A 60335-nucleotide genomic window follows, 5' to 3' on the forward strand; every position below is an offset into this window, starting at 1 on the left:
CAGGGTGGCCTGCTTCTGGCTATCCCTGCAGTTTCCCCAAGTCCCCATGGACAGGTGAGCCCCCACCCAGCCTCCAACTAGCAGTTCAGCTCCCTCCACCTCTCCCTGGTTCTGACAGCACTGTGGTCCACTGGGATCTTCTGGACCCTCCCAACATCCCTGGAATGGGGTCCTTTCACGGACCAGGAGGCTGGCAATCAGAGGGTTCAAGGAACTTGGCCACATTGCCAGTAACTGTGGCTCTCAACCTGGAAGCTGGCCTGTTTGGGGCAGAATTAGGGTCCTCTTGTTTGGACATCAGAGCCGAGCTGGGTCCAGAAGGAACCTACTTAGCTACTCCTCACACACAGGAGTGTCTGGTTAGTCCTCTCTCAGCAGTGAGGAGAAAGGCCCACCAGCCCATTCCCGACTAGACAAGTTAGGCACTGGGGAGCCATCTCACCCCCACAGCATCTCCTTCTTATCCCCACCGGCACCTTATGGCAAGTGACAACCAGACAAACTGTATTCATCCAGCTCCCTATCAGACATGCAAGATAGAGATGGTCCCCTTGGGGGCTGTGACCACAAGGCCCCAGTACCAGTGACAAAACTGTCCCCTTTCCTTCAGCTCCTCTATCTCATCCAGGTCAAGGCCTCTCAAAGATTGAGAATGTCCACAGTGAGAAACTGTCTCAGAGATGAAAATGGAATCAAGTCCAGTGGGTCCTAAATTCTGAGCATGGGCCCCTTTAAGAATCTGACTTATATTCTGGTCCTTATATCCAGAAAAACTCACCTTTGCTCAGTCACACACAGACTAAAAGCCTTGTTTTAATTCTCCCTTTAAGTAATGAGAAACAGTCCCAGAGAGGTGTAAGGACTTGCTCTAGGTCCCATGGCAGAATCTGGGCTAGAAGCCAAGCCCCCAGCACAAGCAATGAGGCCTTTTCCCCAGGGAAAGGCCAGAGGGAAGACAAGACAGATGGAGTAAATAGTTTTAATGTGTAACAATAGGCCAACTGGGAAAGATGAGACACCCCCCACAAGGCCCCAGCCCTTCTGCCATGATGCCCTGGGACCAGTGTGCCTGGGCCAGTCCCCTATGTGTCCCAGCCCTGAGGCCCCCAAGTCCCAGGGAAGGGCAGGAAAAGGTGGATGGCTGGGGGCTCAGCCCCAACAGTTCAGGGAGGCAAATACGGGCTAGTTGAATTTGGCCTTGGAAAAATCCATTTCCGGATGCTGATCCATGAACCTGGGGAGGAAAAGTAGGAAGAAGGTAAAACAGGCTGTCCCTCTCCTGAAAAGCTAACTCCTTTCTCTCGATCTCTCACGTCTGGTCTAGTTTCTTTAGAACCCTGAGCAACCTGCAGCCAAGCCAGGCAAACAGTAGAGCCTCAGTGTTTTCCTATAGATGGCAATCACTGCTTTTGTTATCCCTTCCTACCCTGAAGTGGCCTTGCCCTCAAGATGACCTCAGAAAGTGATTAGAGTAGGCCAGCTGAGGCTATAAATCCATAAACCTGGTTGGGTCATCCTGGAAGGGGCAGGGCAAGCCTTAGGTCCTGCTCAGTAACCCACTTACTGCTGTCACCCAGGCCTACGCCAAACACCCACCCACCCCCACCAAGCCTCCATCTCTGCATTGCTCACTTCTTCAGAATCTCCTGCTTCTTCTGCTCATCCGAGGTGGGGAGCCCCATAGACTTCTGCCTCTGGTCGTACATCATCTTTTCCACCATGCTGCGGGTCTCACTGTCCAGGTCTGACAGCTGAGGGCACGCGGTAACAAAGAGAGGTGAAGCTCTGGGGCCACCTAGGCCCTCACTTCCCGGCTGAGGCCCAACACAAGCAGCTAAGGCTCACCTTGGAGTTCTCAGGGTTGATCTTCTTGGTATTGATCTCAGGATCAGTGGATACCAAGCGGCTCCACCACTCCATCTTGTTGATCTGCAAGGAGGGGAACCACCAGAGATGGGGAGGTAGCTCACTCTGTACCCTAGAAATCCCCCCAACCCTTCCAAAACCCAACTCGCTCCTATCCACACCCTGCACCTGAGACCCACAAACCTGTGCCGGGACTTAGGGTACAGATGGGCAAGACCTCTGCCCTCCCCAGTGGCTGGGGAAAACAAATGCAGACAGTTACAAATCAGCGTCATCAGGGCAAAAATAAAGTGCAGAGGGAGCTATTCATCCAGGGTGGAGGGAGAGAAGTGAGAGTGGCCCCATGGCGCGGCCTGAGGGACACATGGTACACTGGATGAAAAAGCAAGAAAGGACATGCTAGTTGGGAGAAGCTAGTGCAAGGGCATGGAGAGGTGAGTGAGAGACAGCTAGGCTGGGACAGGCCTTGGGAAGCTTTCCTTTGACCCATGGCACTTTGCAGAGCCCACATTTATTTACTGGTGTCTGTGTCCCATCTCTCTTGAGCAAAGAGGCAAGGCTTTCTGAGGGCAGTTTTCTATGTTTTGTTCATTGCTCTCTCACCAGCACTTAAAACAGGTCTGGCACACAGTAGGTACTCAAGTATTTGCTGAATTGAATGCATGTACAAACCTAATGTAAAAGAAGATGTTTTGGTAACAAAGGCTCAATCGTGACTTCATCCCTACCTAGAGGTAGGAGCCTGGGCAAATCTGAGCTGCCCTTTTCCAGATTCTAAAATGGGAATTTTAGACCTAAACGTTACAAATTTTTTAAAATTAAAGAAAAGGGGAAGAGGGGCACCTGGGTGGCTCAGTCGGTTGAATGACTGACTTTGGCTCAGGTCATGATCTCACCACTCATGAGTTCGAGCCCCATGTCGGGGTCTGTGCTGACAGCTCAGAGCCTGGATCCTGCTTCAGATTCTGTCTCCATCTCTCTGCCCCTCCCCTGTTCACACACTCACTCTCTCTTCCCCTTCCCCCTTAAATATAAACAAAAGTCCATTTTTAAAACAACAAACGGGACAGACCTACATTAAAGGTCCTGTGCAGATTACATATGTCCACTAGGCCCCCAGCACGGTCCCTGAGTGAATGAGCAGACACCCTCCCTCCTTTCTCCATCAAGACGCAGACCAGGACGCCAGGCCGTTCACACCTTCTCCAGATGCACTGTCACCACCTTGCCGTCCTCAATGAGCCACGAGCTCTCTTCCACCTTCACTTCATTGTAGAGCTCCCCGTCAATGATCGCCGGTTGCCCCTTGAGCCCCACCCGGAGGTGCCGCCGCTGGATGTCCACCACCACATCCTTCCCCTTCAGCCGGAAGTTCACACGGAAGGGCAATGCCAGCTGCATGGGGCAGGAGAAGTCAGCAGGAGCCCCAGGCTGGTTCCCTAACCTCCTAACCCGAGCCCCAGCCACTCACGTCCAGCTCCGACAAGGTCTGGGTCCAGCGGTAATTGGGCAGGTCGGCCCCGTTGCCAAGGTTGGGCTTCAGTTTCCCTTTGTCTTTCTCATCCTCCTCTTCCTCGTCCTCCTCAACCTCCTGCTCACAGGTGGGGTGCTCAGCTACTTACCTGACAGACACACTGAACCCCGCTGAGCCAGGCCCAGGGCTGGCACTGGGCATATGGCCACAAAAATGAAACAGACCTGGTCCCTGCCCACCCCAAGGCCCTCTGGGAGCCAGAAGTACAAAATGGATCTGGTCTCTGAGACGAGCAGCAAACCATATGACAAAGGACACCGTTGGTGAACAGTGACAGTCAGAGATGGATGGAACCCAGCTGGGGATTCAAGCCAAGGGACTTGGAAAGAAAGCCCAGCACAAAACAGAAGATCACGAGGTGACTAAACAGGGTTGTTCTACAATAAAACCAGGCTGCCAAGTGATCAGTTTTCTTTTTCTGTGGCTATAGGGTTGAGACCCCTACTGTGAGACCAAAAACTCCAGAAAATGCATGCCCCAAGGGTTGTTTGGAAGCTGGACTTGAGTCAGAGAGAGGAGTCCCGGGGGGCACAACCCCCAGGTTTATCAGCACAAACGGCCAGGCTGGGCGCATAGACCCCAGCCCACCCAAACGATACCTGTCCAAGCACCGCACACTCTGGCTCTTAGGCTTTCTCGCCAAGGCTTTAAAGCCAGTAGGTTTTTGGTTTTTTTTAAACCCAATCCTGTGGCTCAATATCTAGGAGTGGAATCCTGAAGAGTGGGGAGGCCCCCCAAAGCTGAGGGACGGGGCATTCCAGACACAGGGAAAGGCGAGAGATTCCCTGGAAGTTTCCAAGCCCCTGACTACTCTCAGGCACCCCCAGTCCAACTCACCTGCTTCCCTGGGGAGCCAACACTGCCATTCTTGAGCTGGGCCTCATGATTCTCTGCATCCTTTTTCTGTGGTAAAGGGCACAGCAGTTGGCAAGAGCATCCTCGCTGTCAGTGCTGATGGGGATGCGGGGAGCCCACGCTTACCTGGTCAATCTCCAGCTGCAGCCTCTCTGCCTCCTCATCTGTCAGCTCCTTGATCTGGGGCCCAGAATTCTCTGACTTGGCCTCCTTGGCCAGCCTGGCTGCCCGCTCGGCCTTCTCCCGCCGCTCAGTCTCCTGCCGAGCTCTCTTCTCCCGCCGGGCCTTCTGTGCCAGCTGATTGTGGTGGTTGAAGGTCTGTGTGATGAGCTGGGGAAGGGACAGAAGGTGATGAGGCACTGAGGCTGGGGTCCGTCCCCCCTCTATCTGCTGGGTGCCCGGGCAAGGCACCACACTCAGAACCCAAACTCCTCATCTATACAGCGGGGATGACACCGTACACACCTATCTCAGAACTCGAAGGAATAAATGCAAAGTACCTGGCATGACAAACAGTGGTTACTTAAAAAACACACAGTCTAGTGACCACGAACACAGCAGTGACACCAGACAGGCTGAGTTCTAACCCAGGTTGTCACACGCTACTATATTTTTGGCAAAGGACTTATCCCATAAGAGCTTCAGACTCCTCCCCTGTGAGGATGCGTCCCTACCTCTCATAGGGTTACTGTGCAGACCCAGTGGTAAGTGCTCAGAGAGGCCTTCCCTACAGAGCACCCTACTCCAGCCTCCGCCCAAGAGGCCCTTCCTGCACTCGCAGGCCTGCACCAACCTGCTTCCCTGACCAATCTCCTCCCCATGTGAACCTGTCTCCAGGACAGCAGCAACTCAGCACCACACCCAGAATCGCCACATTAGGAGGAAGCCAGAGAGAGCTTTCTTGAGGGAGAAGGCTAGACTCCTCAGCTCCTCAGACTGCAAGCTATCAATGTCAAATCCTTCCTCTCCCACTGTGCTTTCCCAGAACATTTCCAACCCACATCCTGCTAGCTGGCCTCCCTGCTGCCTGAGAGCTACCACAATACTACTACCACTGTCACTAGCTGGCTGTGTGGCCTTGGACAAGTGAATGATTTTGACGTGTTCTAAGCCCCAGTTTTCTCACCTGTCATGAGAACCGAATACGACAAATGCTTACCAAGAGACTGGCATAGTCCTGGCCACATCACAGCCACATACACAGTGTTAGCTTCCCAAACCCCTTGCCTGATGTAGTCTAATCTACTGTCAGCCAGTTAGGGGTGGGGAAGTTCTCCCCTGTAAAAATACAATGGGAGAGATGGCTCACCTGTTTATACCAACAGGTCTCAAAACGTGGTTCCCCACACCCGCAGCACCAGCATCACCTAGAACTTGTTAGAAATGCTAAACCTCAGTCCCACTCCAGACCTACTGAACCAGACATTCTGGGATGGGGCTCAGCAGCCTATATTTTTAACAAGTGCTTCAGCCCAATTCTCAAGCAGACCCGAGAGTCACACCTAGCCTGGAGCTCCTGGACTACTCCTTCTACCTGCGTGACCCCGAGGTCATCACTCTGTGCTTCTATTTCGTTATCACTAAAAGCAATCTTGCATAAGCTGTTCTTTGCCTAAAATGTCCTTGTCCCTACTCCCAGGTCACCTGGCTATCTCCTGCTCATCCTCCAGGACTGGCTCCAGTGTTTCTTCACCTTCAGCAGGCCCAGGAACATACCCAACTCAGGAAACCCACCTGTGTCAGCCCACACATCTGGAGGAGGCCTCACAGGCACTCAACACATGATCAGTGATCAATGTACCATTTTCCAAACATCTCTGACCTAGAGCTGGATGGAATGAGGGGTCTGCCAGAGCTGAGAGGTATAGGTGGGGCTCAGGGTCACAAGCATCCATGGGCTCCTAGACCTAGGTTCTGCCAAATGCCCCGTGGCTTCTCATTCATTTGATGTCAATTCCTCCTGCTACCCCCAAACTCCCAACCTTATGCCACACTGCGGTAGTTCCACACTCTAGAAGGCTAAAGTGCACCAAAAGCATCCCCCTGACCAAACGGGTTAACAAAACAGGGTATGAAAGAGAAAGGAGTCACCTGAAGGCCATTCTGCTGTCAACTGAATCGGTCATGAGACCGTTACGCCAGCAAAGGCTGTTCCACCATAGGGCCTTGGTCCCAAATCCCTAATCGGGAAGACCTTGAACTCAAGCCATTTGCCAACCAGTGGCCAAGGGGAGGCGGGAGCAGGGCCCTCCCCTCTCCCAGCTCCAGTGAATCACGTTACATCCCATTCGTGCTGTTCCTTCCTAGTTCCTGGAGGTTAGATGAGGGCAGAGCTGAACCACCAGGCACAGTCAAGGCCAGTCACAGTAGCCTCTGACCCCTCCTCCCAATCTCCTCCCACCAGCTTTACCCAGGCCCAACCCCAGGCAGAGACCCCTGGGGGTGTGTAGCCTACTCTGCGGTGCCAACCAGCAGGCTTCAGAGAGTCAAGCACCTGTCAACTGGACACATCTTTGGGACCCACAGCCCAGCACAGGAGGGAAAGATGGGGACAGCTGGGCTAGTTCTAGAAGACAGGCCCCAGGGGCACCTGGGTGGCTCACTGGGTTGAGCATCCAGACTCTTGATTTCAGTTCATGATCTCACAGTCATGGGGTTAGGCTCTGTGAGAGGCTCTGCGCTGAATGTGGAGCCTGCTTGGGAGTCCCTCTCCCTCTCTCTGCCCCTTCACCGCTCACACACATGTGCATGCACACATATGCACGAGCACTCTCTCAAAATATAAACAAACATTTACCAAAAAATAAAAAATAAAAAAAAAAAGGAAGACGACGGGCCCCCAGACTTTTAAGTGGGCATACCTGAACACAGGCTTTCCCTGAAATAGGCTGGGTGATTGGGAGTAAAGAGTAGTTCCCACCAGCCTGGCAAGAAGACACACTGAGACGTAGGAGATAGTTAACCTTACCATGGCGAGGGTACGCCAAAACATCTCAAGGAGAAAACATATTCCTGCACTAGCACTTCATATAAATGAAATCATTCACGAAGTGCTCTTGTGTGTGTGTCTTCCCTTGAAGAGCTGAACAATATTCCATTAGATCCATCATACATATATATGACACTACTCATCCATCAACAGATGCTTGGACTGCTGCCACTTTTTGGTCCTCATGCATAGAGCTGCTATGATGTACACATGAACACAGGTGTACAGATCTCTCAAGATCCTGCTTTCAGTTCTTTTGGGTATGTACCCAGAGGTGGGACTGCTTCAGCCCCAAGAGGTTCAAAAAAGGACCATGAACTTGTATTTTCAAATGCCAGTCACTTCATCTACATTACCTCTTTTTATCCTCACAACAGCCCTAGGAGGTAAGGATTAAGAAACCCTCACAGCTACGAAAAATGAGGCTCAGAGAAAAAGTGATTCACCCAATGCCACATAGTGGTCAAGCAGGAAGTGGAGAGGCAGACTGGGATTCCAACTCAGTCTGCCTGATTCCAGAGGCCATGCTCCTAACCGGTGCACTTGAAAATGATGTACACAGTAGGTACTCAATACATAGGAGTTGCTGTGTTACAAATGGAAACCAGGTGGGAAGACTGGACAGGTTTCTGCCTGCCTGAGAGTCTGACCAACCTCCTGGGGAAGAGCTGAATCTAAGCGAACAAAGAGCCAAGGAGCACGAGAGCTAGGATGGGCCAGCAGACATCCTATACACGGCAGCCACCATACTTGTAAGCCACCACTTCTTTATATTAGTCACTGCTCTCCCCTCTTGCAGCTCTCTCTTGGTCATCCTTCATACCTCAAGCACCACTTCCTCAGTCTTCCTTGAGCCCCCAACCTAGGTCAGTCCCCATGTAATGCTCCCAGGGCTTCTGCCTGAACACCTGCTTCTTCATTTACTAAGGGGTGGGGGCAGCATGCTACACTGTGAGATCCATGAAAACAAGACCATATCTGTTATTCACCTCTGTAACCCCAAAAGGTCTGGCATTATACCTACCACAGACAAAGCATTACGTGTTCAATAAACATCACTGAATGAATAATGAATGCTATTGTAAGGCATAGAAACAGGAGCTGCTAGCCCACAGAGAACAGGAGGTGTTGGCGCTAACACAGAAAGACTATTTTGAGCCAGCAGGGGTCCTACAGGTCAATAAATCCACTTTCTTCCACTTTGCAGACATACAGACTGAAAGGACCAGAGACTGTGTGGGAAATCAACCAAGCCACAAAGCTGGGCTGAGATTTCAGGACTCCCACTCCCAAGTGAGTGTGTCTATGACAGAGTAGCCTCAGATCATCAAGATACAGTAGAACACATTCTAGCCTGTCAGACCCCTGATGGCACAGGAAACAGTTTGTAAAATGTCTCTTTCTTGTTACTATGTGTCTTTAACTGAAAACAAGTATCAAGGTCCTAAAAACCACTATTCAGTGAGGTAACATTTTCACAACTTACCACTCTTCAAACACATAATTACAACCTAAGGTATCAGAAGGAAGCTCAAGGTCTCGGAGACTGTACCACAAAACACAACTCCCAAATCCATGACCTCTGGGCCACCGTATCTGGGAAGACTAGGATTGGGTGGCTTTAAGTTTTCCTGTATTTGTTTTCTATGCTCAATTTCTAACATTTGCCCACTCTTACCACCAGCTAGGTAATTGGACAAAACCACCTTGATGGAAAAGGAATCAAGCAGCGTGCGGTCAGGGGCAGAAGGCAGTTTTACAACAGACTCTGGTTCCAACCCTGGCTCTATCACAAATTAGCTCAAGACTTTGGACAAAGTGCCAAACACCCCTTGAGCCAATTTCCTCGTTTGCAAAATGGGAATATTAACACCTGCCCTTCTCAAACTGCTAAAGGATCACAGGAAATAGGAGATAAAGCACCTGGCAAGGAGAGGGGCTTCAATACATGACAGCTTGCTTCCCTTCCCTGACTCTTCGCCCTTGGCATTTTACTTCTGCAGAAGGCTATTATTATTTCAAAAAACAATTAGAGGAGTTTTCTTCTGAAGAAACAGAGCTTCCCAGGAGACAGCACTCACCTTCTCTGCCATCCCCTCTTCTCCTCCAATAAAAAAGTCTGTTTTGCGTCGAAGGAAGCTGAAGAAAGTATTCACAAGCTGAAAGACAGAAAAGGACCACAGCTGTGAAGATGCAACAATGGGAGCCCCTTAACTGCACAGAAATTGGTTTCTAGTTCTAGGGAACTCGGGACTTGACTGTTTCACCCCAAGCCTCTCATCCGAGGGGACAGCCTCCCCAACTTAGTCACTCCCACCACGAAGCCCAACTTAACCTTATTTAGACTGCCTGAAAGGCAGATTTCTCATTTCTCGTGTCTACGTGTACATGGGTATCATGTTCCTTGTGGCTCTAGAAGCAGCCTAAGGACACAGAACATTCCTCTGCATCCACGGCTTTAAACACCAAGGCCCAGCTTTCCTCTCCAGATAGTAGAAAGTCCATCCAGACTGGCACTGGCTGAGTTAGTTACTGAGGCAGAGACGGAAGGAGGGGAGTAAATGAAGCCACTTCAGAAGTTAAAACCAACTAACTCTGGCTGGTATACCAGCGTATCCAAATGGTTAAAAACAAAGGTTTGAAGATCAGACTGAAACCTATTAGCTCTGTCATCTTGGAAGTTTCTTAACTCTAAAACAGAAACAGCACCAGGACCTATTTCTAGGGACCCTGCGAGGATCCAATGAGATAATGGAGGTGAGGGCCCTTAGTAGCATCTGGCCCAGAGCAAGAAACCCCCTATATGAAGCCATGACTTTTTTTTTTAATATTTATTTGAGAGAGAGAGAGAGAGAGAGAGAGAGAGAGAGACAAAGAGACAGTGTGTGAGTGGGGGAGGGGCAGAGAGAGTGGGAGACACAAAATCCGAAGCAGGCTCCAGGCTCTGAGCTGTCAGCACAGAGCCTACAGAACAAGACACCTCTGCCGGGGTGAACTCCTCACACATGGGTACCATGAACTACAGCTTATTCTGTCTACATCACCAAAGCTTGGCACCAGACCTATGCTCAGCAAAGCTTTTGCTGAATGAAAAGATCTAATGGTGACCAAGAATCAGCACATAAAAGCCCTTTTATTTGCCCCAAAGTTCTAGCATCAGACTTCGAAACACTCACAGCTTCATGGGCTGAATTTCTACTTCTAGACACTTTCTTGATTCACTCAAAATGAACCTGTAGGGGCGCCTGGGTGGCTCAGTCGGTTAAGCGTCCGACTTTCGCTTAGGTCATGATCTCACGGTTCGTGGGTTCGAGCACCGCATCGGGCTCTGTGCTGACTGCCAGCTCAGAGCCTGGAGCCTGTTTCAGTCTGTGACTCCCTCTCTCTCTGACCCTCCCCTGCTCACACTGTCTCTCTCTCTCTCCTAGAAAAAAAAACATTAAAAAAAAAAAATGAACTTGTCCCCTAATCTAATTTAGTGTCAACAATTCGGGAGGATGAGGAAGGGAACCTTTTCACACCTGCACATTAGTACCCCTCTTCCACCTCAAAAGGCTTAGGAGTCCTTGGTCTCCAAAGGCACCTGGGTAAAAGAATGAGACCAGAAAGAGCAAAGAAAACTTGTTCCCAGTGAGACACGGAATCAGCAATGCACTGTGGAAAACACACTGGCCCAAGGAGTCTGGTCCTGTCTAGTCAGGAACCTGTTGGATGATCTGGGGCAAGTTCCTGTGGTTTCTTTACGGAATGAGAGTTCTGGAATTGATCTTGACAGGCTTTTCTAGTTCTAACTTTCCACGTTTTGGGCCCAAAAACCCAATCTTCAGACTCCGTGGGTCCTCACTGTTCATACACTGTATGTTGTTTTACAGTCACTATGCAGGAATCAAGCTTTTGGAAAGGTTTTTTTTTTTATTCTATTTTATTTTTTTTATGCTCCATCAGGACAAGGACAGACTTCTGCTCACATCTATATACCCAGGACCAGTCTGGTGTTAGGAACACATCAGTCACTCGAAAAATATCTGAATGAACAAACCCGATTATTAAGAATTCTTTACTTCTGGGGCGCCTGGGTGGCTTAGTCGGTTAAGCGTCCGACTTTCGCTTAAGTCACGGCCTCGCGGTTTGTGGGTTCGAGCCCCGCGTCAGGCTCTGTGCTGACTGCCAGCTCAGAGCCTGGAGCTTGTTTCAGAGTCTGTATCTCCCTCTCTCTCTGACCCTCCCCTGCTCACGCTGTCTCTCTCTCTCCTAGAAATAAATAAAAATATTTAAAAAAAAAAAAAAGAATTCTTTACTTCCACTTCAAGACACTCTCCAACAAAGACTCAGAAAATAAAGGGCTTGTAGTTCTATCTCAAAAAAAAAAAAAAAAGGAACTGAGGCTTGGAGACGTGGAAAGGTCCCTTGAAGGCAGCTGCTGGAAAGAAATTGTGAACCAGGCCTCCTACTCCGCATCCACGGCCTAAAAGGACCACGTGCTAACATCACCCCGCCCCACTTCCACCTCCATCCCCGTTCGTCAGCTCGGTCCCGGTCTTGGTAGAGGCAAATCCCAACTAGGATGGTTCATCCTAAGAAATGCTCTTCGGGGGCGCCCATCACAGGGGAAACGAGGCCGGACGCAAGAGTGAGACTGGGGGAGGGGTTAAGGGGAGGGCGCTGCGGTTTTCCAGGGCCGCGTTCGGAGACGCAGCAGTTGCTAAGACACGAACTACTGAGAGGGGCCGGGAGCCCGGGGCAGAAACGAAGGGGCCCAGAAGTGAAACGGGGAGGCTAGACCGGAAGCTGGGGCGCGGTGCGAACGTAGGGGGATCCCAGGAACCCGCGAGGCCCAAGGGTGAATGTCGGCCCCGGAAGACAGAAGTGGAGTGAGCGTGGCTAGGACCGCGCGGGTGGGCGAGCGCCTCAGGACCAGGCCAGGCCGACGCCGCGCGCGCCGTTACCTCCTGCACGCCGCCCTCGTGCTGCTGCGCCATGGCCAGCAACATGCCGTCAAACCGCTCCTCCTCCTGCTCTCCGCCCATCGCGCCTGCCTCTAGCCACGCTCCGAGCTCCCGGGTCCGCACTCGCGTCCCGCGCTCTCGCTGCTCTTTCGGCTCGCGTCGGGCCCAACGGCTTCAGTCGTCCACCTTCCGCAGCGGAGCCGGAAACACGCACGCGCCGTGCCGCCCAGGCCCGCCTTCTCGCCCTCTCTTCCCGCCTCCCTCCCGGCCCGGGACCACTGGCCGCGCGGCAAACATCCCGCTTCACCGACCATTGGTCAACATGCTGAGCCAATCGACGAGCGCATCCAGGACTCGGTGGGCGGAGCCAGGGGGGTCTCGGAGTTTGGCGTGAGTTGCTATGGTCACCAGAAGCTTTGGAGCCTTCCAGAAAATCCTGAACTACAATCTGGTGAGGTTGGAAGTTAGAAAGGGGCAAACTTTGCGCGTCCGCCCAGAGAGGGACTTCCCAGGTTGTAGAACGGTGGAACTGACAATGTCGTTAGCCATCTCTTCCAGTCCTTCATGAGGCAGTGGAGGTCCAGAAAGGAAACAGGACTAGCCCAAAGGACAACCTATCTGCGTCATCATCACACACTTGCCAGGACCAGTTTCTTGTAATTACAAACTGTACAGTGGCGCGAGCCTCGGTCGCGGAAGGGCTCCGTAGTTGGGTTAATGCTCTTCTGATGGAGTCGAAATTCTTAACAAGAGACAATACGTTTTGCTCTGGGCCTCGCAAATTATGTAATGGTTGCTGGTATTCAACCTTCAGTCCTGTTAATGTGGGGGACATGTCCCAGCCATCTAAAGAAAACCCCTCCACTTTTGCAGTGAAATTCATCATCTTAGTCTTCTCCGGGACTCTAACTTTTTTCAAATCTCTTGCATCACAAACATTTTTCTTCTGGATCATTCCCTTCAATTCATAAACATGCTCCAATGTCACTTTTTTTTTTTTTTAAACCATTTCGTGACTCCATTTTCTCCTCCTACCACCGCAATTTTTGATTCTCATTTACAGCAAAACTTGAAAAGATTACTATACTTGTCTCTCCACTTTGTTACCTTCCACCTTTCCTCAGTTTATTCTAATTAGTCTTTTTTTTAAAACATTTATTTATTTTTGAGAGAGACAGAGACAGAGCACAGTCAGGGGAGGGGCAGAGAGAGAGGGAGACACAGAGACACAGAGAGCAGGCTCCAGGCTCTGAGCTGTTAGCACAGAGACAAGTGTGGGGCTTGAACCCATAAACCGCAAGATCGTGGCCTGAGCTGAAGTTGGTCGCTTAACGTACTGAGCCACCCAGATGCTGCCTAACTAGTCTTTTCTTAAAAGACTCTGACCAAGGGTACAGTGACCTTTTGTTGCCAAAGCCCACGGACCACTATTATCTCCCTCAACTTCTCAGCTGCTTTTGACACAGTTTCCTCTTCGTTCTGGAAACTACCCCCCCACCCCCCTTAGGCTTCTGATATGGATGGAATTGTGTTCCCCGATATTCATATGTAAAAGCCCCCACTGTGACATTTTGGAGATAGGGCCATTTAAAGAGGTAATTAAATGAATTCATAACGGTGGGGCCCTAATCCAATATGAAAGAGTATCCTTACAAGACACAAGAGTGTCCAGGAAATTGTGGGCACACAGAGGAAAGGCCATGGGTGGCAGCTGTCTGCAAACCAAAGAGAAAGGCTCCTGGAGAAAGCAAATACCTTGATCTTGGACTCCCAGCTTCCAGAACTGACAAAATAAGTTTCTGTAGTTTCAGCCACACAGTCCATGGTATTTTGTTATGACAGCCCCAGCAAACTAATAGAGCTTCTGGGTCATCACACTTACCTGGTTTTCTTCTCCCTGCTCTAACACCCTTTCTCAGTGTCCTGTCCTACCTAGACTAGTAAATGTCAGCAGCTCGGTCCATTGCTCTCCCATCTTCCCTCTCGACACTTTCTCCTTAGGTTATCTGGCCCAGACCTCACTTGAGCTCCTGGTTCTTCTGTCTAACTACCCCCTGGACACCTCCACTTGATGACTGACGGATATCTCAAAACTCACGTGGCTTTGGGAAGATAAAAAAGTTCTGGAGATGGGCAGTGGTGCTGGTTACACAACAATGTGAATGTACTTAAGGCCACTGAATTGTATACTTCAAACTAGTGAAAATGGTAAATTTAATGTCATGTATCATTTACCACAATAAAAACATTTATAACTTTAGGAGACAATTTGAAATTTGAACTCTGACTATTTGAATATTTCTGAATATTTGATTATGTTCAAGAATTATTGTTTGAAAAAAAATTAACATAGCCAACATTGATATGCCCCCCCCCAACATGCACAAATTAATTCCTCCCAAAGTCTTCTCCATCGAGTTAAATGGCCCCTTCTAACACCAATTTGCCAAAGTCCAAATTTCCACTCAACCACCCATTTGCACAGGTCAAAATCTTTTCGCATCTAATCCATTGGTGGTCTTGGGGCGCCTGGGTGGCTTAGTCGGTTAAGCGTCCGACTTTCGCTTGGGTCATGATCTCGCAGTTCGTGGGTTCGAGCCCCGCGTCGGGCTCTGTGCTGACTGCCAGCTCAGAGCCTGGAGCCTGTTTCAGCCTGTGACTCCCTCTCTCTCTGACCCTCCCCAGCTCACGCTGTCTCTCTCTCCCCTAAAAATAAAAATAAAAACATTAAAAAAAAAAAAAAAAACTAATCCATTGGTGGTCTTGTTAGTTCTTCCCACAAACTATATCCTGTGCCCCCTTACCTTGTTGTGTGAAGCAAGGTGCTCTTGCTACTCTGGTCCAAACCAGCATCACCTCTTGCTTGAACAACTACTCGTAAAGCATCCTACCTTGTGTCCTTACCTCCTTTCTTGTTCCTTTCAGGTCCATGCTCCACCCAGCAGGCAGTGCAAATTCTTCTAAAAGACAAGCCAGTGAGCAGGTCTAGGTTTCTAATTACCGTCACAGCACCCAGATCATGGTTTTTAAATACTACCCTCCACTAAAAGATTGAATCGGAGCTTCTCGGAGTACTGGTTGATTCCAGGGGCTTGAAACGAGGTATCTGCTTAGGCTGGAAAACAAAGGATGTTCAGATAATGATGGGATATGTCAAAAGGACAGACGCCATCTTGAAAGAGCTCCCATGGGCCAAATCTGTGACAATCTGAGCATTAAAATAAATAACGATAGTAACAGATTACAAGCCACTAAACAAAAAAGAAGAGCATGAGTTCATAACTAAATACACACATATAGACATTCAAACTGAGAAGGTATATATCTACATTTTCAAAATAACTCCTCACAAACTATGGATTCATTACAAAGGGGAAGAGAGTAAGTATAGTGGAGAAGCCTGGCAGACCTTACCTTAATCAGACCAATAAGAACCACAGGACAGATGGAAATGTGTACTATCTGATAGAATGTATCAAGAACACCTCACTTCTGTGATTTTCCTGCTACAGATACATAATCTGAATCTAATCACAAGGAAGCTTTAGACAAACCTAAGATTGAGAGCCTTGCTACAAACTAACTACAACTCTTCAAAAGTGTCAAGGTCGTGAAAGGCAAGGAAAGAATGAGGGACTTTCCCTGACTGACAAAGACTAAAGAGACATGACAAAGAAATGCAGCGTGAGACTGCGGACAGAGCCCTGTTGCTGGAAGAGTTTCACTAGAGCATTTGCTAAAACTTAAGTGAGGTCTGAGATTAGATGGGAAATGTTCCATGTTAATTTCCTGACTTTGCTGGTTATAACTGTGCTTGTGTAGAAGAATGTCCTTGAAGGTAAGAATTACACACTCTTTTTTGAGAGTTTTGGGCATTGGTTTAGCAATTTACTTTCAAATGGCTCAAGTTACAAAAAGAGTTCCCAGTACTGTACTTGCAACCTTTCTGTGTTTGTGAATGGTTTCAAAATAAATATCATGGGAAGAGGCAAGCAAAGAATGTGCAGCTAAAACACGTAGGCAAATATCGTCAAGCAATTAATCAAGATATTGTGTTATTCTCCTGAGTTTGTGACATTCATGTTTTTCTGTCAGCTTATTTTAGTTTGTAACTGGCAGTGATTCGTTTTTCTCATTTTATATTTTTTAATATTTTTTTTAATTTTGGGCGCACCTGGGTGGCTCAGTCGGTTGAGTATCTGACTTTTTGGTCAGGTCACGATCTCACAATTCCTGAGTTCGAACCCTGCATCAGGCTCACTGCTGTCAGCGTAGAGCCCACTTTGGATCCTCTGACTCCCCCTCCCCCACTCCTCCCCCACTCACACTCTTTCTCTAAAAAAGAAATAAACATTAAAAAATGATGATTTTTTAAAAATTTTAACTAATATCTATGCCCAAAATGGGGCTCAAACTTAAAATCCCAAGATCCAAAGTCTCATGCTCTACCAACTGAGCCAGCCAGGTACCCCCATGTTTTCTCATTTGAAATATTCACTTTCATACCTGATTTTCTATTCCTAAAGAGGGCCTTCCAAATTGTAGAAGCCTCAGGGCCCATAAAACCAATATCCACTACTGGTCTTCCTTTAAAGATAAGGAAACTGAGGCACAGCAATATAAAGTGACCTACCCAATGTCGCTAAGTGATGAAGCAGATTTGAACCCCAGCCGTCTGACTCCAGTATCCTTTGAGGGGATGCTGAAGAGGAGTCAGTGAGATAAAAAGATGTGAAAGGAACTTTACAAATGTAAGGATTAAGATTATTACAATTAAATGAAATATGCCAATTGGTTTGTCTGCTGGGGCTTAGTTCCTCAGGCAGAGGAAAGGGAGGGGCAAAGTCCTCCTACCGAGTGCCAGAAACTACTTAGAATTTCACATCTAGGACCTCACTTTGTTATTGTCCCAGATCAAGCTCCTTAGGCCCACAGAGATTTGGGGATCCACCCAAGGTCGCATAACTGGAAAATGAGAGAGCCAGGAGCAAGTGCCAGGGATGGTGATGGCTGCCCAACGGTGTGCTAGCAGAAGGCTTGCCAAGTTGGGCTTGCCAAGGTCCATGGACATGACACAGCCGAGGACCTTCCCACCCTCTTTCTTCCACCCCATACCCCACCAACCTGAGACAGATGCCCAGGACAGAGTTGCCATGTGGCTGGCGGCAGAGCAACATTTCTGCCCAGATCATAAGGAGGCAATATCTGCGGACCAGGTAGCTGCAAGGTGGGGACCCGGGTGACCACCTGCTCTGGAAAACAGGCCACGCAGCTCTGGCTGAACAACCAGGCCAGTGGATCCAGGGGAACAAGTAAGGACTTTGGAGTCAGACAGATCTGGGCTCTGTCTCCTCTTGGTGGTGTGACCTTGGGCAAGTCACTTCACCTCTCTGGGTTTTCAAAAAGTAAGAATCTTGTCTCATAGTGAAGCTCTAGTATTAGACTGGAAAGTGCCTGGCACACAGTAGGTGCTCAATAAATAGCAGCCATTATTCAATATTGTTCTGTGAGGGCTTCTCAGTAGACACAGCCTTTCAGGAGCTTTAGGAATCCCGGCTGAGGAGAGAGAGTTCTTCAGGACCTTATTTTCTGCAGGGCCCCCCAGAACTGGAGTCAGAGGAGGGAGGCCTCCCTAGCCTGCACAGTGGGCAAAGTCCTCCCAGCCCCCCAGGGTCCTGGCTCTCTTCCCTACAGCCTGTTCCTTACCAACAACAGGAACAGAGCCCCAAGGTTAGGCAAACAAGTCAGTGATAAGGCACTTCCAGGTTGGGCCTTGCATTCAAGGCTTGTCCAGCTCTGGGGTTGGCTTCCTAGCTTAGTGAGAGGCTTGCAGGCACCAATAGGGAAACCTGCCATGGCCACCTGCTGATTGTGCACCTGAGGCCTTGGTGCCCTGGTACAGCCTGGGTTAATGACCCTGTTTATCCGCTTGAGTCATCCGATAAGGGGCAGCCGGGCCAGCAAGCAGGCAGCCCTGTGCTCTGCATAGCTGCTTCATTGACTAAAGTGATATCAGGGCCACGTGGAGCTCCCAAAGCCCCCTCCCCCACCACTTCCCCACCAATCCTGCAGGGTCAGTGAGTGTTTCTTTTTTTTTTTCAATGAATATGACTTCTGGAGTCAAGGTTGTCAGGCTGTTCCCCCCTTCCTCCCGCTGGGGATATAAATAGCACCCACAGCGCAGAGCAGAGGGCGGGAGAGCTGGGAGAAAGGAGGAAAAGATCCCCAACCATGAGCTTGAGCCAGCCAGGGACCTGCCCGTGTCGGGGTGCTGCAGGCCGCCCAGTCATTCTGTACGCACTTCTGAGCCCTAGCCTCAGGGACAGGCCCCCTGTGCCCCCAGCCCGTAGTCACTGCCAGTGCAGGCAGCACCGGCCTGTCCGGCTCTGTGCCCCGCATCGCACCTGCCGGGAAGCCTTGGATGTTCTGGCCAGGACAGTGGTCTTCCTCAGGAGCCTGCCATCCTTCTGCCAGCTACTCCCCCAGGATCAACAGCGGCTGCTGCGGGGCTCCTGGGGCCCCCTCTTCCTGCTGGGGTTGGCCCAAGACACTGTGACTTTTGAGGTGGCCGAGGCACCAGTTCCCAGCATACTCAAGAAGATCTTGCTGGAGGAGCCCAGCAGCAGCGCAGGCAGCGGCCGGCTGCCAGATCCACCCCAGCCCTCGCTGGCTGCGGTACAGTGGCTTCAGTGCTGCCTGGAGTCCTTCTGGAGCCTGGAGCTGGGCCCCAAGGAATATGCCTACCTGAAAGAGACCATCCTCTTCAATCCTGGTGAGCTTCTAGACACCCCTGGGGCCCAGCCAGGGAAGGAAACTGTTAAGGGCTTCATATCCGTTACCTCTATTCGGGTCCTCATTATCACCAAAAAAGCCACCTCAGAAAAGAGGCTCAGAGAGGTTAAGTGATTTGCTGAAGGTCACACAGCCAGGCAGGGGCAAAGCAGGGGTGTGAGCTTAGGTTTCTTCATTCCAAAGACTAGCCCTTGCCACTCTATCTAAGAAACTGTCCTGACCCTTAGGGAGGGTGGGAGTTGGGGACAAAGGATGGGCACATAACAGCTGTGTCTCTGTCACAGACAACTCTGTGGGTTCAGAAAGACTCCACAGAGACAAATGAAAATGGGAGATGAGAATTCCTCACCAAAAAGCCCTCATGGACTATATAAATTATAGTAACTAATTATAGTGATAGTAATGAATATTCAGGTTACATTTACCATATGTCAGGCCCAATTATAAGGGTTTTGCATATACTAGCTGATTTAAACTTCATAACATACCTAGGAGATAGGGACTGTTAGCTCCATTTTACAGATGAGGAAACTGAGGCACAGACATTAACTTATCCAAGGCCATGCAGCTAATAAGTATCAGCTTGGGATTCAAACCCAGGCAGCCTGGCTCTTACCCATTACTCTGGGCTGTCCCATAAATGGACAGATAAATAAAATGATAAATAAATAAATGGCGGAGGTAGTAACGGGGCCTCAAAGGCCAACCCAGCGACCTCAGGTCTTGGGCTGGTATTGCCTCATGGGAGGGGGGTACTCACCAGCCCTCTTCGCCTTCTCTGCCCACAGGTGTGCCAGGCCTCCACGCCTCCTCCCACATTGGACACCTGCAGCAAGAGGCTCATCATGCGCTGTGTGAGGCCCTGGAGCCCTGGTGCCCAGCAGGCCAGGGCCGCTTGGCCCGTGTCCTCCTCACAGCCTCCACCCTCAAGTCCATTCCTCCCAGCCTGCTTGGGGACCTCTTCTTTCGCCCTATTGTCGGAGACACTGACATCGCTGGCCTCCTCGAGGACATGCTTTTGCTGAGCCAACCTGTTCCAGCCCAGGCAGAGATCAAGTGTAGGTCGGGCAGAGGCTGGCAGCACTGATTTGGCCCAGCTGTTCCCAGGGGTAACCTAATGCCCCCAGAGGGGGGCACATCTGTATAGGCACCCCTTCTGGAGTAAGCTAGTCCTTGCCCAGCAAGACAGGCTTTGGGGCTCCCCACCTGTCCCTCTGGCCTCCCTTGGTTTGACACGGTGCTCCAGCTCTCTGGCCATCCCTTAGTGATTCCTAGAGCCTCTGGGCCAAGATTCCTGTCCCCTCCCAAGATGGGAATGGAAGCTTAGATTACCTATTGGGCCAAGAGTCCTACTGACTTTGTACAGAACTGATTTAAGTTATTGGGTTTTGTAATAAAAGGTGTGACACCCGTGGAGCCTGACACTGTAATTTGTACATGTGGAAGGGACTGTCCCACCTCCAGGGTCTACCCTGCCCCTATCAGAAGGAGTCCAAGAGGAAGAAACCATAAGGAGTCCTGGAGCCAGGCATCAGGGAACTGGGATATTAATTTTTCAGTGGGGAATGATTATTTCATTTTGGTGGGATGAGATTTATTTTGCATAGGTCTGAATCCGGGGGATGGGATCAGTTCAGGACCCACTTGCTTCCTTGCCTTTATCTTTGGGGCTGGGGGTGTCTCTCCCTATCCCCAAACCCCCCACTGACCCCTCCCTTGGCCTCTGACCCCTACAGGCTCCCTCTCACCTCAACGAGCGTCAGATCACAGCCAGTGAGGAATACGAAGCAGTCCATTCCTAAACTGAAACAGACAAGGTCACTGGAATTCCTGCAGTTTGGGATCATTCACTTCCCCCATCCCTGCAGATGACAGAAGAGGATAGTCCATTGCTGTCCCAATGGGAGGGGCAAGGGCACCTGGAGCTGACCTGGTGCAGTTGCTTGGAGGCCAAGGCTGGCTGAGGTTTAGCTGCCACACCAGTTGTTCAAGTCTGAGACACCTCCATGGCAGCTAGTTCACAGCTACTGCCCTGAGTCTCCCCGAGTTCCCTTCCATGGCCCCTCTGTCCCAGCCCTTCTCCTGGAATCCATTCTCATTGGCCACAACTAGAGGGGCAACGCTTGGCAGAGCCGTGGCCTTCAGGACTGCTCCATTCAGTGCATGGCTTGTGTCTGTTCCGATTGGTCCATGTCTGGCCCTCACTGTTTGTTAAATATTTTGAATATCACCCAGGTTAGGGTGACTGACCTGCAGGCAGAAGGGAATGATAACAACACACATGCCTATAGGACCCCCTTTCAGGACTCCCTCCTTCTTTAGCAATAAGGCCTGTCCCTACCAGTCCTACCCCCTTCACCACCAGTTTGGATTCTCTTAATGGGGCCAAGTTAATTATTGCTCAATGAGAGGTCACTCGCTCAGGGACAACAGTTGAAGAGTTGTCAATCAGACCTCTCCTGAAGGCCCCCAGGGTAGGGACCACAGCTGAATTAGCCGTTATGGGCTAATATACCCATTATGGGCACCCAGTGCCACAGCAAGTGCACCCCATTCCTTACCTAATCACCTACTCACCACTCAGAAACACAGCTCACATTCCACAACAAAGACACATACAACTCAGATCCACAACTCTCTCTCTATCTTACACACACACACACACAAAGATGTACAAGTCAGACACAACTACACAGACCCATAAAACAGAACTACCATCCACTCACACAAAGCATGGAAATGCACAGCCAACATACACTCACTCAGTGACATAAAGCAGAGACCCAAACACATGACCATAGAGACATGCACCTGAGTTGGATGGTCACACATACATCCCTATGCGCAAGGACGGGGCACACATCATGGAGACACCCTCCCACTGGGGAATGTTCTCCATGGCTTCTGTGTCACAGGAAAGAGAAAAGTGGCCCCCCAAGTAAGCAGACCTGTGTCTGCACATCTTCAGGGTCTATGCAGAGCCTGTTAATCCAGGCCAAACTGCTCTGCCTGGCATTTGGGGCCTCAACTAACCAATCGCACCCTTTCCCCATGGTGACCCCCAATATCTACCCTCCTCTCAGAGAGCCCATTCCCTGCTCATCAGCTCCCCCAAGCCAGGATGTAATTAAATTCCCAAATAGAAGGATCCTCTAGAGCCCAGAACAGGCCCTGCGTTCCTCCGCCCCCTAACCTCCCACCAGAACTCCCCAACTCAGACCTCGGGCCCCCAGGCACCTCTTCCTGCCCTGCCCTTCCCAGCACTTTGACATACACCACCCATTTCAGGTTGCAAATGCATGAGGCAGCTCTTCTAAGAGTAGATGTCTTGTCTCCCCATGGGAGCCAAATTCAGAGGATTCCGGGATTTCGGATCATTCTTTTATGTCCCTTCACTAACTGCCTCTGGTAGTTTCCTGTTGCACCTCTCTGAACCTGTAGGCTGAATCTTTCTGCCCTTCCCTCCTCCAACCTTGAACAGCCATTGGAAAGTGCTCCTCTCCACCACCCACCCCAGCCTTCTCCCCTCAACTTATCTAATGTTTCCATCATCCAAATAGCTTCCCCAATTAGCCCTATCTTCCTTCTTTGCAAACTTCTTCCCTATGCCTCCACCTGGCTGTGGAGCTGCACTTCTGTCTGTTTCTCATCTGTATCTCTTCTGTCACTCCCTGTGCCTGATCCAAACCTTCTGCAAGGAAGATAAAGACAAATCTAGCCAGACTAGAGAGAGAATTATAATACAATGTAATACGAACAATAATGCTTTCTCCATGAGACAGCAGGCCTTCCAAATGTAGGGGTCAGTGCTCCATTGTCAGCAGCTTGGAAGTGGGAACTGTGTCTCATAACCAGAGAGGGTAGAGGAAGAAACAGGCTCAGACAGGGTATGCAACTTACTCAGTGACTGATCACTATCTGTGCTGAGATTTGAACTCAGGCCTGTGTGACCGTGGAGGCCAGGTTCTTGTCACCAGCCGAGGCTGGCATGAGTCATGGCCAGGATCAGGCTGTCTGGAGCCAGCTCAGCCACTGTTTACTGACCATCAACCCTCTCAGCCATGATCCCTGTCCTCAGGCCCAGCCAGGGATGGCTCACTAGGAATCAGGCTCTAGGTCAGCCTCGGTGCCATTTTATTATCACTACCTTCATTAGCCTAATCACTGACTGCTTATTAGGCAGTCAGGCACTGAGCTGATGTGCGCTGTGTCTTGTGCCAGCACACCCTGCTTTTGGGTATCCCAGAACTTATGATACCAGCAAAAAGCCAATACCCACTATCTATCCATCCATCCATCCATCCATCTATCATCCATACCATCAGTCAACATCTCTCTTGATGGCCACTTGTACTAGACCTTGTGCTAGATGCTAAGGGTCACAAAATACACAAGATACAGTCCCTGCCTTCCCTGAACATCCTGTCTATGGCAGAGAGAGGCACATACGTAACTGTAACACAGAGTGAGCTGAACCATGATAGAGGTATGTTCAATGGGCAGCAGGAACTCAGAAGAGGGGTGATTAAATCTGCCTGGAGGTGAGAAGAATGCTTCAACCAAGTGGTCACAGCTCTGAGCTAAAGAGAATGAATAGGGGTTTGCCAGGTAGCCAAGGGATGGACATTCCAGATAGAGGGAATGATAGATGCAAAAACATGGAGATGATAGAGAGCAAGGGTGTTCAGCTAACTGCAGATGGTCTGGGGTAACTTGGGCCCAGGGCGGCAAGAGATGGGCCCGGAAAGGTGGACAGGGACCATGTCACAGAACAAGGCAGCGAGAAAGGCAATCCCAGGGAAACTGATGGAGGCAACAAGGCTAAGATTTCATGGGAATCAGTGTGAACAAAGGGGATCATTCATTCCTGGAAGGTCATTCTGGGTGGCTACTAAATAATAACCAGCTAACACTTATTGAGAGTGATGCTCTCAACCATGTCACATGGATTCCATTGTTCAATTCTCACAATAATTGTGAGGAAATTATCACCATTATCTCTATTTTATAAAAGAAGAAACTGAGGCACAGAGAGGCTAAGTGACTTCCTCAAAGCTACACAGTTAATAAGTACAGTCAGGATTTAAACTCAAGTGATCTGAACTTAGGCCAGGTGCTCTTAGGCATCAGGCTGTCTTGGGTCTTTAAAGGCCAGGGATTATCTGGGGCACCTGGCTGGCTCAGTTGGTAGAGCATGCAACTCGTCACCTTGGGTGTGAGCCTCACGTTGGGTGTAGAAATACTTCAAATCTTTTTTTAAAAAGGCTAGGGATGATCAACTGGAGAATAAGTAACAGTACCTAAACCCCTTTCCTTCCCCACCACACTACAAGGTGGAACGAGAGGGAAAATGTAGCCTTGGTTACCCTTGAGTTTAAGTTTTTGATGAGAAATCTGTCGTGTGTGTTCCCCTAGGGAAATGGCCCCACTTTCCCTGGAGACAGTCGCCAGTCACACCCAATGGCACATTCCCATGTTGGCACCAGGAATATCCATTCAATCAATGGGGATTTACTGAGTCTACTACGTATTGAGTTCTGGAAATTTAGGCTCACAATGACAATTACATGGAACAAGTGCATAACTTCTTGGATCAGCTAACAGCTTTTCTAGAGCACTCTTGTTTGCTATAAAGCACTTACTTTTCTATTTTCAGATTTTCAAAGTATGATTTTAATTCAACCTTTTCTGTGTAATATACAGAAAAATACACAAATCACACATGTACAGTTTGATGAGTTATCACAAAATGAACCCCTCTCTGTAAGCACCACCCAGCTCAAGAAACAGCTTTAGCAACACCCCAGAAATTATTCCCATCACTATGCTCCCCTTCCTCCCTAAATGGCATCACTATCCCTAATTTTCAGCATCATAAGTGAGATTGTTTGTCTTAAGCTTTATATAAATGGAATCATATAGCATGTACTCTTTCGCTTGTCTTTGACTTAATATTATGTCTGAGAGTCATTCTGACCCATTCATATTCATTGTTGTTAAGTATCCCATTACACTACAGTACATTTATCCAAGACACTGCTGATGGCCCTTTGGTTCATCAAATATTTCTTTTTTTTATGTTTATTTCTGAGACAGAGAGAGACAGAGTGTGAGTCGGGGAGGGAGGAACAGAAAGAGAGAGAGGGGGACACAGAATCCAAATCAGGCTCCAGGCTTGGAGCCATCAGCACAGAGCCCAACGTAGGGGTCAAACCCACAAACCGTGAGATCATGACCTGAGCCAAAGTCAGACGTTTTTAACTGACTGAGCCACCCAGGCGCCTCTCAAATAATATTTCTGAGACTATGCCTGCACACATGTTTTGGTGCACAGATGTTTTGGTTTGCAGATCTGTTGATACATAACAAAAACTGCAATTACCAAGTCATAGAAAGTGTGCTCAACTTAAGGAGATCTTGCATCTTGCCAAGTTTTCCAAAGTCGCTGTACCAATTTACACTTCCATCAGCAGATTTTAAAATCCAGGTATATATAAGGATCCTGTCCACAATTACCCAGACTCTCATTAAAACTTTTTTCCCCCTAGGGGCGCCTGGGTGGCTTAGTCAGTTAAGCGTCCGACTTTCGCTTAGGTCATGATCTCGCTGTTTGTGGGTTCGAGCACCGCGTCGGGCTCTGTGCTGACTGCCAGCTCAGAGCCTGGAGCCTGTTTCAGTCTGTGACTCCCTCTCTCTCTGACCCTCCCCTGCTCACGCTGTCTCTCTCTCTTCTAAAAATAAATAAAACATTTTAAAAAAATAAAAAAATAAAAAAAAAACCTTTCCCCCCTCGAATAGGTGTATATTGGTGACCAACATAATGTAAACTCTTGCTTTATTGTTTTTTTGAAATGAATTGTTTTCCCTTTTAAGATGTTTTACTAAAATTGAGTAAAACAAAATAGCATTTATAAAATATATGTTAACTGTAGGGGCACCTGGGTGGCTCAGTTGGTTAAGCATTCGACTTCAGCTCAGGTCATGATCTTGTGGATTGTGGATTTGAGCCCCACATCAGGCTCTGTGCTGACAGCTCAGAGCCTGGAGCTTGCTTTGGATTCTGTGTCTCCTTCTCTCTCTGCCCCTTCCCTGCTCACATTCAGATGAGTGCGTGCTCTCTCTCTCTCTCAAAAATAAACAGTAAAAAAAATTTTTTTAAAAATATATGTTAAGTGTAAAGAAAAACAGTAGAATGAATCCTCATCATGTCCCATAAATTTTGAAGTCATGTCCCCACTTAAGGTAATGATTACACTGCATTTGGGGTTAATCATTTCCTTACTTTTCTTTATGATTTTTAAGTCCTATTTATTTATGTGTCACTAAAAAGGATTTTTTAGTTTGTATTTTTGAACTATATATAAAGAATTCTATTTTCTGACTTGATCATTTTCCCTCAACATCATATACCTGCTGAAAAGTACTCGATGCCTGGGGTGTCTGGGTAGCTTAATCAGTCAGGTGTCTGACTCATGACTTTGGCTTAGGTCATGATCTCACAGCCCATGGGTTTGGGCTGTACACTGGCAGTGCAGAGCCTGCTTGGGATTCTCTCTGCCTCTTCCCTGCTCATGTGCTGTGCCTCTCTGTCAAAATAAATAACTTTTTTGAAAATCATACTAAATGCCAACTTTTTGCTCTTACAAACACTGCATCTATGAATACTCGTACATATTGTCACATAAAAAAACAAATCTGGACTCAGTAAGGGGAGACTTCTTTTTAAATGATTATTGCAAGAAAGTAAAGGAACTATTGCAAAGGAGAATAAATCTATTGCAATGGGACCATATGATCTACATGTGCCTTCAAGGTTGAGGCAAGAGGAGCCTATCATTCATAGGGTGGAGTAAACAGGGCTAGAAGGAACTGGGTGTGAGGAAGTGCGGTGACCAGGAGTGGCATGATGAGACAGTAGATCAGAAAATGTTTTACCCTGAAGCCAGCCTATTCTCAGGAGGGGTTGCGCGCTGGCTCAAACTTGGTGGGTGGGTGGGGGAGGCAAAGTTCAGGGACTTGGGGGAAGGAGAGAAGCTTAACCAAAGTTTGGTTAACAAGCATTTTGTTCTGATTGATCAGTGGGGACAAGCAGTTCATCCACGCGTTTACAAGGCAGCGAATTGGAATTTGGAGTCTGTGACTAACCTTGACATACATTCGTAAACAAGGGAGCACCCATGAGTTTTATCTAAGTCATATACGGAAGCTTGTTTCCTTGCAGTAAGCTGTGTTCTAGAACACAAAAAAGGGGAAGATCGGGTTTCTTAACCTTTACTGTTTTCCAGGATCACAGGGATGGGTGAGGCTCAACATTGCCGATGCAGAGACATATGCGAGAATTTCTTTTAAGTATATATAGAGAAGCGGAATATGGGTAGCTTCACTTCTACTGGGTGTCATATTTTCCAAAGTGGTTGTACTAGTTTACCATCCACAGCAGTGGATGGGAGATCCAGTTACTCTACACTACCACCAATACCAGGATTAAAATTTTTTTTGCCAATCTGGTGGATAAGTGGGTCTCCCTTGATTTCCTTGATTATTGAGAATGAGGCATTTTCAATGTTAATTGGACGTGCTTCTTTCTGTGAAATGTCTTCAGTCCACTCTTCAGTTGGATTATCTTTCTTAGAGAGGTGTGGGAGTGCATGAATATGCTTAAGCAGTATAAATGAATGAACCACTAAAAAGTTTCTAAACTGAGAACTAAGATTAAGTGTGGGAAATCCCCAACAACCAAAAAAATCTTAAAAGCTGACCCTCCCTGAGGCTTCTAATTTTATCATCATTAGAGCCTTAGGAAAGAGATCTGTAAACACATTTCCGAAGTGAGTGTTTTCATCATCGCCGGCTTTTCTCTGTGGGTAACCGACCCGAAAACCCGCGCTTGCTCGGCTCCTCAACCACCAGCCGGTGGACCAGTCACCCGTTACGCTTCGTTCACCACGGAAGCCTCGCTCCGTGACAGTCTCGCGAGAGTCGGATCCAGCCGTTCATGTGACAACCCAAGATGGCGGTGCCCAGCGAGGCAGAGGAGGAGGCCACAGTATACTTAATAGTGAGCGGCATTCCCTCTGGTTTGCGCTCTGCCCAGCTCCGGAACTACTTTAGCCAGTTCCGAGAACAGCGCGGTTGCGGTTTCCTGTGTTTCCACTACCGGCATCGGCCTGAGCGGGCTCCTTCCCAGGCTTCTTCCGACTCTGCCCTAACTCCTACGGGCCAGGTTCCTGCCCAGACTTTAGTCGCCGATGCCCGCACTCTTTCCAGCCCGGACTCTGCTCCCGCCCAGACCCGTACCTGCTGCTGCGTCATCTCGGTACGGGGGACAGCTCAGGCCCAGCAGGTTCTTCGCATGTACTCGGGCCGCCGGTGGGTAGATTCTCAGGGGACTTTGTTGCCGGGTCGTTGTTTCATCCGCAGACTTCGACTACCTACTGAGGCATCAGGTACCGGCGGGGAAGATTATAGACCAAGCCTACCAGCCCTGGAACGGAGACACCTTTCGTGAGGGATGATAGGGATAAGTCAGGACTCTGATGATCAGACTCTTAAAGAGTTTAGGTCATTTCCGGACAGAGTTTCAGCCTCAATTCCGTGTTAATTTAACTAGGACTGGGTGTCAGGTTGGAGTGGGGGGAGCGGCGGTACGGAAAGAGGCCTTTTGGATGACCCTTCATTTTCCAATTTATTACATTTCTTCTGATACCTTTTTTTTTTTTCTATCTGAGAGGTTGATATTGCACTGCCACAGAAGGAAAACAAGGGAAATGAGGTTTCTAATCCTCTTCTTGTTTTTTGTTTGTTTGTTTTTTTAATTCTGAGAGAGAGAAGGGGCAGTGTGAGCAGGGGAGGGTCAGAGAGAGAGGGAGACACAGAATCCCAAGCAGGCTCCAGGCTTGAGCTAGCTGTCAGCACAGAGCCGGAAGCGGGGATCGAACCCACGAACCATGAGATCATGACCTGAGCCAAAGTGGGACACTTAACCGACTGAGCCACCCAGGCTCCCCTCTTCTTGTCTTTTATTACATTCTTTGTTGTTTCCTCCCCAGCCCTCTCTTGGTAAGATACAAATGAAAAGACAGTCTCTTTTCTCTGGACAGCTCCCATTTTCTTTCTTTCTTTCTGTTTTTTATATGAAACATGTTGTTTTTAATGTTTTATTTATTTCTGAGAGAGAGAGAGAGAGCATGAGCAGGGGAGGGTCAGAGAGAGACGGAGACACAGAATCTGAAACAGGCTCCAGGCTCTGAGCTGGCAGTCAGCACAGAGCCTGATGCGGGGCTAGAACCCACGAACCATGAGATCATGACCTGAGCCAAAGTCAGACACTTAACCAACTGAACCACCCAGGCGCCCCTTGACACCTCCCATTTTCGAGGGAAGTCACTTTGATGGGGAGCAGAAAACAGTGCAGAGTCCTCTAATTCATTCGTTCAACAAATCTAGCTTATATGCTCCTCCAGTGTGACTCTAGCTGGTGTGCAGAAAACAGACATGTCTGTGCTCAGGATTCAGAGAGGAAAACGGATCTGTAAAAAAGTAACTGGCACAGAGATGGCATTCTTATTGTTAACATTTGCTGTGTACTTACTAGGCACTGCTCTAAGCCTTTCATTTTCTTATTGACTCCTCACAACAATCTATAAGGTAGAGGCTATTGTTACTCTTTTATTTTTTTTTTATTTTAAATTTTTTTTTTAATGTTTTATTTATTTCTAGGAGAGAGAGAGAGACAGCGTGAGCAGGGGAGGGTCAGAGAGAGAGGGAGTCACAGACTGAAACAGGCTCCAGGCTCTGAGCTGGCAGTCAGCACAGAGCCCGAAGCGGGGCTCGAACCCACGAACCGCAAGATCATGACCTAAGCGAAAGTCGGACGCTTAACCGACTAAGCCACCCAGGCGCCCCTATTGTTACTCTTTTATAGGTGAGGATGCTGAGGGATACAGAAGGTGTGTTACTTGCCCAAGGTTACAGAGCTAGGAAGTGGCAGAGTCTCAGTACAAACCCAAGCATATTGCTGCAGGGTCACAGTACAAACCCAGGTATATTGCCCCAGAACCTATGCTCTTTATCAGCAAGTGTTATGAGATGACAGAGGGCGGACAAACCGATCTCCTAGAGGGATCAGGAAATGTGGCTTTTCATCTGAACCTGAAAGATAAACAGGAGTTTGTAGGAAGGAATGGTGTTCAAAGTAAATGTCATTTGCAAAGACCCAGAGATGTGGAAGTCCATGGAACTTTCAGGGCGTGTCAAATTGTTTGGTATGGTTGAAGCACATGGCTTGAGGATGTGCAGGGAGTGGGGGTTGGTGGTGGTTGAGAATGAAAAAGTCAACAGGAACCAGATCTCAAAGAAACTTGTGTGCTCAGCTGAGGTGCTGAGAAATGGCATGAAATCTTTAGGTGGTTCTGGTCAGGGAATGGAGGAGGCTGCTCTGGAAAAGTATGAAAGGGAGGAAGAGCATCAGGCTAAAAGATTTGAACCAATTTCTGGCTCAAGCGTTGCTGGAGGCTTCTAGGTTTCAAGAGCCGTTCTTCCCTCTGCTTTCCAAGGTTTGGGCTCCTTTCCTTTCAAAACACGCAAGGAGCTGCAGAGTCAGAAAGCTCAGAAGGAGGCCTTTACTCTCGCTGACCTGAAGCAACTGCCGGAGCTGAACCCACCAGTGCTGATGCCCAATGGAAATGTGGGGACTCCTCTGCGGGTCTTTTTGGAATTGATCCGGGCCTGCCGCCTACCCCCTCGGATCATCACCCAGCTGCAGCTCCAGTTCCCCAAGACAGGCTCTTCCCGGCGCTATGGCAACGTACCCTTCAAGTATGAGGACTCAGAGACCGTGGAGCAGGAAGACCTTGTGTACACGGAGGAAGGCGAGGAAATACCCCAAGGAAGCTGCCTAGCGGACCTACCAGCCAGCTCCTGTGGAGAGCCAGCGGAGGAAGGGGAAAAGGAGGAGGAGGAAGAGTCGCACTCAGATGACGTGAGTACAGCAAACGACCCTGTCTTTGCTGACGGCTTAGAGAGGTAAGGCCATCCGTAACCACTCTTCAGTTGTATATCACAATAGTTCTAATCCGGGGAGAGGGGCGTTTCCTCAGGAGGGTTCCAAAGAGTTAGAACTCCCTGCAGTTGAATATAAAAGTGCATTTGCACGTGCAAATACACTTTTCTTTGAGGAGAGGGGTCAGAATTCTTATCAGAATATTCTCAAAGGGGTCTTCTTTGCATCCTCTTAGAAGAATTGTAAGGAGGGTCCTTTTCATAGATGAAAACGTACTGACCAAGAGAGAAAATCATCTAAGGAATTAGAGAGATGTGCAGTGTGAACTTGGTCCCCTTTGCTGCTTGTCTAGCCTCTGTGTGCTTTTCATCACGTGGCTGAGAAGTCACATCTGTTTTCTGACCTTGAGTCTGTGGCTTGAACACCATCCTCCACTCTAATTTTATCAATGAGATAGACATTTCTTCTCCCTCTTCAAGTTTGGTTGTTAATCCATCAAATTAGGAAAGGTGTGCTTTGGGGGGAAACTTTTTTGCGTGTGCATACCCTGGGTAAAAAGAATAATTCATTTGTCTTCAAACCACTACCCCAGAGCTGCTAACATCTGTACCACATCCTTAGTGTAGTACTCTCTGGACTTTTCCCAGAGCCTGCTCGACAGCAGTGATTCCTGGGGCTTCTTGGGGTTTAACTAGGACAGGAGCCCCCAAGATTTCAAGCCAGGAGTCATCCTACCATTCCGCAAATCTAGGCAAGCAGCTGTTCACATAGGCTAGCGCAGGACTCCAGAGGCATTCCAAGATCCATTTCCTGCCCTAGAAGAGCCTCCTCTGAGCCCAGGTTTCCTCATCAGTAGAATGGGAATGATGGTACTCAACCTCACAGGGCTGTTGGGGTGATTAAGGGAGCTAAGTTATGAGAAGGGCCTGACACACAGTAGACAATAGGTATTAGTTATTGTCCCTTCTTTCTTTATGACATTATATATAGAGGCCTAAATAGTGTGTGCTGATTACCTCTAAACTGAGGAGTTTGGAGACCAGCGAGAGTGCCGTGGCCAAGTTCACATGGGCTGTAGAGCTTGAGGGATGAGGACTGACCAGGTGAAGAGAAGTGGTGGGAGAGGAGGGCAGATGTTCCCAGCAGGGGGAACAACATGGCCAGCAGCACAGGAGAAGAGTGAGTTGGGCCTGGGGGAAGGTGCCAAGTATGTTGTGACACAGGGGATGGAGAGATATGTTGAGCAAGGCTTCAAGGGCCAAAGACGTGCTGCTTCTAAGAGAAATTTGAAGGAATGGAGCCTCCTGTGCCCTGAGCTGCCCTCCTTGTGGGCATGCAGGTCACTTCTGTCCACCTTCTCCAAGGACGATGACCGTGGCGAGGAGTGGGAGCGTCATGAGGCGCTGCACGAGGATGTGACCAGGCAGGAACGTACCACCGAGCGGCTCTTTGAGGAGGAAATCGAGCTCAAGTGGGAGAAGGGCGGCTCCGGCCTGGTGTTCTACACCGATGCCCAGTTCTGGCAGGAGGAGGAAGGAGGTAATGCTGGCATCCAGGCAAGGGCAGGAGTGATCCCTGCTGCATCCATGCAGGGCTCTCCGCTCCACATTAGGATTCTGCGGGTGCCAAATACAGGGCTGGAGAAGAGGCTTACCTTGACTGTATATGAGAGACCAGTCGTCCTTTTTAGGGGTGGGGGGGTTCGTGGAATGGAGAAAAAAAAATGCCCTCCGCCCCTGCAAATTCTGAAAGACCCTCCAGAGGAGAAATTTTAAAAAATAATCAAAACCCGCAAGTTCTAGGGGCAGCTGAGTGGCTCAGTCAGTTGAACGTGCGATTCTTGATTTTGGCTCAGGTCATGATTTCATGGTTCGTGGGATCGCAGGGTCTCCTGGGGATTTTCTGTCTCTCTCCCTTCTCTCTCTGCCCCACTCGTGTGCACTCACTCTTGCTGTCTCTCAAAAGAAATAAATAAACATAAAAAAAGCCCCAAGTTCTAGAACATGTCTAAGTCTAGATTTAACTCTCAACAGAACTGTGAATCCTTAGTTTACTCTCTGATGCTTTTTATCTGCAGACTTTGATGAACAGACAGCCGATGACTGGGATGTGGACATGAGCGTGTACTACGACAGAGGTACTGGGCCAGCGACTGCAGTGTGGGGAGGTGGGACTGGTGCCCTGGCCTTGCAAGGACACTCTCCTAGGCTTGCTTAGCAGAGGCTGAGACGGGACCAGTTCCCCTGGGGTAGCCCACCGAGTGGACTCCTCTCTCAAGTCATCTCCAGTTGCATGCATTAGATGCTAGTTATAGGCAGAGCCTTTTTCCTTTGTGGAGGAAAGATGTGGGGTGAGCCCTCAGGAGGCTCTGGTTCTGGTGGGCAAGCCCTGGTAGAATGGGAGGGTGAGGTGTTTGGGCTCGGGTTAAGAATTTAGATTCTGGAGGGGCGCCTGGGTGGCTCAGTTGGTTAAGCATCCAGCCTTGGCTCAGGTTGTGATCTTGCAGTTTGTGAGTTCCGAGCCCCACGTGGGGCTCTCTGCTGTCAGCACAGAGCCTCCTTCGGATTCTCTGTCTTCCTTTCTCTGCTCCTCCCCACTGTCTCTCTCTAAAAATAAATAAACAACAAAAAAGATTAAAATAAAATAAAAAAAAGAATTTAGATTCTGGAGTCAGAAATGACCTGGGAGAGGTTGGGGAGACACTGGGGTAGGAGGGAAAGACCAGAGTTCTAATTCTGTTTCTTATCTTATGACTCTATGACTTCTGCACCAGTTTCCTCATCTGTAAGATGGGAAAACCAGGGTTCCCACTTTTGGTGAGCCTCCAGTCTAATGAGAGAGAGAATAGTAAAATAATAACACCATGAAGAGGAATACGTAAATCTTGTGAAGGTGTCCTAGAAACCTGATTCCTCCCCTTTCTGCTGAGAGAGACCCTTCTACAAACTGAGCTCTGCCTCCTCAGATGGTGGAGACAAGGATGCCCGAGACTCTGTCCAAATGCGTCTGGAACGGAGACTCCGTGATGGCCAGGAGGATGGCTCTGTGATCAAATGCCAAGTGGGCACCTTTGAGCGCCACACCAAGGTAAGCACTGTGTCTGGCCCATTGACCCTTCTCTTTTCCCTCTCTATCTCCATTCCTCCTGCCACCACCACCACCTCCCTGCCCTCCCCCCTCCCCAAGAGCCCCATCTCTTGAGTCTTCTCCCTTCCCTCCACAGGGCATTGGACGAAAGGTGATGGAGCAGCAGGGCTGGACTGAGGGCAAGGGTCTGGGCAGCCAGTGTTCAGGGGTGCCTGAGGCCCTGGATAGTGATGGCCAGCACCCTAGATGCAAGCATGGATTAGGGTGAGTATGGCCAAGGGGCTTTCCTGGGGGCCCAAGCTAGGCTTTCATCTGTACCCTGGTTTCCCCCTTCCCTCTGGTTTTGGAATGGGTCTTGCAGACTCCTAGAGGATGAGCTTCAAAGCAGAATTAGAAGGAAAAGATAGGTCTGGCACTATTTTTTTTTTTTAGATCAAGCTCTAAGGCTTGACAGGATCAGTGATCTCCTGCGGGAGTCATACCCCCTGGTCTGAGGAATTTGGACTTGATTGCCATTAGGGAGTCCCTGTAAGTCACAGAATGGTGACAGTTTGTTCTAAACTCTGTGTATTATTTAAGATGAAGGCAATGTGTGAGACCTCTGGTTGCTGGCCTGTCAATGGATAGATAAGGGGACTGAGGAGCAAAGATCCAAATTTAAAGGCTCAGTCTTTGGGACAAACCAGACAAACCAGAAGTAGTAGCTACTTCTCTGTCTTTTCCCAACCCTTTATTGGAGTTTGAGAGCAGCCCTCTCAGTCTGAGCCCTTTTTCTCTCCATGCAGGTACCATGGAGAGAAGCTACAGCCATTCGGGCAACTGAAGAGACCCCGTGGAACTGGCTTGGGGCTCATCTCCACCGTCTATGATGAGCCCCTACCCCAAGACCAGGGGGAGTCGCTGCTGCGACGCCAGCCACCCACCAGCATGAAGTTTCGGGCAGATGTGGCATTTGTGAGGAGTTCCAGCTGTGCCTTGGACAACCCCTCAGAGCACGAATGACAGATTCGGGCCTTCCTTAGTATCACTCGTAAGGGCACAAATGGCAGCCCTCTGCCTTGGCCTTAAGTCCCGCCACGGCGGAAGGAACTCTGGGACCAGCAATCTGCGAGGCTTGTTCAGGGGGCTCTGTTCTCAACTTGCCTTCTGGCTCTTCTACCTCAAGGACATTTTTACCAAACGCCCCCTATCCTCTTTTAATTAATACAGCCAAATGACCTCTCAGTGGTCTCCTATCCAAGTCCCTGTTTGGGCTTGCCCATGCCGCCTCCCCCAGTACCTGAACAGCTGGATTGACTGAAGTTGTCACCACAACCTTCGTTGGGGGGTTCGCTGCAAAGGTCAGAAAGAGGGGGAAATGGACCTGGAAGAGGAGAGGAGGGCTCCTGGTGCTTGCTGGGAAGGGATGATATGGGGGCAAGCCGTCCATCGCCTCCACCCTTGACTGGTTAGGAGCGGACAAGGGAAAGGTCGCGAGGTGGTGGCCCGGGTCTGCGACCTAACGGGAGAATAAAGAAGTTGACTACCCGATTTCTCTTTATCTTCTAATTTGGGCCGAGGTAAAGTCGGGAAAGCCTGGGCTACAGTTACCCCCGCCCAAACCGGCTGGAGGAGCCCAAGCCCCGAGGAGAAACGCTCTGCGTCGCCACGCCCCTAGGCGTCAAGCCGCGCCGTCATCTTGGGGGCGGGACTTCCTCTTGGAGCTCCCGCCGTTTCCGACGTCGTCCGGAAGTCGGGCTCTGGTCGTCTCGCAGTGCGCGGGTATCAGCGGTTACTCCTGCGGTGACCCTGGGGTCTAAGTGCAAGTCGGAGATCCCGTCCCCTTCGGCTTGTGTGTCTGCAGAGCTCACCTGTTCCGCGCGGGGCTGCGTACGGCCTATGGCGGGGGCCGCCCCGACCACGGCCTTTGGGCAGGCGGTGATCGGCCCGCCTGGCTCAGGGAAGACCACGTACTGCCTGGGCATGAGTGAGTTCCTGCGCGCGCTGGGCCGGCGCGTGGCGGTGGTGAACCTGGACCCGGCCAACGAGGGGCTGCCGTACGAGTGCGCTGTGGACGTGGGAGAGCTGGTGGGGCTGGGCGACGTGATGGACGCGCTGCGGCTGGGGCCCAACGGCGGCCTGCTCTACTGCATGGAGTACCTGGAGGCCAACCTGGACTGGCTGCGGGCCAAGCTAGATCCCCTCCGTGGCCACTACTTCCTCTTCGACTGCCCAGGCCAGGTGGAGCTCTGCACGCACCACGGCGCCCTGCGTAACATCTTCTCACAGATGGCGCAGTGGGACCTCAGGGTGCGTCTTGGGGTCGAACAGGCTCCTTTTGCAGGTGGAGGAACTGAGACAGGGAGGACAGATACCACGCCCCCATGTCACACAGCGAGGTAGGGGCCGAGTCGCTTTGGAGTAAAACTGGTGTGAGTTCGAATTCAGGCTCTGCCACTGACTCGCTGTGTGGTCCTGGGTAAGTCGGTTTCTCTCTCGGAACCCCAGTTTTCTCATCTGCAGAATGGATGTACTAGCACCCAATTTGGGATTGTTAGAAGTATGGAAAGGGCCATGTGGAAAGTGGCATGGTGATTGTTCTTATGACTTGGTGGGCAAAAGTAAATGAGATCGAGTCAGATGCGATCAGAATGGAGATCGCTGCCCACTGGGAGGCTTGGTGCAAGGCACCTTGTAAGGAATAATGCCCCATATCTCCTGGCAGAAGGAAATGAGTGTAGCTATTAGAATGGAGCAGAAGCAGGAAGAAACGAATGGGGAAGCCTTGTACTCTGTCCTCAGAAGTCCTCAGTCTCCTGAGAAAGACATAAGCCCTGATGTTTCCTGCCTCCGCAGACCACTCACCCTGTCTCTTCCTCCCCTTCCAGCTGACTGCTGTCCACCTGGTGGATTCTCATTACTGCACAGACCCGGCCAAGTTCATTTCAGTACTGTGTACCTCTCTGGCCACGATGCTGCATGTGGAGCTGCCTCATGTCAACCTGCTCTCCAAGATGGACCTCATTGAGCACTATGGGAAGCTGGGTGAGAGCTTCTGTTCTGGGCAAGCAGGGAGTAGGAAAGGAAACCTCTCAGCTCAAGGGAGCTGCCTCCAGGTACCATGCATGGCATGGTGATCATAGCCACAGGCAGGTCCTGACTCCTGCCTGTTTATTTTGTGCACACTCTGCATGCTAGATATTGTTCAGAATTTGGGGGACAAGAGAGCTATAGAGGGTGATATGTACTGCAAAGGAATTCAAGCGATTGGTTGGGAGTGAGTTGAACGAGCGCTCTTTGAGATGAGATCTGAATGGTGAGAAGGAGCCAGCCAAGGCTGAACTGTTCTAGGCAGAGGGACCAATAGGAGGAAAGGCCCTTCGGGAAAGAGTTTTTGTGTTTAAGGAAAAAGTGGGGGGAGGGGAGGAAGCCCAGAGTAGCTGAGGTAGCAGTCAGGGAAGGGTGGTAGGAAATGAGGTCAGCTTGGTGGGCCGGGGCTAGAACCTGTACTATTGACACTCTGGGGAAAGCCAGTGATGAATATTAAGCAAGGAAATAGCATGAATTAAGAACATCATTGTGGCTGTTTGGTGGAGAATGAATTAGAGTGAGCAAGAATACAAACAGAGATCTTTAAGGAGGTTTTTTGCAGCAGCCTAAGCAGTGGTAGTGGGAATGGAGAGAAATAAATCGATCCAGGACTTGCTCAAGAAATAGGGTTTGTTGGTGGATTGGATGTGAAGACTGAGGAATTAAGGATGACTTGAGGGTGCCTTGGTAGCTCAGTCGGTTAAGTGTCTGACTCTTGATTTTGGCTCAGCTCATGTTCCCGGGGTCATGGAATGGAGCCCTTCGTCAGGCTCTGCCCTGACCATGGTGCCTGCTTGGGATTCTCTCTCTTTCCCGCTGCCCCTCTCCCCTACTCACATATGCTCTCTTTTTCTGTCTAAAAAATAAATAAATGAAAATGAAAATCCTTTTTAAAAAGGATAACTGAGGTTTCTGACTGAGCCAGTGGACACATAGAGGTGCCTTAGTCAGGGTGGGAAAGATTGAGGTTCTCGAGAAGCAGGCTGGCACAAGGCAGGGAAGTTGCCTAGGGGCCTCATGGCCAGCATTTTTTTCCTGCAAAATTAGTGCTCTCCTGAGCTGGGGGCATCAGCCCCCTAAATAGCACCTCCAGCCACAAAGGAACCTAGAGAAGAAAAGCTGAAATGACCAGCAGTGAATAGGAAGAAAGGTTGTTGGGGTCACGATGTGTCAGGGCATTGTCCAGGGACGGGGAGGCCTGCTGGCTGCCAGTCAGGACGTGGAAAGATGTCAGCACCTTGAAGCGGCCACCTCAGCCCAGAGTCCTGGTCCATCTTTCAGTAAGCCCAGAAGCTCTGATCTGGCAAAGCTCAGATTTGCAGTCTTCCCACGCCCCTCTCCTCATCCTTCGTGGCCTGCAGCCCAGGTACCCACTTGGTGGTCCTTGACCTTTCTAGCTCTGACTCTTGGCAGTCATCCTTACAGGAGACTGTCGTGCAAACCAGATGAGGCCATTGAGGCCCAGAGAAATTACATGAATAGCCCAAGGTCAATCACACAGCTAAGATGTTAAACTGAGATGAAATCTAAACCCATTGCACCTGGCTCCAACTGCTTAATTCCTGGGGAGAAATGTACCTGTCAGGCAGTCCAAGGAGTTTATTGGAATGTCTGGGACCATATTCCTTGCAGGCAGGGGGTGTCCATTTCTGATTGGAACACAGGAGCCAGAATGCAGGGAGTGAGTCTGCCGTCCCAACAGCATGATTGCCTTAGCTCACTGTGGGACAGACCAGTCGAATAGCCCAGCTGATTGAGGTTTTCTTGGCAGAAATGGACAGTGCAGGGAAGCCCAGTTTCCTTTTCTTAGGGGAAGTTTGTATTCATAGAACTCTGAGTCATCTAGTCTGATATCCTCATTTTCCATTAAGAAGGAACTGGCCCAGAAGGGAAAGTGATTTATCCAAGAGCCACCCTGCTAGAGTCATAGCACATGTGCCAGGTCCAGGGGTTACTACCGACTGTGAGCTCCATGAGGCAGGGACCAAGGGCTACTCTTGGCACACATTTGATACGTTATTTGTTACCATTGAGCAAGTGCTTCTCTATACCAGACGTTGGGATTTATAGCATTTAATCCTCACGGCAGTTCCATATACCTACTGTGTGGCAGAGCCAGTGGGCAAAACCAAGTATTTTTTTCCTAAGTAACTTCATTTCACTGCCTTGACAAATATTTGTTGAATGAATGAATGAGTGAAGACAAAAGGAAGAAGGGAAGGAAATATGGTTCCTGTCCTTGGGTCTTTCAGCCTGATGTCAGTTGCTCCTGAACATCAGTTTCTCTCCTTAGCCTTCAACCTGGACTACTACACAGAAGTCCTGGACCTCTCCTACCTACTCGACCACCTGGCTTCCGACCCCTTCTTCCGCCACTACCGTCAGCTCAATGAGAAACTGGTACAGCTCATTGAAGACTATAGCCTGGTCTCCTTCATCCCTCTCAACATCCAGGTACGAGGGACTAAGAGGTCTCTTCCCTTGCCTCTCGGCTCTGACTGTGCCTCGGACTTCATCAAGCTAAGGGTACAGGAGGCTTTGAGGGCCCAAACAGTGGTCTTTGTCCTGGGTCCAACTATCATCCAGTTCCCCTTGGTTTCCTTTTCTTAGAGGAAGTGGCTCCCATGGGCAGAATTCCAATAAAGAGAATAGACCAAACATTGGCGCTGTCTACTCTGTATTGCTGGGTTCTCTCTACACATGTCCCCTCACCCGTGTGAACATGGGTGATTTCAGAAAGTGGCTAGCAAGGGACTTGACCAAAGCCAAAGATGGGTCTCTCAACCTCCTTCGGGAGGGGTACCCACCTTTTGACTTTGCAAAGTAGTCCCCAACCCCAGTGCATGGACTTGGGCAAACTTATCTGTTTCCTGTGTAATACCATGCTTTTCTTCTCTGAAATGAGAAGATGAACTCTACAATATTAATCACAACAACTACCACTTATTGAAGGCTTTCTGTGCTAGGCATTCGGCTAAGGACTTGTACATGCAGTATTTTGGTCTTTCCTTCCTATCATGTGATGTATGGATGTATTACTTTTATGTGAATGAGCAAACAGATTGTATGCATATTTATTGGGTGCCTAAGTTAGCTAAGTACAATGCTCGGCACTGAGGATACCTCCCCAGATAAGTCCCTGACCTCATTGGGCACACAGTCAAATAGAGGAGGCAGATGAGTTAATAACTTGTCAATAGTAAGATGGTGGGATTAGAGCTATACTAGGATAGGCCCAGGGGACTATGGGTGTGCATAAGAGGAGCTTATCTGTTCTGATTTGGGTGGGTTGTGGTCAGGAAAGATGGGATGTAGCCAGGCCTCTGGGGACGTGGGGAACTACTCTAGGCACAGAAGCCACACGAGGCAAGGTTGAAAGGGATGTTTGGAGGCTGCAGGCACTTTGACGCGTCCTCAGTTCCACATACCTCTGTTTCACTCACAAGGCTGTTTCTTCCCTCCCTGTCCAGGACAAGGAGAGTGTCCAGCGGGTCCTACAGGCTGTGGATAAAGCCAATGGCTATTGCTTCGGGGTCCAAGAGCAGCGAAGCCTGGAGGCCATGATGTCCGCTGCAGTGGGAGCTGACTTCCATTTCTCCTCGTATCCTTGCTCTCTAGCCTCTTGGTCACAGCCACGGGGGAGACCTGGGCTCCGGAGTGACCACGTCCCTTGTAGAGGACTGATTTCATGCTGACCAGTGGGGCTCCCTGGTGACTATCTCTCAGGTGCAAAGACTGGTCCCTTAGAAGGCTCGGTGTCGGTTGTACCTGAGGGCGAGGGAGGATACTGATCAGAAGGAGCAGCAAATACAGATGCGAGGAAATGAAAGGGCATTGGTCATTTGGGAGAGAGAGATGCAAGGGGTTCGGTTTGTTTCTTGTCCTGACCATGAAAGGGAAAGGGGGAAGTAGGGGTGCAGGGGCAGGAGGCAGGGCTGACAGCGGGGGGGCTCGCATGCCCTGCTAAGGAGCGTGGACTTCAGCTTGTGGGTGGGCAGTGGGAACCAGCGCAGCACGGCTGTGCAGGGCGTGACATGATCACCTACACTTTTTTTATTTAATTTTTTTTTTAACGTATGTTTATTTTTGAGAGAAAGACAGAGTGTGAGCAGGAGAGGGGAGGAGAAAGAGGGAGACACAGAATCCGAAGCAGGCTCCAGGCTCAGAGCCTGATGCGGGGCTTGAACTCATGAACAGTGAGATCACGACCTGAGCTGAAGTCGGACGTTTAACCAACTGAGCGGCCCTGCCACCCCCAGGTGTATATTTTTTTAAAGGCCCTCCGAATGCAGAATTGCGTTTAGGGATATGAGTGGAGGCGCAAGAGTGTTTACAATCTGTAGATGAGAAGAGATGAAATGTTAGTGGTGAGAATGGAAAGAAGGGTATGGATTGGATAAAAGAAGATGGACTTCCAGAGTCAGTGACTGGGTGGTTATGGGAATAGATGGGGGTACAGCAGAAGTTAGACTCACAGGCTTCTGGCTCATACCCAGGTATGGGCCGTTCTGTTAGTCACTGACGCAGGAAGAGGAAGGGAAGAGGGCAAGTTTCTCACACGTGTGGCAGGGATGGGCGCTGGCAGATGTGCCGTGTTTGAGGGGACCGTGGGACAGCCAACGCTGTCTGGGAGGCAGCTAGACCTCCGGAGCTGGAGCTGGATTAGTGACCAATGGGATGGAGCTAAGGTCATGTGTTGGTGTCTCCTCGGGTCACCGAGGCCGCGGGTGAAGCAGGATGGAAATGCAGGCCTGTTAGGGTAGTTTCAGAGGTTTGACCCTGACACAGCATGCCAGAGACGACGGGGGCTCCAGAGTCCTTGGTGTGGAGGAAGATAATTCCAGCCGGTACCTTCTGCTCTGTGTCCGGCCCTTTCACAAGTGGGAAGCAGAGCTCACAGGGAACCAGACAAGTTATAAATGGTGGTGGTAGAGTGCACAGTGCTCGATGAAGGGGTTGAGATGCTGCCTCACACTTGCGGTTAATGTCGGCAAGTTCAACTGCATGTGCTCAGCAAAAACGTGAAGGGGCAGTTTCGGTAGTGCTGAATTTTCTTTGTATGCCGTGCATTGCTTGATGCATTCATACATGTTGTGCAAGATTCTGTTTATAAAACGGTATACTTTTTGATAGATGATTTAAGGAATTTTCAAGGGTACTTTTTTTTTTTAAATTTATTTCTGAGAGAGAGAGAGGCGGCGTGAGCAGGGGAGGGTCAGAGAGAGAGGGAGACACAGGATCCGAAACAGGCTTCAGGCTCTGAGCTGTCTGTCAGCACAGAGCCTGATGCGGGGCTCGAACCCACGAACTGTGAGATCTGACCTGAGCTGAAGTCGGATGCTTAACCGACTGAGCCACCCAGGCGCCCTTTTCAAGGGTACTTTTAACCATATGCATTTGTGCTGATTTTAGGTTTTTTGTTTTTTATTAAAAAAAATTTTTTTAAGTTTATTTATTTTGAGAGAGAGAGTGGGGGGAGTGGCAGAGAGAGAGGAGAGAGAATCCCAAGCAGGCTCTGAGCTCGGCTCGATCACATGAACCATGAGATATGACCTGAGCTGAAATCGAGAGTTGGGACATTTAACTGACACTTAAACACCCAGGTTCCCCTATTTGTGCTGATTTTAGATTCTGCCCCCTACCCTAATCCTCTTAAGGTTCAACTTCATTCCATGTCTAAGATCATTAAGGATTGGGGCGCCTGGGTGGCTCAGTCAGTTGAGCGTCTGACTCTTGGTTTCAGCTCAGGTCACGGTCTCCCGATTCACGGGATCGAGTCCCATGTCAGGCTCTGTGCTGCCAGCACAAAGCCTGCTTAGGATTCTCTCACTCCCTCTCTCTCTGTCCCTCCCCCGAGCACACTCAGAGTGCACTCAAAATAAATAAACATTTTTAGAGAAAGATCATTAAGGATTGGTATAAAGAAGGGAAAAATCAGCTCTGCCGAGGAGTGGGTGGGTCCAGGAAGCTTCACGGAGGTGGTGACACTGGAGTTGTGTTCTCTTAAAGTGAGGGTGAGCTCAGCTGACTGATGAAGAGGGAAAGGGAATTCCAGGCCAAGACCGTAGTATGTACAAAGGCATGGCAGTTCGAGGTTGAGGCACGTGTGGCAAGTTACAGGTGGAATAGCACGACTCGTGGGCAGGGCAGGGCTTTGGCTGAAGACAGTGATCGGGCCAGACAGACAGTCACAGACAATGCAGGGCCTCACGTGTCCTCAGGAATGTGGACTCCAGGTGGAGACAAGGCAAGTTTGAGGTTATTTCACGTCAAGCGAGGTGGACCTCACTCCTCCTGAGTGAATCTCAGGGCCGACTTGCACTGGAACAAGGCATTATTTCTTGGGGAAAAGAGAGGAGGACCGGGGCACAGGTCCAGAGTCCTTTGAGTAGGGGTGAGATGGATTTTGGTGGCTGGATCCATAAGAGATGGGAAAGAGGGGCGCCTGGGTGGCTTAGTCGGTTAAGCGTCCGACTTTCGCTTAGGTCATGATCTCGCGGTTCGTGGGTTCGAGCCCCGCGTCGGGCTCTGTGCTGACTACCAGCTCAGAGCCTGGAGCCTGTTTCGGTCTGTGACTCCCTCTCTCTCTGAGCCTCCCCTGCTCACGCTGTCTCTCCTCTCTCTCTCTCCTAGAAATAAATAAAAATATTAAAAAATAAAAATAAAAAAAATAAATTCTAAAAAAAAAAAGATGGGAAAGAAAGTCTGTACCCTGAACATCATTTAGTGGACTTCATATCTGCTGGCAGAATCTCATTTAATCTTCCTTTAGTCCCGTCTTTTTTTTTTTTTCTTAAGATCATTTATTTTGAGAGAGAGAGAGAGAGAGAGAGAGAGAGTGTGTGTGTGTGTGTGTGTGTGTGTGTGTGTCCTTCCCAAGTATCTACACTGTCAGCGCAGAGCCTGATGCAGGCTCGAACCCAGGAACTGTGAGATCAGGACCTGAGCTGAAATCCAGAGTCGGATGCTTCACTAACTGAGTCACCCAGGCGCCCTTCAGTCCCTTCTGATAGATGAGGCAGCTGGGGCTGGGAGGTCCTTCTCCCAGGATGTGCTGGAAGGACAGTTCCAACCTCAGTCTCCCTGGTTGTAGAACCTCAGTTTCTGACACTGGAGTCACCTAGTAGAAGAGCTACAGTGGCCGTCCTTCCGTGTTCAACGGCCACGTCCTCAGACCCACACCCAGACGTCGGGCTAGCCTCGCGGCTCTCCCTCAGCCGCAGCACAGCCTTTTCCTCCACGAGTCCGATTAGCATCCTTCCTGCTCCCGCAGAAATTAGTTGTTTGAGTCTCGAGTTCCCTCCCATGGCGGAAGAGAAGTCGGAAACACTTAGTGAGCACCTGCTGTGTACTAGGTGCTGTACTAGGCACTTCGTATTGTCTCACTTGATCCTCACAATGACTCTGTTCTACGGACGAGAAAAAAGGATGTGGCAGAAGCAGGATTCAACCCCCCGGCAGCCTAGCTGTGAGCATGTGACCTAACACAGCTGCAGGGTTAGTCCGTCTGGGCCCTTGACCCTCAGCAGTGTGGGGAAGAGACAAATACGGGAGCATTTGGGTCTGGATTTCTTGCTTGTTTAATGTTTTTTTTTGGTTTTTTTTAATGTTTATTCATTTTTGAGAGACAGAATACAAACTGAGGAGGGGCAGAGAGAGTGAAAGAGAGAGAGAGAGAGAGAGAGAGCGACTCTGAAGCAGGCTCCAGGCTCCGAGCTGTCAGCACAGAGCCCCACACAGGGCTCAAACCCACAAAAGGTGAGATCCTGACCTGAGCCAAAGTCACACCCAACCGACTGAGCCACCCAGGCACCCCAGTGTTTGTTTATTTTTGAGAGAGAGAAATCATGTGCGGGGGTAGGGGGGCAGAGAGAAGGGGACAGAGGCCTCTTTGATGACAATACAGAGCCTGACACGGGACTTGAACCCTCAAACTGTGAGATCATCACCTGAGCCAAAGTCAGACGCTCCGCCGACTGAGCCAGCCAGGTGCCAGGGTCTGGATGTTTTGAGGGGCCTCTCAGACCCAGCTGGGCCGTGTTGCCTGGAGCTGTAATGGTGGGAAAGGGGGATGGATGGGAGCAGTCCGCCGGACAGAGTTCTAGCGCTGGCATCAGCACAGGTCAGCTCCTGCCCAGCCCAGTTCCCCACCCTTGCCCACGCTACCAGCCTTGACACCTCCCCTCAGCACCCTGGGCATCCAGGAGAGGTACCTGGCACCCTCCGACCAGTCAGTGGAGCAGGAAGCCATGCGGCTGTAGCAGCGAGCTAGGCTCTGCAGAGCAAGAAGCAGAACCCAGCACTGGAGAAAGAGGCAGCCGCCCACGGCAGCGGACAGCCCGGCCGACTCTGATCGAGAGCGATCTTCCAACCAGGCAGAGCGCTCACCGCACCGTCGGTGGTTGCCGTTGCCAGGAACTCAGCGCCAGCCCCGCTATGATGGGATATGGTACAGATACGAGAGTTTACTTTCTACTCTTTGTGACTTCCAAGCTTTCCTCAACCATCCAGGCCCAGAGAGTTGAGCCAGAAGAACAAGGTTATGGGACCTTCTTTTAGAAGAGGCCTCTTTCTTTATACAGGACGTCGTTTCCACCAAAGCACAGGACTGACAGTCTCCAGTCGGGCGATTTTGTAAATTCGCAGTTTTAGCAGGGAGCCTGGAGCCTGAGCTCCCACAGGGGACGCTCCCTAGCAGATCGGAGTGTTTCGTGTTCGTGGTATTTATTTTATGATTTTAGTCCTTTTTGGCAAGGGTTAGCGAGTTTTCCATTTATACCAGTTATTAAAAGTTTACTTTGACATTGCGAAACGTGAGTTGTTTAAAGAAAAATAGTAAGTACACAACACAACCTCGTCAGGAGTGTGACCGGAGGTTGGAAGTGATGGAGTTGCTCCATTGGCTCTTCCTGCAACTGGTTGCATGTAATTCATGTTTTCAACCAATAGGTGGCAGTCCAGGCTTATTTTTTTTTTTTTTTTTGCAGTCACAGCCTGGAGGCAGCAGGGGATGGATGGCAGTTGTGCCAGAAGTCCTCTTTGCAGACACTCAGTCCTGTTAACATGAGAGAAGGGCTTGGCATTTCACAAGGTGCTTCCACACACCTGGTTCTCAAGGGGGTCTCACAGCAGCGCCCGGAGATCTGGACAAGACAGAGTATTAGGAAGCCCATTTTATGATGAGGAAACAGAGGAGTTTGAACTTTGGTCAGTCTGGCTGTCTTGTCCGCTTTGCTGACTATTCTCTTTTTTTTTAGGTTTATTTGTTTACTTTGAAAGAGAAATAGAGTGAGCTGGGGAGGGCCAGAGAGAGAGAGAGAGAGAGAGAGAGAGAGCGAATCCCAAGCAGGTTCCACGCTGCCAGCACAGAGGCCGCTGTGCGGCTCAGACTCCTGAACCGGGAGGAGCTCATGACCTGAGCTGAAATCTAGAGTCAGATACTTGACCTACCTAGCCACCCAGGCGCTCCTTTGCTGACTTCTTCACTGTGAATTCTTTTTTTTTTTTTTTTTTTTTTTTTTTTTTTTTTTTTTTTTTTTTAAGTTTATTGTCAAGTTGGTTTCCATATAACACCCAGTGCGCATCCCCACAAGTGCCCTCCTCCATGCCCATCTCCTCCTTCCCCTCCCCCCACACCCATCAGTCCTCAGTTTGTTCTCAGAATTCAAGAGTCTCTCATGGTTTGCCTCCCTCCCTCTCCCCCACTATTTCCCCCCTTCTTCTCCCTCACGGTCCTCCGTTAAGTTCCTCCGAATTCATTGTGAATTCTTAATGGAGAAAAGCCATGGCGCTTCTCTCACAGGATCTGTGGCCAATCAGGGGGATATATTTAAACACCTTGTAGACTATTATTGAGTCATAAATCAAGGGGAAGACAAGTCACTGGTGGTTTGGACAGTCGGAGAATTCAGCTTAGGAGAATCTGTTCCGAAGTGGCATTGAGATGGGGGTGATGGAGCTTTACTTCCCAACTTGAGGAGTCAGAGCAGAAGGCAGAAGAGTGAGGGGCTGTGAGGAGGCTTCTCTAGCTGGAAGAGTACGAAAGCAGCCAACCTCTGCTCCCACGCCTGGCCACATAGGGGATAATTACTAGGTGCTGCGTCCCCAGCCTCTTTCATCTGAGAAGTTCAAAGCACCGCACCCCTATTAACACCCTACAGTAGGTGGGGAGTATCAACAGCAAGCCAGGGAAACTGAGGCCAGGAGGCCCAGCCTAGGGATGGCTGTGAGTCACCTGTGGGGCCTGGAATCCAGGAATCTTGACGCCCAGGTCACTGGACAAATCGCTCATCAGATAGGGTGTGAGGGTGGATGCTGGATTTGAACATAGGACTGGTAGCTGTGGTCAGGGGCTCTGATGCTTGCCCCATCACCCTGGCTCTTGGCCAAAGCAAACCAGCTGCAAGGAAGGTGTCATTTGAACTTTATGGCCTCACATCCAAGCACTCTGAGCATTTATTCTCTGCAGTCATGGAGTGGAGAAAGATGGAAGTCATCCAAAACGGAATTTTCAGGTCTTGTTGTGACAGCAAGGAGGTGTTTTCCCCTCCAGGAAAGGTACCTCTGTTCACCTTCTGATGGCAAAATGGTTTTCTGTTTCCCTGCCGTGGTGGGAGGGGTTGGAAAATGAAAAGTCAAGTCATCCATAATCCCATAACATAAATAATAAAACATTTGTAATCTGTAATTAATTTTATATCCAAACGTTTAAATATATTTTGTGTTTCTCGGTCTTTTCTGTACGTGGAGAGGGATAGCTAGAGCATTTGTATGAGCGGAATATATTATACTTGCTTTGTAACCTGCGTTTTTTTAGTCAACACTTCTTTCATCCAGTTAAAATACAAAGACCTTTTTAATATCTACATAATAGTCTACGGTAAGGCTATCGCATTATTTACCTGTCCAGACTCCCATGGTGAGCCTAAGTCATTACTGATTGTTTGCTTTCGTAAATAGTGCCGTGATTATATGTTCGTACTCAAATCTTTGTCCGAGCCTCTGATTTTTCACTTCTGATGAACTCCTAGAAATGAAACAGCTGATATTTCCCAGGTTCTGGATTCATATTGCCAAAATGCCTTCCAGGAAAGTGGCACTTAGCGTCTCACAGACACTGCCTGAAAGTGCTCTTCTCACTTCCAGACCTCACTTGGCAATCTTGAACACCTTCTGGAGGGAGGAGCCCATCTCCGAGCGCCTTCGAAGGGACCCTCCTGGTCATCTCTGCTAATCATGGACATTAGTATATATGCATTTCCTGGCTTTGAATTGGGGACTCCCCCCAAAATTGGAAGATACCGTTTGGAACTCAGCAGAGGCCACAGCTCATTGGAAAGGCTTCCAGCCCAGACAAAGAGGCTTAGGAGTGAGCGTGACGCCCTAAAACCCAGAGAGCTGAAGCACAGCCAGTCTGCTCTCAGCTGTTTCTGAATTAGCAGAATGCTCACTCACAGTTGGCGGAGAATAAAGCCTGATCCCATTAGAGTCTGTGGGAAGTTCTGTCTTAAGGATTTTCTCTCCTTTCCCAGGGCTCCTGGGGGGGTGGGGGGGTGGCAGACCCCTCCCAGCACTGCAAAAGTCCACCTGGTTTTGAAAGCAATAGGGGTGCCCAACTACCCCAGAATCCTGGAGGGAAATTCTCTAGCAAGCTGTGTACACCTTCCCCGCCCCCCACCTCCTCTCCCTTCTCTTTTTTTTTTTAAATTTTTTAATGTTTTATTTATTTCTAGGAGAGAGAGAGAGACAGCGTGAGCAGGGGAGGGTCAGAGAGAGAGGGAGTCACAGACTGAAACAGGCTCCAGGCTCTGAGCTGGCAGTCAGCACAGAGCCCGACGCGGGGCTCGAACCCACGAACCGCGAGATCATGACCTAAGCGAAAGTCGGACGCTTAACCGACTAAGCCACCCAGGCACCCCATCCTTTCCCTTCTCCCTTCTCGGTCCCTGGCTGTTAAGCCCTCACCTAGCCTTTAGAAGGTAGAGTCCCTGGTTAGTGCACACTTCGATGACATCAGGCCTGCTGAGAGTAGGGGAAAGCCATATACCTCATTTCCAACCCATTGTGTCAACTCATTGTGTCCATTTCCAGCCAAGGAGCCAACTTCAGACAGCCCCAGACGTCCAGGTGGCCTGAGACTGAGGAGCTATGAGGGGATGGGCTGCAGATTTGGAGCCCAAATGAGGTGAGAAAATGTGAATATCGGTAAAAATGCTCCGGACTAGACTACATCGCGAAGTTTTAATTTTTTCCCCCCATCCAAAACCTTGAAGCAGTTGAAAATGAGAGGCTCCTTCAAAGCCATCCCAAATAAATGAATCGACAGCCTTCTGCAAGAATCTGAAATCAGGTGGGGCGCCTGGGTAGCTCAGTCGGTTAAGCATCCGGCTCAGGTCATGATCTCACGTTTCGTGAGTTTCAGCCCCACATCGGGCTCTGTGCTGACAGCTAGCTCAGAGCCTGGATCTTGTTTCGGATTCTGTACCTCCCTTTCTTCTGATCCTTCCCTGCTCACGTTGTCTCTCTCTCTCAGAAATAAATAAATAAAACATTAAAAAAAAAAAGAATCTGAAATCAGGTTTTTTCCAAAATTCACCAGACATTTAGACATTGGAGGGTGTGTGTATGCACGCCCACACGTGTGTGAATATTTGCTTGCAAATCCAACATCAAGAAACGTTCCCTGGTGTTCCCCTTCTCACTGGATTACCACCTCTCCCTGGACAGGAGTCCTGAAGCCTTCACACTCCTCACGGACTGATAATAACAGCAAAGGAGAAATCCTGGAACATGGGTAAGATTTCTCCCAACTCTTGAGTCATACCAGTGGACACTAGCCTATTCTGACCTAAACATCAGGCCACTCTACAGTCAGACAAGGACATTTCAAGTTCACTTTATTGGGGGGGGGGGGAAGGGGGAGAATATGTCTTCCTTCTCTTCTAACAAACACTTCTTGAATACCATAATCTGATGTATTAAATATTGTCCTTAGACACAGACTGAAGACTGCATGCTTTTCAGAGTCTGGGATTTCCTCTTTTATCTCTAGACAAATAATGAGTTAAATTTCCCAGAGAGCAGGAAGAAGAAGACTGGGTGGAGATGAGAGATGAATCAGCCTCTGACACCCCCAGGGGGACATACCTGTCTGCTACCCCCACAGACATTCCTGGCTCCTGACTCAGTGGGTAGGTGGGGCGGGTTCCTGAGAGAAAGGGCACCTACCCTGCAGAGACCTGCCTCCCTCCCTCCACCTCCCCCACAGCAGGGATGGGGTGTAAGGGAGGCCCTGTGAACAGGGTGAAGAACTGAATAGGAACAAAGGATGTAACCAGGGTGAGGAAACCTTAACTTTGTGAACGTGCCAGTAAATTGGCCCTCTACACAGTCTTTTCTCATTTAAGACAATTCCTTTCGGCCGGGCCCTGGGCTGGTGGTAGATTAGGAAGTCTTCCTTGATTCTTAGAAAGTCCAAGATACGAGCAGGAGAGCATAGCAGAATGTGGTTTTTTTCAAACTTATTTTTAACTCACGAAACTCCGATATACAAAACAGACCTGTGTGTGGCTATTTTAGGCAACATGTGTGGAAACAGGGGAAACCCAGACTGCTGGGCTCCCGCCCTGTGGCAGTTTATGGGGAACCCTCCGAACACAATTTGGAAACCGCTGCTGTAGTTTAAAAACTGTGGGCCTTGGAGTTAGACGCGTTGCATTCCCCAGACATATAAGTAATTGTATAACCTTGGTTGTTAGGTGATTTAGCTGCTCTGAGCCTCAGTCTCTTCATACACAAAACAAAGATGATATGTACTTCTGTGAGGATCAAGGTATGAAAGTGGCTGGCACATGGCAGTCATGCCAGCTGCTATTGTTACTGTGCTCTGTTCTCTAGGAAGAAGTGGGGGAGACACTGTTAGTCAGATGTGCAATCTGGGTGCAAGCATCTGAGATTAGGTTTTCCCAGAAAGGCAGTGGACATTTGGACATTGGATGTGCGTGCGTGTGTGTGTGTGTGTGTGTGTGTGTGTAGAGGTATCTTGCCTTTCTGGAAGGAGCCATAGTGGCCTGCCTGACCCCAGTGAGTTGGCCTCCCTCGGACGCCTGGTTAGTTCTGAGAAGGCACCTGACTCCAAAGGCACCTTTATCTCCTATTCCTGTGGATCTGCAGAGCCATTTTGCGTTTTGCTCTCTGCAGCAAGTACATATGTGAGAAGATACCTTCTTTAGAAAATTTTAGGTTGTAGCTCTTCCCCATAACACTCAAATTCTTGGGAGAGGAAGACCTTTGCAAGCCCTTAGCCTTCATTTTCTGGGAAGGGAAAATCTGGCAGTACAGGAGGGATAGGGCTGGGGTTACTTCAATCTTTGTGAGCCCAATCTCTGTCTAGACAGCCCTGCCTCATCCCAGAACCAGCTTTATTTCCAATTTCTACAATAGAGGACCTGGCACTAAACCCGGTTTCCAGGCATTTGGAAGGATGGGTTTAAAACTAAGTTCCAAGGGGCACCTGGGTGGCTCAGTCAGTTAAGCATGGACTTCAGCTTAGGGTCATGACCTCACAGTTCATGAGTTCGAGCCCCACATCGGGCTCTGTGCTGAGAGTACAGAGCCTGGTTCATATCCTGTCTCCCTCTCTCTCTGTCCCTCCCCTGCTCTCTCTCTTTCTCTCTGTCTCTCAGAAATAAATATTTTTAAAGAATTCTTTTTAAATATATTTTTTAGTATTTTACTTATTTCTGAGAGAGAGAGAGAGAGACAGCATGAGCAGGGGAGGGTCAGAGAGAGAGGGAGACACAGAATCCAAATCAGGCTGCAGGCTCTGAGCTGTCAGCACAGAGCCTGATGCGGGGCTGGAACCCACAGACCGTGAGATCATGACCTGAGCCAAAGTCAGATGCTCAACCGACTGAGCCACCCAGGCGCCCCAAACAATTCTTTACAAATTAAAAGAAAATTAGCAAAGCTGAGCACCTTCCTGTACAAAACCCTTGCTGGAGACACTGTAGGAAGAAAGGAAAAACAATGAGACAAATTACCATTTTTAGGAAGCTCTCTGAGGAGGTAAGAAATAAACTCAGGACATAGCTGCAAACCCAGAGGAAGAGGCAAGTAGATATGAAATCATAACTGAATCAAAGCACCCCTGTAATTTAAAGGAGTTGGTAGGATGGTCTATCCCAAACTCTGCATATGTGTTAAAGGGAGGTGGCTAATCATGTTTTGACCTGAAGATGGGCTTTGAAATTTGGAAAACCTGTGGAGAGGACAGTGGAACCAAGAGAAAAGTCACGTGAGCCGCAAAGCTCATCCTTCTCAAGTGTACGGTTCAGTGGTCTTTAGTCTATTCACAAACTTGTGCAAATATCAACTATTTGAATCTGGAACATTGCATCACCCCCACAAGAAATTCCGTAGCCAGTAGCAGTAGGACTGAAAAAAAATTTTTTTTTATTTTTAAATGTTTTATTTATTTCTGAGAGAGAGAGATTGAGACAGCGTGAGCAGGGGAGGGTCAGAGAGAGAGAGACGCACACAGAATCCAAAGCAGGCTTCAGGCTCTGAGCTAGCTGTCAGCACAGAGCCCGATGTGGGGCCCCAGCCCACGAAACTGCAAGATCATGACCTGAACCAACGTCGGACGCTTAACTGACTGAGCCACCCAGGCGCCCAAGGACTGAAAAGTTTTAATTGTCAAATTTTGGCCAGTAAGAGATGGCAAGAGACGCTAAGACCCCACCCTGGGTAACCGGAAGAATGCTTTAGAGAGATTAGGTCATCAACAAAAAGGTCTGAGGCTTTCATGGTCAGAAGCTGGTGCCTCTAAGCTAGCTCACACCTCGCCGTCTGATGTGGTGATATTCCAACCCCCAGCATCTGCTTTTGAAATCTGTCAGCACCGACACTACCTTAGGATGGCTCGTTTCTTTCCCCATACAGGGCAGCGATGAGGGGCGTAGAGAGGATAGGCAAAAGTCCGAGGCTGAGAAAAAAGAAGAAAGGAGTTCCATTCCCAGGACCTACCCCATTAAGAGAAAGTCACCAGACCTGCCTGGTAAGAGAAACTGGGTCACTTCCAGAGCTGAGAGAGAGTCACTTGCCCTAGCCCGGATTTCTGCCTGCTTTGGAGCCTTGAAACCTGACGCCCTTCCAGGAAAGGAGGAGAATACAGGGGATTTAGATGGCAGCGGGAGTGGTCCTGCCAGATTCCCCTGTAGAATTAGTATCTCTGATAAGAGCCTTCAATTTCAAGTCCCACGGGGATGACCAAACTTGGACTCCGGGGAGTCTGATGAGGCTGGACGGAGATCCCATTTTGCCAGAGGGAGGAGTGACCACTTGAGGTCAGGACACTAGCTCAGCTGAGTATGCAGGTCAGCGTTGGCAATAAAGGTGCTCCTCCAGACGGGGATTGATTATTGGCACGGAAATGGATAACTCCTCGACTATGGATGCTGGAAGGATTAATAGCTAACGTGTATTAAGCATGCACTATGGGCTACAATGTGTGCCCGTATTTTCTCAAGCCTCATAGCAACTCTTAAGAGGAAGGTACTATTTTTTAGGGGTACGTGGCTCAATCCGTTAAGCGTCCACTTTCTGCTCAGGTCATGATCTCACGGTTCGGGAGTTCGAGCCCCGCATCAGGCTCTGTGCTGACAGCTCAGAGCCTGGAGCCTGCTTCGGATTCTGTGTCTCCCTCTCTCTCCCTGCCCTTTCCCCATTCGTGCTGTCTCCCTCTCTCTCAAAAATAAACATTTAAAAAGAATTTAAAAAGGAACATACTATATTTTAATCCCCACTTTACAAATGAGGGCATGAACGTAAACAAAGTTCAGAGCCCTGGCCGAGGAGGGCTGGGATTCAAACCCTTGCAGTTTTGACATCACAGTTTTAGTTAGACTTCTGTCCAAGCCCTTTGATCCTGAAGGGGAAACTGAGACCCAGGGAAGTATAATGGCTTTTTCAAGGTCGCACAGCCAGTCAGGGACACAATCCAAGCCGTCAGTTCAGGGCTGCCTGGATGCTGGAGTGTAGTGGGGACGCCTTGGTGGCAGGGCCGCCCACCCTGCCCGGCCAGGCCCGGGCACCGCCGCAGGTAGAGCAGATGACTCAAAGGGCGGGGACTGCTTTTTCCGCACGGCCCCTCCCCGTCCCGCTGCTCTGAGGATGCGGAGCTCTCGGGCCGGGCGGGTGGCAACTTGTCTGAGTGAAACCGGGAAAGCGCCGCCCCTGGCTGGTGGCTGGGGCCCCCTCCGTCCCGCTGCGCGTTGCGACGCCGGCGGGACCGGGCGGGTGGCGGGAAGACGCCCCGCGCGCCTTTCGCCGCTCTCTACCCCATTGGCCAGTCGGGCCCCAGGGGCGGTACCCGGAGCCGGTCTCCGCCGCGATTGGGCGGCATCGGCCTGGGCCCGCCTCCAGCCCGGGGCTGCGAAGGCTGGAGCGAGGCAGGCGGCCGCAGGTCCCGGCGTGCAGGATCCGGGAGCGGAGGCGGCGAGCTGGGGTGGCCCGGGCGGCTCTCGGCTCCCCGCGGCCCTGCCCACCCAGTTCGCGGGCTCCTCCTCGCCCGACCGTTTCAGGTCGGACGCTGGCCTGAACACGGGGGCGGGCGTTCCCCTCTCCTCGGATGTGGGCTTTTTAATGGCGTCTTGCCCTTACCCAGATTGTGCTCCCCTCCTCTCAGATCTGAGCGCCCGATAGGACTGTTCCTCCCTTGCAAATCTGGGATGCGCACTGCCGCTCACTACAGCCTTTCCTAGCGGCCCTGACTCCCTGCTTTCCTGTCCCCCGCAGGTCTCAGCCCTGGAGCCTCCAGCCCTGCGGCCGGGCCGAGCAGCCTCGGAGCCGCCTTTGCGCTCGCCTGACTCTCCCAGGACCAGACCGGTTTGTTGGGGGCCACCGTGATGGAGAACTGGACCCCCTCCCTCCCCCCGCCTCTCACCTGGAGTCACTGAGCCAGCCCCTTGAGAGGTCAAGAAGCAAAAGTCAAGGTCTCTGTAAATCATAAACCAATCCCTGTCCCATCCCTCTGCCAATAACTGGAAGAGACAGGAGTGTCACAGGGGAACTTTATTGAGAGGAAGCATGGTCACACCCGGCAGACATACTTTCCCTCTCATCCTGGGATTTGCGCTCACTCTCACTCTGTCTCACACACACACATACACACACTCATCTCCAGCCTCGGCCACACAGTCCAGCTCTCAGCCGCAAGGGTGGGACACTCCTCAATTCGTAAGATTCAGAGGCAACAGGGGGAGGGTGTGGGGGGGAGAGGTGTCCCGGTTGGCAGTGGGAGGGGTGGAGGAGGGGGTGCGGAGAGCAGGAGTGGGTGGGCTGACCGCTGGTGAGGAGCACGGACAGCTGCAGGAAGAGGGGGTGCCCGCTGGCTCCATGTGGCCTCCGCTCTGCTGGTCCCTCTCTCTTAGGAGCTCTTGCGAGCCGGGAGCGGAGCATTCGGGGAGAAGGGTCGGGCCTCCCACCCCGTGCTAGTCCTCTCTGCCACTGGCGGGGGCGCTGGAGAGGGCAGGGGCGCGGCAGGGAGGAGGGCGGGCGCGGCTCAGCTCTGGGGTTCCTCGGGAGCCTCGCCCCCCTCTTCCCCGGCGTTGTCGGCCGTCCACAGCGTCAGGTTGTCTCGCAGCAGCTGCATGATGAGGGTGCTGTCTTTGTAGGAGTCCTCGCTGAGGGTGTGCAGGTCCGCCATGGCCTCGTCGAAGGTGGTCTTGGCCAGCGAGATGGCCTCCTCGGGGCTGTTGGCGATCTCGTAGTGGAAGACCGAAAAGTTCAGGGCCAGGCCCAGGCGGATGGGGTTGGTGGGCGGCATCTCCTTCTTGCTGATGTCCATGGCCTCCTGGTAGGCCGCCCGGGCCGAGTCAATGATGCGCTTCTTGTCGTCACCAGTGGCCACCTCGGCCAGGTAGCGGTAGTAGTCACCCTTCATTTTCAGGTAGAAGACCCGACTCTCCGCATCCCCGGCCTCCTTGATGAGGTGCGCGTCCAGCAGGCCCAGCACCGTGTCACACACGCCCCGGAGCTCCGTCTCCACCTTCTCCCGGTACTCGCGCACCTCCGGGCCCTTCTCTTCCGAGCTCTCCTCGGTGCCTTTCTGCTCGATACTGGACAGGACCCTCCAGGCCGCCCTCTGGCCGCCCACCACGTTCTTGTAGGCCACTGAGAGCAGGTTTCGCTCCTCGCAGGATAGCTCCTCACCCTTTTCCACGGCGCTCTTCATGAAGCCTGCCATGTCCTCATAGCGTTCAGCCTGCTCTGCCAACTTGGCCTTCTGGATCAGACTGGCTCTCTCCATGGCTCTGGTGACAGACACAGGCGGCGGGCTAACTGACTGCCTCGAAACCGATGCCGGATTCTGTGCCTCTCCGGCTGTCTGCCTGCCTTTTGGCTGGATGGCCTGGCCTCCGAGAAGGGTGGGGAGGGGCGGAGGGCGGGGCCGGGGCCCAGGACCTGCCTCCCGCTTCTCTTCTCCCCGCACCCTTTCCGGCTCTTCCTTAAAGGTAAAAGGCTAAAGATGTGGGGTGAGTCACCAAGGCTGTCAGCGGGAGAAATCAGGCAGGCAGGCGTTGGCCCCACCTGCACAGACACCTTTCCAGGCTCCAGGCTGCCCCCTCTTGTTCAGGGCTTCCGTTTACGTGGATGCCCACATAGCTGCTGCCCCAGTTTCTCAAATCAGGTCTCCCTTCATGGTGTCCTTCCAGGGACTGGGGATGGCTTCAACCAACAGGCCGCTTCAGCCTGGCTGGGAGCCACGAAGCCCAGTGCAGGAGGATGGGGTTCCTAATCCGATCAGGTACGTGAGCTAATTACGTGTTGGTGGGCCTGTAGTTTCCCAAGCACCTTCACGATTGAACTTAATCCCTACCATGTCTCTGTGAGGTGGGCCGGACTGGGACCATTACTCCCACCTTAGAGATGGGAATGCTAAGGCTCAGGGAAGTTGGAGATTTGCTCAGGGTCACACAGCTACTGAGACCCCTGTGTCCTACTTCCTTTGGCTTCTCTGGTCGCGGAGGCCTCTCTGGCTTGTGAGCTCCAGGCTGTATTTAGAAGTGAGCTCCAGGCTTCTCCCGGAGTCAGCCTGAGATGGTTCTATCCCCTGGTCATCACTCCCCCTCAGGGTTCCCGCTGAGCTCCCAGAATGCACAGGTGGCATCTTTCAGGGTGCCACTTAATGAGGTGTTTAACGAGCGGCCCCCGACGCTCCAGCCCAGCCTTTGTAATTAGTCACCCAGTAGGTTTGTTGGACACCTTCCCCATCGCAGCACAATTTTCGCTTTCAAGTTGGTGGCCTGTTGCCACTTGTTTGAGGACCTACCCTCTGGCTCTCCACGCCAGGTCACCTACCCTCTCCAAGCCGCCTGCCATCGTGATCAGTGGGGTTCACACAGGGTGGGGGCCCAGCTTTCCCGACTGACTCAGCCTGCCCTCGTCAGAGGCTGGGAAGCAGGCCACTTGGGTGATCAGCCCTATTTGGTTCCCGACGGGGGGGCACTGGCACCTGGGGAGAGAGACAGGACCGAGAAAAAGAAGGTGGTGGTGACATATACCATTTTCTTTTGTGCGGTAGCAGTCCCCAGCGTGCCTTTCAAAATTTCCCTGTCCCTTCCCTTTGACTATGGTCTTCCCTCCAACTTCTGGCAGAGCCCTCAGAGATGGGAGACTTCTCTGGCCAAGCTTCTGTCCCTGTTTGCTGGGATGCTGTTCTCATCCAGCCAGGAGTTTCACCTAAAGGTGTTGGCTGTGCCTGTGAGGGTGGGTTCCTACTTACCTGCCCCACCCCTAGGCAAAGCTCAGATGGGGCTCAGGGGTGGGGCTCCCCTCAGTGGAATCCAGCCAGCTTAATCTTTGAGCCAGGACCATTTCATGGGCCTGTTCCTCCCCAGTTCCTCTTGGTGCCCGAATACCCACCTTCCCCTCCTGGAGGCAGGCTTAGGCCAGAACTCTGAGGCCCAAAGATGAGAGCTGCCTCTTTGAAAAAAGTAGCAACATGCCTGGGCCGATGCTACAGGTTTTCCGAGGAAGCAGAAGGGGTTTTAGGCTTGCCATCCCTAAGACTCAGATTGGAGCACCGAGACGGAAAATGATGGGAAGGAAATGCGCTAAAATAGCTAGTTTCATAGAGTGTGTCTTTAGGGTATTCGGAGTTTTATTTCCTTTTGATTTTCTTATTTTCTTCAGTGATAGATATGAATTATTTTACTGTGAGATACAGAAGAGTCTACTGTCGTTGGAATCCGACTGCCTGGGTTCAGTTCTTAGAAGCTGTCATGGCCTTGACCAAGTGACTTGCCTCTGTAAGCCTCCATCTTCCTAAGTGTAAAATGGGGCTTGTTGTGAGGATTAAGTGAGTTGATGGAAAGCACTTAGTAGAGTGAATGGTAACCATTATTGTCATGTGAAAAAAATCCAACCAATCTTATAATCGCGTACACTCAAAACACTAACATGGAGCTGGGTTCTGTGAAATGAGAAAGGGTCCCAAACCAAGCCTTATCTGAGTGTCCCTAAGGGAGAGAAGTCAGGTGAGTGGTCGGATGGGCTCCCTCAGCAATGCCTCCTCCGTCCCCACCACACATTCCTCTGGCCTAAGCAGGCCCTAGGCTTTCAAGAACCTTCCTTTGTACCAGTCATCCAGCCCAGGCTGTCCCAAGTCCGGGGGGTGGGGGGTGGGGGGCTGGATATCCCAGAATACCAGAAACCTGGAAGGCAGGGCCTGGCAGGCCTAGGAAGTTTGGAGTTGCTCTGTCTCGTTGGGGTCGGGGGTGGGGGGTCAGCATTCTCTTCCTGTCACTCAGGCCAAGAGACCTGGTGGTGGTTCACACCACAGATTCCATGCCTTCAGCAGAGCCAGAAGAGAGAAGAGGGAAAGGAAACCTCTTCACTCCTCCCCCTCCCCTGCTGAAGCTTAGGGGTTGAATCTGCGAGCCAGGCTGCCTAACACCTCCTGCCCGCTCTGGCCTGTTGATCCTGACTCAGTTCCTGTCTCAGACACCTCCCTTTGCCTCCAGGCCTCTGTTTCCCAAGTCCAGGAGCCCAGGCAGGCAGGAGGCGGCAGGCCCCGGCAGGGCACGGAGTTCTACTGTCAGCCCGCCTGAGTCAGCAGGACAGGAGCGGAGGCTGTGGTGGCCCCAGGGGGGCTTTCCTCATCGTGCCTGCTACCTCCCCATCCCTCCATATAGCATCCATCCCGCCAGTAGGTTCGAGGCCTCTGGTCCACCCCTTAGCTGGTAATCACAGGCTTTGAAGGGTTGTGGCCCGGAGAAGGCAGCAAACCAGTTGCTATCCATCGCCACTGAGAACAGAGGACAGGGCTCTAAATGCAGCAGGAGGGACTCCGGTTAGGCTCCAAAAAGAATCCTCCTACAGAAGTTTGTGGAGTCTTGGAATGATCAAATTAAACAGGTAACTGGAGGAAACTATGGGACCTCTCCCCCTGGTGAGTCATAAAGAAGAGTTCAGTTATCCAGCCAAGAGCTCACTCTCCGAGTTGCCTTTGGGAGGAAATATCAGATTAGGTTTAAGTGACTCGGCTGTCCTGAGTCCTTTTCTCCTCAAGGCAGCGTTGTTTGGAGTATCCCACATCTCCGAGGCCCGTCCAGTCTAGGACATAAGTGTGGGGTTTGCGGAAAGAGAATGGAATGCGGTCAGGCTGTGGGACTGCATCCCAACTCTGTTACAAGGCCTGGGGCAGGTCCCTTCCTGCCTCAGTTTCCCCATCCGTACAAGAAGGCCAGTACAGATCATCTCTGATGGCTATGAATAACGTCCTCTAATTGGGTTTCTCCTTCTGAGAGCCCCTCCTCCCGAAGCAGCCCTATTCATTCCTTGGGTGGCGCAGAAGGGTCAGGGGTTGGGGCAGAGAGGGGGTCCAAATCCTAGATTTGCTGCTTAATCAGCTGGGAGAACCTTGGCAACTGCTGTGCCTTCCTTGAGCCCCAGTTCCCTCCTCTGTAGAAAAGCTGACATCACCTCTCTCATAGGTTTAGGTGAGAAAACAGGCTTGCCCTTGCTCAGTGGCTGCTGTAATTATTTTTTAGCTCTTAGAATATACTGTGCGTGCATCTCAGTGCGGGGCGGCAGCTGGGGAGAGGGAAGGTGCTGTGAGAGAGAGTCTTGCCCTGGGCTGGGCTCAGTTCAGGGGGTGACAGTCCCGGCTTGGGTTGGGACTTTTTCAGAGCC

At 50.4% G+C, this 60335-nt stretch overlaps 5 protein-coding genes across 6 annotated transcripts; 3 read left to right on the forward strand and 2 right to left on the reverse strand.

Annotated features, from left to right (window-relative positions):
* Positions 1–965: 965 nt before the first annotated feature.
* NUDC (nuclear distribution C, dynein complex regulator) lies at positions 966–12398 on the reverse strand. Its single transcript, XM_039232115.1, has 9 exons — positions 12191–12398; positions 9326–9403; positions 4382–4585; positions 4238–4303; positions 3338–3457; positions 3067–3261; positions 1846–1929; positions 1633–1751; positions 966–1234 (listed from the first exon to the last, which is right to left on the reverse strand). Exons 1-9 carry the CDS (start codon positions 12269–12271, stop codon positions 1183–1185), a joined length of 999 nt encoding a protein of 332 aa, XP_039088046.1. The 5' UTR covers positions 12272–12398; the 3' UTR covers positions 966–1182.
* Positions 12399–18400: 6002 nt separating this feature from the next.
* NR0B2 (nuclear receptor subfamily 0 group B member 2) lies at positions 18401–20393 on the forward strand. Its single transcript, XM_039233455.1, has 2 exons — positions 18401–18962; positions 19771–20393. The coding sequence occupies exons 1-2, from the start codon at positions 18422–18424 to the stop codon at positions 20067–20069; spliced, it is 840 nt and encodes a 279-aa protein (XP_039089386.1). The 5' UTR covers positions 18401–18421; the 3' UTR covers positions 20070–20393.
* Positions 20394–27983: 7590 nt separating this feature from the next.
* Positions 27984–35600, forward strand: GPATCH3 (G-patch domain containing 3). The gene is made up of 7 exons (XM_039233509.1): positions 27984–28428; positions 30538–30962; positions 32348–32522; positions 33061–33120; positions 33949–34070; positions 34207–34334; positions 34856–35600. Exons 1-7 carry the CDS (start codon positions 27993–27995, stop codon positions 35070–35072), a joined length of 1563 nt encoding a protein of 520 aa, XP_039089440.1. The 5' UTR covers positions 27984–27992; the 3' UTR covers positions 35073–35600.
* A 199-nt stretch (positions 35601–35799) lies between these two features.
* Positions 35800–45946, forward strand: GPN2 (GPN-loop GTPase 2). Of its 2 annotated transcripts, none has more exons than XM_039233882.1 (5): positions 35800–36359; positions 36938–37094; positions 39433–39593; positions 40610–40740; positions 45328–45946. In XM_039233882.1, the coding sequence occupies exons 1-5, from the start codon at positions 35949–35951 to the stop codon at positions 45398–45400; spliced, it is 933 nt and encodes a 310-aa protein (XP_039089813.1). In that variant the 5' UTR covers positions 35800–35948; the 3' UTR covers positions 45401–45946. The 2 variants fall into 2 exon arrangements, with proteins under 2 accessions (XP_039089813.1, XP_039089823.1); XM_039233892.1 differs by having other exon boundaries at positions 35800–36290.
* A 9250-nt stretch (positions 45947–55196) lies between these two features.
* SFN (stratifin) lies at positions 55197–56588 on the reverse strand. Its single transcript, XM_039232395.1, has one exon. The coding sequence runs from the start codon at positions 56446–56448 to the stop codon at positions 55702–55704; it is 747 nt and encodes a 248-aa protein (XP_039088326.1). The 5' UTR covers positions 56449–56588; the 3' UTR covers positions 55197–55701.
* Positions 56589–60335: the final 3747 nt, after the last annotated feature.

Source organism: Hyaena hyaena, unplaced genomic scaffold (assembly GCF_003009895.1).
Source record: "Hyaena hyaena isolate Hyena2069 unplaced genomic scaffold, ASM300989v1 scaffold_3, whole genome shotgun sequence".
NCBI classification, from domain to species: domain Eukaryota; kingdom Metazoa; phylum Chordata; class Mammalia; order Carnivora; family Hyaenidae; genus Hyaena; species Hyaena hyaena.

Coding starts and splice junctions, on each gene's coding strand:
- NUDC (XM_039232115.1), bottom strand. CDS start 12,271: ATGGGCGGAGAGCAGGAGGAGGAGCGGTTTGACGGCATGTTGCTGGCC. Junction 9,404..12,190: donor ACGAGGGCGGCGTGCAGGAG/GTAACGGCGCGC, acceptor TCTGTCTTTCAG/CTTGTGAATACTTTCTTCAG. Junction 3,458..4,237: donor TTGGCTCCCCAGGGAAGCAG/GTGAGTTGGACT, acceptor ACCTGTGAGCAG/GAGGTTGAGGAGGACGAGGA.
- NR0B2 (XM_039233455.1), top strand. CDS start 18,422: ATGAGCTTGAGCCAGCCAGGGACCTGCCCGTGTCGGGGTGCTGCAGGC. Junction 18,963..19,770: donor GACCATCCTCTTCAATCCTG/GTGAGCTTCTAG, acceptor CTCTGCCCACAG/GTGTGCCAGGCCTCCACGCC.
- GPATCH3 (XM_039233509.1), top strand. CDS start 27,993: ATGGCGGTGCCCAGCGAGGCAGAGGAGGAGGCCACAGTATACTTAATA. Junction 30,963..32,347: donor AAGAGTCGCACTCAGATGAC/GTGAGTACAGCA, acceptor ACCTTCTCCAAG/GACGATGACCGTGGCGAGGA. Junction 34,335..34,855: donor AGATGCAAGCATGGATTAGG/GTGAGTATGGCC, acceptor CTCTCCATGCAG/GTACCATGGAGAGAAGCTAC.
- GPN2 (XM_039233882.1), top strand. CDS start 35,949: ATGGCGGGGGCCGCCCCGACCACGGCCTTTGGGCAGGCGGTGATCGGC. Junction 36,360..36,937: donor TGGCGCAGTGGGACCTCAGG/GTGCGTCTTGGG, acceptor CTCCCCTTCCAG/CTGACTGCTGTCCACCTGGT. Junction 39,594..40,609: donor TCATCCCTCTCAACATCCAG/GTACGAGGGACT, acceptor CTCCCTGTCCAG/GACAAGGAGAGTGTCCAGCG.
- SFN (XM_039232395.1), bottom strand. CDS start 56,448: ATGGAGAGAGCCAGTCTGATCCAGAAGGCCAAGTTGGCAGAGCAGGCT.